At 42.5% G+C, this 72,089-nt stretch overlaps 1 protein-coding gene across 1 annotated transcript; it reads right to left on the reverse strand.

Annotated features, from left to right (window-relative positions):
* Window positions 1-21,572: 21,572 nt before the first annotated feature.
* LOC123258147 lies at window positions 21,573-43,997 on the reverse strand. The gene is made up of 2 exons (XM_044718025.1): window positions 41,268-43,997; window positions 21,573-21,734 (listed from the first exon to the last, which is right to left on the reverse strand). The coding sequence occupies exons 1-2, from the start codon at window positions 43,995-43,997 to the stop codon at window positions 21,573-21,575; spliced, it is 2,892 nt and encodes a 963-aa protein (XP_044573960.1).
* Window positions 43,998-72,089: the final 28,092 nt, after the last annotated feature.

Below are 72,089 nucleotides of genomic sequence, written 5' to 3' on the forward strand. Positions count from 1 at the left end.
GATTGTAGTGCCGAGCTTGCTCCTGCGCCGCGCGCTCCATGTTTCTCCGCACCAGCTCGAACACTTCTTTTAATTTTTCCGCATTTTCTGAGGGAGTGGCTTGGGCTTCTCCTGTCCCCACTGCCCCTTGGTCGAAAATTGCTTTCGGCATTCTTGGCTCTCTGCCTTGGGTGATGAAGCACGGAGAGTACCCCGTGGAGTCCGACACGCTCGAGTTCACCGCCAGCATCAGTTCTGGCCAGCGCTCGTCCCACGTCCTTTGGTCTTTTCCTGCAAACTGTGCGATCATCGTCTTCACCGTCCTGTTTGCCCTTTCCGTCGGGTTTTCCTGCGGAGTGTATGGTGCGGTGAACTGATGACGAACTCCGAGTTCCTCGAGGAATTTCTTGAAGCTCCTACTGGTGAATTGAACACCATTGTCCGTCACCATCACTTTCGGCACCCCGTATCTAGCGATGATCCTTTCGCGAATTGCCTTCTGCAGCGTCTCTGTGGTGGCTTTTCGCATTGGGACCATTTCTGTCCATTTTGAGAACCGGTCGATCATCACTAGTAGCATGGTGTTCCCGTGCTTGGACCTCGGCAACGGTCCCACGAAGTCTGCACACACCGTCGCCCATGGCTCCTCTGGGACCTGTGTTAACATCTTCCCCGCGGCCTGCATCTGGCTCGGTTTATAGCGCAGGCATGTCTCGCATTTCCTGACGTATTTCCTCACGTCCCTCTGCATCCCTGGCCAGAAGTACCTTGCTGCTACCTTCGCAATTGTTTTTCTTCCGCCTAAATGTCCTGCTGTTGGTGCGTCGTGGTTCTCCTTCAGCACCTGTTGCCTCATGTACATTGGCACACATAATTTCCACGATGCCACTTCCTCGCTTCCGGCTCTGTGTGGAACATGTCGGTAAATCAGGCCTGCCTCCTCGACGTATTCCGGATACTTCTGTGGGTTTTCCTTTAGTTTCTTCTTCAGCGAGCCTATCCAAACGCATTCCGCGTCTTCGGTTGCTGTGGCACTCCTCAGCTTCTCCACGATCGGCTGGCGGGAAAGTGCATCCGCGACTACGTTCAGCTTGCCTTTCCTGTAGCTGATTACGTAATCGTATTGCTGCAGCTCGAAGACCCATCTCGCGATCCTTCCAAGTGGGCTCTCTATGTTGTTTAACCACTTCAGCGCCATGTGATCCGTTATCACGTCGAACTGGTACCCCTCCAGATATGGCCTCATCTGCCGAATTGCCCATATTATCGCGAGACACTCTTTCTCTGTTGCCGAGTAATTTTTCTCCGCGCCTATTAGCGTTCGGCTGGCGTAAGCGACCACTCGCTCGCCCTCATCCGTGTCCTGCGTCAGCACTGCGCCTACGCCGTAATCGCTGGCGTCCGTTTGCAGTACAAACTTCTTCGTGAAGTCTGGGCATGCCAGCACCGGGTCCTCTGCTAAACGTGACTTTAGCTTCTCGAACGCTTCTTGTTGTTTCGAAGTCCATTCCCACTTTGTTCCCTTTCGCAGGAGATCGTTCAAAGGTTTCGCGACCCCAGCGAAATCGGGAACGAACCGTCGATACCACGACGCCATCCCTATGAACTGCCGTACTCCTTTCACGTTTGTCGGTGGTTCCAATTCCGTGATCGCTGCAACTTTCCCCGGATCCATACCAATTCCTTGACTCGTTATCCGGTGGCCCAGGTACAACAGCTCTTCCCTGAAGAAATGGCACTTATCTGTGTTTATCCTTAAGTTTGCCACCTTCAGTCTTCGGAAAACTTCCCTTAAATTTTCCATGTGCTCCTCCCTCGTGCGCCCAATCACTATTATATCGTCCTGGTACGCGAATGCGTGGGGAGCCATGTCCGGGCCTATGACCTGGTCTAAAGCCCTTTGAAAAGTTGCCGAAGCCGAGTGTAGTCCGAACGGCATCACCTTCCACTGGTACAGACCTTTCCCTGGTACAGTGAAGGCCGTGTATTTCCGGCTCTCTTCCTCAAGTGGGATTTGCCAATAGCCGTCCTTCAGGTCGAGGCTGCTGAAAAATTTTGCCTCCCTCAATTGCTCCAAAATGAAATTTATCCTTGGCATCGGGTACGCATCCTTCACTGACTTTGCGTTTATCTGCCGAAAGTCTACGCACATCCTCCACTGACCCGTCTTTTTCTTCACCATGACAATGGGTGAGCTGTAGGCGCTGTTTGAAGGTTCGATGCATCCCTTCTCCAGCAGTTCTTCCACCTTTTCATTGATTTCCCCCTGTATTTTGGGGTTCTTTGGGTAGTATCTTTGTTTAATTGGGATGTCGTCCTTCATCGTGATTTTATGCTGGGTTATGTTTGAACAACCCTTCTGATTCCTGAACGCCGCCAGCTCTTCTTCGATGAACCTTTTGTCCCGCTCGCGCTCCCATTCCTCCGAGGGTCCCGCTATGGCTATGGACAGCCTATCCTCCAGACATCCGCTCCATCTCTCTCTTTTCGGGATCGTGACTTGGTGGCCTGCGCAGTTGATTGTTGTGCCGAATTCTGCGAGGAAATCCCATCCAAGCACCGCACTGTCTCCCATGCCCGGCAACACTATCATATTCAAATCCTTTTTCTTGTTGCCAAAGCTTACAGTTGTTAGGAGTACCATTTGAGTTTCTATGTGGCTCCCGTTGGCCAACTTTACTAATCTTCTTGTCGCTTTCCGTTCTCCGGCGATTCCCGGGTCCTCTGCTAGCTTTTCTGAAATGAAACTAGCCGTTGCCCCGGTGTCCACCATGGCCCTCACTTCTGCTCCTCCGACCTTGATGACCGCCGCCAATTGCTGATCGTCTCCGGTTAATCCTCCAACTATCTCTGAGAGGCAGCACCTCGCGATCTCCGCCTTCCTCTCTATGGCTGGGATCGCTGCACGTTTCCCGCTCTTTGGCAGCATTCCGTGCTTCTTACCCCCACTGCGCCGCACATCCTGCAGAACAACATTCTGGGGTTCCTGCACCCGCTGGCCCAATGGCCCATGCCTCCGCATCTGTTGCACGCCTGTGCTGGGTTTTCTACGTGTCCAGGCGTCGCTGCCCGCTGTATGTTCGGCTGCCTTTGGATTGGGTTTGCTGCCCATTGTTGGTTCGGCGGTTGTTGCCTTGGGCCTGCCCATTGCTGGCTCGGCTGCTGTTGCTGTGGCATTTGGCGATGCTCCTCGGGCTGCCATCTCTGCCCCCATCCCTGTCCTGGATGGCTCTGTTGCTCCGGTGGTTTATGCTGCAACTCCTCCTTCGGCCATCTTCTGTCTATCGCTGGGGACTGTCTATTGAAGACCTCCTCTTCCAAAGCCAGCTCCTCGAACTCTTCGGCTAGACCCATGACCTCCTCGAGTGATGCACAAGCGTAGGGTCGCATGAACATTTTCATGCGTGGCATGCAGTTCTCCACGAGCCTGTCGATGACCTCCTTTGTCGTCTTTCCCAACGGCTTCATTAGCTCTCCTAAGGCTCCTAAAGGCTCTCCTCGCTGTTGCTTCCGCTGCTTTACCTGGTCTGCCAGTTTTTCGAAATATCCTTTTGGCAGGAAAAAGGCCTCGAAGCTCCTTCTGAACTCCTTCCATGTGAGCCACTCCTCGTCGTTCATCAGGAACCATTTTTGAGCTCTGCCCTGGAGTAGTTCGGGCATCGCTCGCGGGATAGTGTTTATATCCATCCCGTACGTTTTGGCAGACCATGCTACTCGGTCCACGAATTCGAGAGGATCCCCTGTTCCGTCAAATCGGAACGACCACTCTCGGACTTGCCTCGTTATCTTCGCATAATCCACCTGCACCGGGACTGGCTTCCGTACTTGTGGCTCCATGCTCCTCATGGTCTTCATTTCTGGCACTGCCAGACTTTGAATGAGCTTCTCCGATTCGCTCACCGCTCTCTGCCTCGGCGTGGTCCTCTGCGCGAACTTCTCCTCGAATCCCCGCGCGACCACCATTACTTCATCCTCCTTCGTTTCATCGACCCATCTTGCCACCAGTGCCCTCATGATCTCCACGGTTCCATCCGCTGCGAGACCGAGCTCTCTGCACACTTCGCACAACTCCTCTTTGCGAAGCGCGTATATCCAATTTTTCCTCCCCATCCTGAAGCTGTGTTACTCCTAGACTCTTAAGCAATCACGTAGTTTGGGCGCCAGGTGTAACGAACTGTTTTAGCTACGTTTTGCTCGCAACAAACGCCGCGGCTAGCTCACAGAGTTTGAGGGTACGTTCCACCGAATTTATAGTTCGACGTGATTGCCCGAGCCCAGAAATAACACGTTAAAGCTTCTTTATAAATAAATCCCCTTTATTGTAAATAGTTTACAAAGCAATAAAAGGAATCTCACCGGCTGTCTGGCTCAGCCGACCGACCGCTCGTCCTCCCGTCGATCCCCGATCCCCGCTCCGGGTTGGTGCCAATACGCACGCCCTCCCAAAGCTTGCGCCCGGCAGGTCGTGCGGTCTTGGTGCCTGGCGCCGAAACGGCTCTCGGTTCCCTTCGTTCGGACTCACGAACTCTGGTTGCGGGGCCTGTGTTGTTGATGTCTTCTGCTGCCGCTACCTGTCCGTCGCTGCTGCTCCCTCGTCGTCGCTGCGCTACGGTTGCCGCTGCTCCCTCGTCGTCGCTGCTATGCTGCTACCGCTGCTCCCTCGTCGCCGCTGCTATGCTGCTGCCGCTGCTCCCTCGTCGTCTCTGCGCTACTGCTGCTGTTCCTCCGTTTGGGGATGCCGTGGACCTCGGAACCCTTGGCTTGCCTGGATTCGCCCTTTCGCCGTGGCCGGCACCTAATCCGTGTTAACAGACCGAGTGGCTCACCTCCCAGGCATACGCCGGGCAGGATACGCTCCTCGCTGCTTAGCGGCCGGATCAGGGCACGAAGGGCCTTCCTACCCTACAGGACACGCCCCCGGTCGCGTTCGCCACTCGCCTCCAAACACCTGCGTGCATACGCCCCGCAGGATCTGTGGTAGGCCAGAGGTTTGGGCGTCGCGTCTCCGTTGACTCCAGGTGGTTTGCTGTGCATACGCTCCAGCGCCTGGATCAGGATTCTTTTGACTTCCCGGGGTGTCCCTGCCTGGTTTCACAAATGGGCTTGAGTTCCCGGGTTGGCTATCCCTCGCGTTACAGGATCACACCTGGATCGAACGGTCAGGAGCAGACAAGGCGTACGCCAGGCTGATCCGTTGTTGCCGCCACTACACCAGGATACCTGTCGTGTCCGGGAGTAACTCCACCCGACTCTTTTACCCTGGGCCTCAGCTTTGCCGCGGATCCTTGATCCTTTCCCCCTGACTCCTTGCTCGATTTGATGCGCGTACCGCCGCCGGACTTACCCACAGGGGGTCCTTAAGCTATTCTCGTATATCCTCGCTCACTCGCTTTAATAGCCCGCACTAAGGACTGTCGGACTTACCCACGGGGGGTCCTTCAGCCTATACTCCTAACTCTTCAAGGAAGCTTTCCAACTTGAATTCCAGACTTACCCACGGGGGGTCTTTCACTCACTCTCCCAGCTTCCCTAGAAGACTCGGCCCCGATTCGCTCCAAGGGCCCTCCTTATATAGTGCCAGAGGCGCCCGTTAATCCTTGCGAATCTACTTCCTGCCGTTAATCCTCCGCTCCTTCACTTTCTCCGTTAGCTTTCTCCAATCCCGCCGTCTTTCTATCGGCGGGCTTTCTTTGTTGACCCTCCCCCGATGGCCCCGCTCGGGCCACCGATCCGCAATATTTTTGTGCCGGTCATCGGACTTCGTCCCGATGCCCCGCGATCCCCCCCTGGACATCCCAAATGCATTTCTGTGTTTTGTGCATTTTCTAAACACAGCTGCGCAATCGCCGGCCGCTTCTTTCCCCGCCGTCCCCGCTGCTTCCTATGACCTTCGAGCGCGACCGCGGAGGCCCGGCCGGGACCGTTACTTTCCACGGTGATTCCTCCTCCTCCTACTTTCGTGCGCGACGCCGTGCGAATTCCTCTTGGCCCCGCTGCTGCCCCCCGCATGCCGTCTGTCCTTGATACCTTTCTCTTCTTCCGTATTTCTAAACACAGCAGCGCTGGCCCATCCGCCGCTGCAGGGCTGACTTTCTTGTTCCCCCCCCCGCTGCTGCCCCTCTTGCTACCTGTCCTGGCGTGTGGGAGATCTAATCTCCTCACAGAGTCCATTTTTGTTTTGAGTTGAAACCGCTCCACACGCTTGCTTACTTGCATCCGTTATTATACAAAATTCTTTGCTGAAATCGGGGTATTGTAATAAATTCGGATTTACTAGTGCCGATTTGAGATGTTCGAAGGCATTTTGGCAATCAGTTGTGCATTCGAAATTAACATCTTTTTTACATAATCTTGTTATGTAAAGAGCATATGTGAAGAGCATAATCGGCATAATTTTTGATAAAACGTCTATAGTAATTGCAAAATGCCTTTATCAGTGCATTTATGTGCCAGAAAGGTGACATTATGCATAAAAAATGAGCATTTTTCAGGATGTAACTTAAGGTTGTATTCCCTACATTCCTCAAAAACATCAGTTAAGTTTTTAAGCATATGTTTTTCGGAACGACCTATAACTATTAAGTCATCCATATAAAGGAATGCATGTCAAGGGTCTAATCCAGAGAATGCAATAGTCATAATCTTCTGAAATGAATTAGGCGCTATTTTTAAACCGAAAGCCATTGCTCGTTGAAACTTATGTTATATCCCTGGAACATTTTTCGAGTTCGATTTGATGAAAGCCAGACATTAAGTCCAGACATAAGAAATATATCGCTCTTCCTATTTGATCCAAAATATTTTATTGATTCTATAATCTCTAATGCATCGAGATAACTTGCTAAATGTTCTGCTTTACCATCAAATACAATTGATGAACTGTATCAAATGCATTTCTCGTACTGTTATTGATGCGGAAAAAAATCTATGTAGGAGCACGTGGCATATTGTGTAATTTTCCATGTAAGTCCAAAATGAAAATCTGATATCCCCAGCAGTACCAATCCCCCCGGAATCACCCTGGATTCACCTAGGATCCCCCCGGATCACCCCGGAATCCACCCGGAAATCTAGAACAAGCGGCAATTTTGTACTGAAATCTTTGAAAATGTCCTCTCGGCCCGGAATTCGATTTCAGGCATGAATCAGCCCAGAATCCGCCCGGATTTCGAATCCGGATTCCGGCGTGAAAATTGTCTCGAAATCGCCCCTGATTCAGACCTAAATTTCAGAGCGGAATCAGGCCCGAAAAGAAAGCATGATTCCGCGCTGAAAATCATGGCTAAATCAGGTCGCATTCATGACCCAAAATTAAAGAAAAAAATTTCCCCTTACAATCTTATAATTTGATAATCATTATTTTTTATGTATTCCTTAAAAATTGCTGTTAATTTATGTTGTAAACTAAATTAATATGTTAAGTAACATTACATTATTAATATTGAAAACTATATTTAATAACTACTCACTCTGGGATTCGAACCTTAGTGCTTTTGTATACTGGACCGACATGGACCCCTCTAAGCTATCAAGGAATCGCGCGTATTTTGTGACTGACTATAATATACCTCTACAAATTTGCATGTTTAAAACAATCTCACTTATTAAAAATCCCCACTTAAAAAAAATATGGAATATAACAGTTTTTTTTTAGACTGCGATATTAAAATAAAATGAAAGTAAACAAAAATCAACTCATAATAAAGACTTTTCCTCTTGGAATCGAACCCACGACCTTACGATTAACAAGCAGATACTTAATTGAACCATGGGGTGAAAGTTTTCCGCGCAAAATATTTAGAATGACAAGAAAATATTAGTGATTAATAACTAATATCGAATATGCATAATTTCGAACTCTAGCAGCAGCAGAGGGCCGGCAGAATTAGTTCGCCTACTTTGTTTTAACGTTCGAAGAGCAAACCTCATTGAATTGTTTTCGAAAAGCACTAAGTTTTTCGAACGAAATTTGACATTCGGGCCGGAAAAGTCGGGGCCAGGAATTTCAGTACTGCTGGGTCTTTACAAAAAGATGATGCCCAACAACAGATGTAATATTTTAAAATACTGTAGATTATAAAATTTTTTTAAAATGCACGATTCAAAACGTTCTTTGTTTTATAAAATTTATTTTAAATGCACGATACAAAATTTTGCTTCTGCTTCGTTTGAACTTCAGAAACGTTTTTTTTTAAATGATTAATCCCAGTTTCAAACTAACACGAATGAGACTTGAATTAGAGGCATATAATTTTACAGTAGAGTATCTAAAGGGTAAAGATAATTATGTAGCCGATGCGCTGTCTAGAATAACAATCACCGACTTGAAAAACATACATTTAAACATTTAAATTCTGAAAGGGACTACCAGAAACCAAAGTAGACAAAAATCCTGCGCAGGAAAAGAAAAAATAGAATTGCATAAGCAATCCATAGAAAAAGCTTCAAAGCCCAACGTATATGAAGTCATTAATAATGATGAAGTACGTAAAGTAGTGACCTTGCATGTAAATAACAATATGTGTTTATTTAAGCACGGAAGGAAAATTACTGCAAGATATAATGTTAGCGATTTGTATACTAATGGAACCCTTGACTTAGGTCAATTCTTTCAAAGGCTTGAAAAGCAAGCCGGTATGCACAAAATCAGCCAACTTAAAGTGGAAATCATTCAGAGTAGCGCTACCTAACACGGTAGCGTAATAAAAAATAATAAAGAAAAAGAAGCTATATTGTCTACATTTCACGATGATCCAATACAAGGTGGTCACACAGGCATTACTAAAACCTTGGCCAAGGTCCAGAGACACTATTACAGGAAAAATATGTCCAAAGACATAAAAGAGTACATAAAGAAATGTCCTAAATGCCAAAAGTCTAAAATAACTAAATACACAAAGACCCCTTAAACCATACCTGTTCCGAATAAAAATGCTAATACTGTCGCTAAAGCAATATTTGAATCTTTTATCCTGAAGTACGGTCCAATGAGACGTTCATTACGGACATGGGAACGGAATGCAAGAATTCAATTATAGACAATTGCACAGTATTTAAATATTAAAAAATATTACGTCTACAGCACACCACCACAAGACAGTTGGAACAATAGAGAGAAGTCATAGAACTTTTAATGAATACATGCGATCTTATATATCGGTTGATAAAACTGATGGTGACGTATGGATTCAATATTTTGTCTTTTGTTTCAACACGACCCCCTCTATGGCACATAATTATTGTCCATATTCGGTAAAACAAGTAATTTACCAATACAATTTAATAGCATAGATAGCATGGAAGCAATATATAATATAGATGATTATGCTAAAGAAAGTAAATGCAAATTAGAAGTAGCATATAAAAAAGCTAGGATAATGATAGAATATCATAAGAATAAAAATAAGGCACTATATGATCAGAAAGTAAACAATATAGAATATCAGTAGGAGATAAAGTTTTATTAAGAGTAACGGAATTGTAAAGTAACGGAAATAGGAGATAGAAATAATATTATAATACTTAACGACAAAAACAAAAAACAGACAGTTCATAAGGGTAGACTAAAACATTTAATTTCATAACCACATTTAGTATGGCCACACATAGACAATAACATATATATTTATATATATATATCTTTAACACATAAATATTGTTAATTAATTTCATTTTCTTTGTCGTTATTAAGTACAAATTCAAAAAAAAATAAAAAAAAATAAAAAAATAGATATGTATATATTTTAAATCATTGTCGTTACTTTATTATATTATATTTATACCCTTGCAGATGGTATTATAATTTTGGTCAAAAATGTGCAAAAAAAAAAAAAACACATTGAAGGAGACATCTCCGACCCTATAAAGTATATATATTCTCGATCAGGATCACCTCCTGAGTCGATATGAGCATGTCCGTCTGTCCGTCTGTCTGTCTGTCTGTCTGTCTGTCTGTCTGTCGGTTTCTACGCAATCTAGTCTCTCAGTTTTAAAGCTATCGAGTTGAAACTTTGCACACACCCTTCTTTCTGTTGCAGGCAGTACATAAGTCGGAACGGCCGGGATCGGTCGACTATATGCTATAGCTGCCATATAACTGATTGGTCGGAAATGCCATAACTTCGTTGTTTTTCAAGTTAGAAGGATGGGAGTTTCAATGGATTCCTCTGTGGGCAAAATAATTCGATATGCCTAATTTCATAAGGATCGACCGTCTATATACGATTCGCTATATATCTAATAATATAAGATGCGTGTGCCAGCGTGACGTATCACAGCAATCACTGTCGACACAAAATTCACCACCGTGTACAGACTGTCGTACTTTGGGGCTAACTTCAGGAAGGTTTCGCCTTCCGCCGCTTTGAACAAATGATGCTCCTTTGCCCACTGTGTCGCCGATCTTCGGGCTCCACTCCCGCCTCCTCAGGTTGTAGTGCCGAGCTTGTTCCGGCGCCGCGCGCTGTTCCTTCGCACCAGCTCGAACACTTGCTGTAACTTTGCTGCATTCTCTGAGGGAGTGGCTTGCTCCCGTCCTTAATGCCCCTTTATCATATATTGCCTTTGGCATTCTTGGCCCTCTGCCTTGGGTTACGAAGCATGGCGAGTACCCCGTGGAGTCTGATACGCTTGAGTTCACTGCCAGCATTAATTCTGGCCAGTGCTCGTCCCATGTCCTTTGATCATTGCCTGCAAAACTGAGCGATCATTGTCTTAACCGTCCTGTTTGCCCTTTCTGTAGGATTTTCCTGCGGAGTGTATGGTGCGGTAAACTGATGACGAACACCGAGCTCCTCGAGAAATATTTGAAGCTCCTACTGGTAAACTGGACACCATTGTCTGTCAACCTCACCTGGTACCCTGTATCTCAAAATAATCCTTTCGCGAATCGCCTTCAGCAGAGTCTCAGTTGTGGCCTTCCGCATTGGGACCATTTCTGTCCATTTTGAAAACAGATCGATCATCACTAAGCTACTTCTTCGCTTCCAGGCTACCAGAGTAGAAGAGGTAGGCCTGGTATACCGACATGTTCCACATAGAGCCGGAAGCGAAGAAGTAGCATCATGGAAGCTGTGTGTGCCGATGGAAATGTGGCAGCTGGTGCTATAAGAGAACCACGACGAACCAACAGCGGGTCATTTAGGCGGATGTCACATCTGTTAGAAAGTGCGTAACATGCATGCATGTGGTATAAACCAAGTCAGATGGAGGCCGCAGGAAAAATGCTGACACAGATTCCACAGGAGCCATGGGCGACGGATGTGCGGACTTCGTGTGACCTTTGCCGAGGTTCAAGCATGAAAACACCATGCTGTTGTTGATGATCGATCTGTTTTCAAAATGGACAGAAATGGTTCCAATGCGGAAGGCCACAACTGAGACTCTGCTGAAGGCGATTCGCGAAAGGATTATTTTGAGATACAGGGTACCAGGTGATGGTGACAGACAATGGTGTCCAGTTTACCAGTAGGAGCTTCAAATATTTCTCGAGGAGCTCGGTGTTCGTCATCCGTTTACCGCACCATACACGCCGCAGGAAAATCCTACAGAAAGGGCAAACAGGACGGTTAAGACAATGATCGCTCAGTTTGCAGGCAATGACCAAAGGACATGAGACGAACACTGGCCAGAATTAATGCTGGCAGTGAACTCAAGCGTGTCAGACTCCACGGGGTACTCGCCATGCTTCGTAACCCAAGGCAGAGGGCCAAGAATGCCAAAGGCAATATATGATAAAGAGGCATTAAGGACGGGAGCAAGCCACTCCCTCAGAGAATGCAGCGCGCGGCGCCGGAACAAGCTCGGCACTACAACCTGAGGAGGCGGGAGTGGAGCCCGAAGATCGGCGACACAGTGGGCAAAGGAGCATCATTTGTTCAAAGCGGCGGAAGGTTTTGCGGTGAAGTTAGCCCCAAAGTACGACAGTCCGTACACGGTGGTGAATTTTGTGTCGGCAGTGATTGCTGTGATACGTCACGCTGGCACACTCATCTTATATTATTAGATATATAGCGAATCGTATATAGTCGGTCGATCCTTATGAAATTCGGCATATCGAATTATTTTGCCCACAGAGGAATCCATTGAAACTCCCATCCTTCTAACTTGAAAACCAACGAAGTTATGGCATTTTCGATCAATTAGTTATATGGCAGCTATAGGATATAGACGGCCGATCCCGGCCGTTCCGACTTATGTACTGCCTGCAACAGAAAGAAGGGTGTGTGCAAAGTTTCAACTCGATAGCTTTAAAACTGAGAGACTAGTTTGCGTAGAAACAGACAGACGGACAGACGGACATGCTCATATCGACTCGGAGATGTCTCCTTCACTGCGTTGTACACTTTTGACCAAAATTATAATACCGTCTGCAAGGGTATAATCAAAGAAAAAATAAAACAAGAAAAGAAAGCTAACTTCGGGCGGAACCGAAGTTTATATACCCTTGCAGTTGAGTTGCAGTGCGCTAGGTGGTGCCACGCATCTTATATTATTAGATATAACGGATCGTATATAGTCGGCCGATCCTTATGAAATTTGGCATATCGAATTATTTTGCCCATCCATTGAAAATCCCATCCTTCTAACTTGAAAAACAACGAAGTTATGGCATTTCCGATTAATCAGTCATATGGCAGCTATAGGATATAGTCGGCCGATCCCGGCCGTTCCGACTTATGTACTGCCTGCAACAGAAAGAAGTGTGTGTGCAAAGTTTCAACTCGATATCTTTAAAACTGAGAGACTAGTTTGCGTAGAAACAGATAGACAGACGGACAGACGGACATGCTCATATCGACTCAGGTGATCCTGATCAACAATATATATACTTATAGGGTCGGAGATGTCTCCTTCACTGCGTTGCACACTTTTGACCAAAATTATAACACCCTCTGCAAGAGAATAAAAAATACAAAAACATAATTATAATAATACAAAAAAAAAATATAAGGAAAACAAACTTAATGTCGCCCGATATCTGGACGAAGTCCGATGACCAGCACAAAGAAAACAAGTGGGAAAACTGAACTGAAGCCCTTGGGAACTGAAGCCCAAGAGTAAAGCGAGTAGTGTTGTGTTATACCCGGACACGACAGGTATCCTGGTGTCACAGCGATAGCGACGGATCGGCCTGGGGTACGCCTTGTCGATTCCTGACCTGAAACGAAACAAGGACACCCCGGTTAAGTCAAGAGAATCCTGGTCCAGGCGCTGGGGCGTATGCACAGGGTATCACCTGGAGTTAAAGGAGACGCGACGCCAAAACCTCTGGTCTGCCATAGTGTAGTGTTAGATCAGTTGTGACATCCAGTTCTACGGCCCTTATAGTTTATGCCATAAAGAACTGGATGCCACGTAGAGTTAAAATACGACTTGTTCAGTTCTATGTCTTTATTTGAATGAATTATGGTTTTCTTACACTAAGGCTTGCTAGCTGTCGGCGCAGCGGCAGAGCAGCCGATTTATATAATTTATATATAAATCAAGTTACAGTATGTAGAAACGGGCAGAGAGTTATGCATGCACATATGTATATATGTGGTCAGCGTGGGAACCATGCTGACTCGGTTCTAAACGGTGAATGCAATTGCATATCATATTACGTATGCACTTGAAATGTGTTTGGGCATTTGGCACGCTGTTGCTGTTATGTTTTTTTTTTTTTTTTTTGGATTGCGAAATCTATCCTAAGATACTATTGGCCCGTATCAATAGTAAGCACGATTCACCGGCGTGTCTAGCCGGTGCCTACGTACTAAAACCACCCCCGCACACACCACAGACCCCGCGGAACCACTGTAAGGTATTACTTCGCGGGGAAGGGTTGCCTAACCTAGGCATTCTCCCTTAAGCGACGTTCATTTTCTAGTCTTCTTAAGTCGCCCTGTGTATAAGCTATAACCTGGCTAACCCGGTTCCACTGCTCCTCTGATTTGCACATATATTTTATTAGGTGCTGTGGAGCTGGTAGAGCTCCTACTCTTGCACGGTACCTCCTGCAGCTATAGAGGATGTGCTCTGGGTCCTCGTCTGCTCCTGAGCAGTTAGGGCATTCTGGGCTTTCCTCGTGCCCGATCCGGTGGAGGTACTTTCTATACCCCCCGTGGCCTGAAAGAAACTGGGTAAGTTGGTAACTCACCTGGCCCTTGTCTCTTCCGATCCACTCCTGTATTTTGGGGATTAGCCTATGCGTCCATCTTCCATTGGTCGCTGAATCCCACCTCTCCTGCCAACTCGATAATGACCATTGCCGGGCGGACCTCTTAATGGCCTCCCTGGGTGCCGTACTTCCCTCTTGTTGAGTTGATTTATATATCTCCTCCGCTTCGGTTGCCAGAATGTCTATGGGGATCATTCCTGCCAAGACGAGGGCTGCATCCTCAGAGATCGTCTTGAAGCCCGATATGACTCGTAGCGCTGCGAGCCGGTATGGTGCTCCTAGCTTCCTTTTAAGCCCTTGGTTTCCTTTGACTGATGCTGCCCATATCGGTGCTGCATACAGTAGGACCGACGTGACGACACTGGCCAGAAGGCGTCTCCTGCCTTCTTTTGGGCCTCCAATGTTTGGCAACATCCGAGATAGTGCTCCTTGAATTCCAGATGATTTTTTGGTCACGTAGTCCACGTGAGCTCCGAATGACAGCCTGTTGTCCAGCATGACTCCTAGATACTTTATTGCGTCCTTAGATCTTATTGGGCAGTTGCCCACTTGGATGGTGATATGTTCCACCTTCTTCCTGCTTGTGAAGAGGACCGCCTCCGTTTTGTGTGCCGCCAGGTCAAGTCCCGAGTCCGCCATCCATGCCGATATGCACTTTATCGCATTGTTCGCATTGGACTCTACTTCCTTGGTTTCCTTGGCCACCACCATCAGGGCGAGATCGTCCGCGAAACCAATGAGCTTACATCCCTCCGGAAGCTCAATCCTGAGAACTTCATCGTACATGATGTTCCATAGGAGCGGTCCGAGAACCGATCCTTGTGGAACACCCGCTGTCACCTCGTACCTTTTCGTTCCCTCCTCCGTCTGAGACGGAGTCCTGTCTGAGAGGTAGCTGGATATTATCCGCTGCGGGTATACCGGGGTTCCTGCCAAGAATATGGCTCTGTGGATGCGTGTCCAGTTTGCCGAGTTAAAGGCATTGCGGATGTCTAATGTTATCATCGCGCAGTACTCCTTATCGCCCCATCTCCACCTTGATCCTGCGATGGCAGCTTCAGCCATGTCGGTCACCGCCTTGATCGCGTCAATCGTAGAGCGTGCCTTCCGGAATCCATATTGGTTCCCAGAGAGCGCTCCTTTTTCCTCAATGATTTTCGAGATGCGAGTGGCAATGGTCATCTCGAGGACTTTCCCTACCGTGTCCAAGAGACATATGGGCCTGTATCCTGATGGGTCATCAGTCGGCTTGTTCCCTTTCGGAAGCAAAATAAGATTTTGCAACTTCCAAGTTTTAGGAAAAGTGCCGCTTTGGAGGCACTTGTTGAAGGTCTCTGCGAAGACCTCCGGTTTTTCCTCCATTGCCTGTTTTAGGGCGGCGTTTGGGATCCCGTCGGGCCCTGGGGTCTTCCTAGTGCCGATCTTCTTCGCGTAGCTTCTGACCTCCTCTTCCGAAACTGGAGTGAATGGCTCCGCGTCTCCGGCAATTAGAATTTCCCGCTTGGGCGGATGCTTTGGGAACAGCGATTCTACTATTTTCCTTAGTAGAATGGGGCATGTTGGCCTAAGGAATTCCTGCCCTTTTATTTTTTTCATGACTACTTTGTAGGCAGTCCCCCATGGGTCCACCTGTGCCTCGTCGCAGATCCTCCTAAAACATTGTCGCTTGCTGGCTTTTATTGCCAGTTTCAGGGCCTTCTTGGCTGCCTTGAATTCCTCCATTTTAATGATCCGATCCTCTACCGTCCTTGCTCTTTGGTATCGCCTCCTTGCTCGCAGGCAGACAGTCCTGAGTCGCTGGATGTCCTGATTCCACCAGTATACCGCTGCTCTTCTTCTGCACCGTATCCTCGTAGGCATGGCGCAGTCGCAGGCAGCTGCTGTAGACCTCGATAGGTCGTTTGCTGACTCCTCTGGAGATGATGGTTGGGTCCAGTCGTGCGTCTGGAGAGCTACCGAGAACGCTTCTCGATCCAGGGACTTGTCCTTCCATTTCGGTCCTGTCACCTTGGGAATCCATTTTCTACTTACCCCTCCAAGGGTAAAGTGTATTGCTTGGTGGTCGCTGAAAGTAAAAGAGTCGCTGACTTCCCAGTCGCAGTTTCTTATTAGAGCGCTGCTTATGAATGTTATGTCGATAATCGACCCACGCCCTGCTTTATTGAAGGTCCACTTTTGGCCTCGATTAGCAAGGACCACGTCCAGGGTCGCGAAGTGTTTCATGAGGCTGATGCCCCTTTCGTTGGCTACTCTGCTTCCCCACTCCGGAAACCAAGCATTGAAGTCTCCCCCAATGACCACTGGCGATCTGCCTCTTGCATCCGAAACTAGGCTCCTCAGCATCCTTTGGAAGCGCGAAATGTCCCATCTCGGCGGGGCGTAGCAGCTATAAAAGGTGACACCCTTTATGCTGGCTCGGACGAAGCCTTCGCAGGATGTCCTAATGTCCTGAGGGGCCGTCTCCGTCGACCATAGGGCCGCTCCTCTGGTCTCTGGCAGTCCTGCCGTTTCCATTAGCTTACCGATCGCTTCTGCAACCTCTTCCTTTGTGGTGATCTCGTCCAGATCTCTGAACTCTATCTCTATCTTGTGCGACAGAGAGCGCACTTCCACCTCGTCTCCGATCGATTCCGTGACCAGTGCTCTGAAACCAGCAGTGTCCTCTCCAGATTTTTTCAGTTGGAGAAGGAGTTCTCCTTTCTGGGTCCTTCTAATCCTTGAGACGGCCTCTCCCAGCTCCTGCAGCTTTTTTTCCTGCTTCACCCGTCGCAGGATGTCGGCGTAGCTGGCCTCGCCCTTGGCCGTGATGACCAGCGCGTCCGGTTTCGGCTTCTCCTTGGGCGCTGGGTTAAGTCTCCGCTGGTTCTTGCCCTTTTTTGGACCTACCAGCTTCCACATGGGGGCGTCCTTCGTCCTCTGGGTACCAGAATCCGATTCCGTAACCTGCCCTGATTGACCTGTTCCGGCCCTCGTTTGCGTAGCCGCTTGCGAAGGCCCCCTTTTGCTCCTTTTGGTGCTCGGGGGGTTGGGTCCCACCCCCTTCCTCCTGGGTTCCGCCGCCGGTCGAAATAAGGGGGACGTCTGGGACGCCTGGTGGGTTTTCGGCGCTTGTTTGCCACCATGTTCGTCCTTCTGAGAGTACGTAACATGGTGGCAGCCAATCTCTCGTAGAGAGTACGGATGCTCTCTATTACGTCCCTCATCGGCTGGTGGATGGACCTCCTTTTTCCATCCTCCAGCATCTCCACCAGCAGCGCGATCTCCTTCCCGAGGTCCTCCAACGATGCTTTACCCATCTCCTGGGTACCGCTCCTGTATTGATCCTTCCCGAGGTCTTTAGGCGTTGCTTTCCCCATCTCCTGGGTTCCGCTCCTATATTGGTCCACGCGGATCCCTGAAATGGGGGGGGCAACATCCAGCCTGTTGCTGGGTGATCTCGGGAGTTTGCAGCTTTTCGCGAAGGCTGCTTCTCCGTCTGCATTATTTTTAGTTTTATTATTATTATTATTATTTAAATTACTCATGTTGTTGGGTCCCAACTCCTGATCCGTTGTCCTTAGGTGTTGTGCAGTCGCGTGGTTGATCCCATGGTTACCTTGGCTCGCAGTGAGGTCCATGCTAGGGTTGACTCTAGCCCTTACGAGGTGAAGAGTTCAGAGCCAGATCCGCGTTGGTCAGGTATGGTCCATCTGAGCCTGCACGGCCAGCTTAGTGGCGACGCCTAAGGAGCGTTTTCGGAGACTTGCCAGATTTTAGCGGGACGGGGGCAGAAGCCGTATTAGCCCGACAGCCGTTTCAGCGGGAGTTCACGTACTAAGCGTACAGCGTACTAAGGTGCCGGAATACGGCTGTCTGTCAGCCCAGGGTTCAATATTTTCTGTCTCGTTGATCCAGTGTTCTATCCTAGGGTGTTACTGGACTCGGCCCTAGTCGCTTTCTCGCGTTTTCCCGCAGAGGGGGGGATACCTTTCCTGAAGGAGAAAGGTTGCGAGCTGCACTTTCCCTGCGTCACTTGGAAGCTTTGCCATCAGACTACCGGCCTGGATGGGAAACTTCGTCCAGCAGGGACATCCCCCTTACCTGTTAGTCGCCTCTTACGACAAGCCAGGTCATGCCCCGGTAGTACTCTAAGCCCCCGCTGCCGGGCGGGAGGGGTGGTTTTTTTTTTTTTTTTTTTTTTAATCGTTTCTTTATTTACAACTTAAACTAACAGTGGTGTCTCCTAAACCTGCTCCTGCGGAAATGCCGGTAGGCTTTGCTTCGCAGGGCTAGGGTTGGCGTAAGATTAGCGCCCCGCAATATTTGGTTGCTCGGCTTGGAGCCTAGCCTCCGCCCGGATCCTTTCCAGCCGTCTCAGCTCCTTCATGGTTGTAGCTGCAAAGCTGCTCAGACCATCCCAGAACTGGGCGTCCTCCAGCAGCCTTCTTCCGAGGAGATCCGCCGTCTGTACATCCCCAAGAAGTCTTTGCCTTGGAACTGTGAACCGTGGGCAGTCCAAGACCACGTGCTCCGCAGTTTCTTCTACGCCGCATGCCGGGCACCTTGGGTCGTCGTCATGACCAAATTTGAAAAGGTAGCTTCTGAAGCAACCGTGGCCGCTGATGAGTTGCGTGAGCCAAAAATTTACTTCTCCGTGTTTTCTATGGAGCCATCTCTCCAGATCGGGGACCAATCGGTGGGTCCAGCGTCCCTTGGTCCATTCGTCCCAGCGTCGCTGCCACTTTCTGATGCTCGTCGCTCTCGAGCTTAGTTTAAGCCGACGGCGTGTCGCCGCCGGTACTTGCCCGCTCAGCTCTGTTAGAGCCTGGAATATTTCGGACCGTTCCGCTGCGAGAAGGTCAAAAGGGACCATGCCTGCGATGACGAGAGCTGCGTCATCCGAGATGGACCGGAAGCCCGAGCAAACCCTTAGGGCGCACAGTCTGTATGTACTGTTTAAGCCCTTGGTGTACGTACTTATTTTGGCCGACTCCGCCCACACGGGGGCTGCGTAGAGCATCGTTGAGCTGCAGACGGTCTGGAGCAATAATCTGCGTCCTTGCTTTGGGCCCCTGCAGTTCATCATAATTTTTCCCAGGGCTCTGGCGACGTTTGCTGCCTTTCTGTTGGCTTCTGCGAAGTGCTCCCTGAAGCAGAGCCTCGTGTCCATCATTACACCCAGGTACCTGATGGCCCTGGTTGATGTGACCGAGTGGCCCCTGATGCTTATCGTGGCTGTCTCGACACGCTTCCTGCTTGAGACCAGGACAGCCTCTGTCTTATGATGGGCTAGACTTAGCCCCGCCCGGTCGAGCCACTCGACGACGCATGCAATGGCTGCATTGCATGAATTTTCGGCTTCCTGGATTGACTTTGCGACGACCACGACTGCTAAGTCGTCCGCAAAGCCCACAAGGTGAGTTCGTTCGGGGTGCTTAAGCCTTAGGACCCCATCGTACATGATGTTCCATAGTACTGGGCCTAAAACGGAACCTTGAGGTACCCCACAGGTGACCGTATGCTCTTGGGTGCCAGTGGTTGTCTCGTACCTGATGGAACGATCGCTAAGGTACGACCTTACGACCTTGATGATGCTAGGCGGCACTCGGAGGGTATTCAGCGCCTCCACTATGGCGTCCCACCTTGCCGTGTTGAAAACATTCCTGATGTCTAGTGTGGCGATCAGGCAGTATTCTTTGCTTCCGCCTGCCCATCTGGTCCCCTCGATTGCCTTGGCTGCTATCCTCTTAACCAGGGAGATTGCGTCGATGGTGGAGCGGTTTTCCCTGAACCCATATTGCAATGGGGAGAGATCTCCTGCGTCAATTACCGCCGCCTGGAGCCTCCGGCATATGCAGCGCTCTAGGGCTTTCCCGGCGTGGTCGATGAGGCAGATCGGCCTGAGGGACGCCGGGTCCTCCGGCGGCTTGCCTGGTTTTGGCAGCAGGACCAGGCTTTGAGTTTTCCACCTTCTTGGGAATAATCCTTCCCTCAAGCATCCATTGAAGACACTGGCGAATCGCTCCGGGAACGTAGACATGGCTAATTTAATCGCGCTGTCTGGGATCCCATCTGGACCGGGTGCTTTTCCGACCTGGATAGCCTTGGCGATTTCTACGATTTCCTGGGCGCTTATTGTCTGGGCCGGCGTTGAGCCGACCGACTCTCTTGCTCGGCTCGGTGTTGAGCAGGTCAGCGTCGGGAAGAGGTGTTCCACAATGGCTTTCATCGTGGCGGCTTCTTTTGGGGCGATCGGCTTTGCTTGCTTGACTTTCTTTACCACTGCCCGGTAGGCCGAGCCCCACGGATCCTGCTCGGCTGCGTCGCACATCTCGAGGAAGCACCTCTTCTTTGCCTCTTTGATCATCTTCATCAGGATCTTCCGCTTAGCAGCAAAGTCCTCACTCTTCTGCTCGAAGTCCGGCCGGTGGAGGTTGTGGGTTTGGTATTGGGCTCAGGTATTGCCCAGCACCGCCTGCAAGTATGCTATGTGCCCCCTGTCCAGATCCATCTGGTGGGCGCTTTTATAGGCAGCGCCCTCTAGGGGTCACGTTGTGCTCAAAGCCCGGCTTACGTGCATTACACTACACTGTTGGAGCTGCACAATCGATCAGCTGGTCTTTCGTTTTAATTTGGTGGGCGACCACGCTCGCGGCAGTTCCGATGAAATTTCCCAGGAAGAGCTGAAAAGAGAGTGACCGGAAGAGAAAGCACTCTCCCCGTCTCCTACCTTGGCGTTGGCGCCATCGATCCGGGCGCGTCGGGTGGACCCGGATTAGGGAGATTCTCCACGGACCTCGACTCAGCAGACCCAGGTAAGGCCTCTGCACACCTGATGGACACCTTTCCAAGTGTTATTTACTCGCGCAGGTACTGTGTTCGGGGTGCGCTTCGAGAAGCGCCACACGGCACGTCTGTTCACTTTCACCATCCGTTCACTTCCCTATTGTTGCTGTTATGTGTGTACATTGTTATGTACACAGTGTTGCCGCTCAATATATATGTTGTGTAATAAGAACTCATGTGTGCATACACCACAATAGATCATGCGGAGCGTAGGCACGCAGTTGTTTGGAGGCGCATGGCGAACACAACTGGGGTCGTGTCCTGTGGGGTAGGTAGGCCCTTCGTGCCATGATCCGGCCGCCAGGCACCGAGAAGCGCGCCCGGCGTATGCCTTGAAGGTGAGCCTATCTATCGGTCTGCTAACACGGATTAGGTGCCGGCCACGACGACAGGAGCAGCGGCGACGACAAGGGAGCAGCAACGACAGGATAGCAGCGACGACAACAGCGCCAGCTGTCCGCCAGCTGTGCTATCCATTCTTTTACGGTTCCGATCGTACCAATATGTTTTTACATCAGACGTAGAGAAAATTTACCGACAGATTATAATACACCCAGACGACCGCAAGTTTGAAATTATATCATGGAGACGGAATCCTATGGAACTATTAAAATATTATGTAGCTCCACAAGCTCCACACCTGGCCACCCGTTACTTGCAATATTTGGCGGTCACAGCACCTGAGCATCTGGCCCAGGGTGCTGCTGCACTTCGACAGGGTTGTTACGTAGTTGATTGTCTCACCGGAGGTCACACCATAGATGAAGCACTATGTAAAAGCGATCAACAAATAAACCTGTTGGGAGAAGCAAAATTCAAACTAAGAAAATGGTGCGCAAACCAACCAGCATTACTCGCAGAAATTCGGTAAGAAGACCAAGAAATGAATCTATTTCAGTTATTTTACTGAACAAACCGTCAAGACGCCCGGAATTATTTGGGATCCATTCGGAGATTGGCTTCACGGACGTGCGGCGACAGAAGACACAGGAGTCATCACTAAGAGGATCGTTGGTTCAGAACTTTCAAAAATCTTCGATCCTCTTGGAGACCAAACAACCCAAACAACGGCTAAATAAGAGTGCAACAATTATGGGAGCTGAAGATCCTTGGCAAGCATTCAGACATGACGTTCAGATCCTGACAACAATTAGAATTCCAAGATGTACACTCCCGGCAGATACATCCGGAGGCATTTAACTACATGTGAATGTAGATGCATCAGAAGCAGCATATGGGACAGTGGTATATTTACGAACAAGTAATAAGACAAGACAGACCTTGCCACGTTAAGAGCTCTGTGCAGCTGTATTATCAGCTAAGGTCGCAAAAAAAGTAAAATCCGATCTAATCTTAAAACTAGAAGCGATGGTGCCCAGATTCAAGAATTGATAGACACAGAGTGGTGGAGACATGTGACATCAAAGGATAATCCTGCAGACATTCTCTCTAGAGATGCACAGTAGCACAATTAGGAGATTCAAAACTTTGGTACACCGGACCGCCGTTTCTGGTACAAGTCCTGGCCAAGGTTCCAATCAGCTGGAACAAACAATGCAAACGAAGATCAAGAAAGCAAGAAGGAGACGGTGAGCAAACTAGCCATTAAGTCAGAAGAATGGATGGATAAAATCAACCACCATGGATCATTCGATACGATGTTGCAAATAATAGGAAGAATGCGGCGATTCATTTTTAATGCCGCAAGCCAGAGAAGAAAAGAATTGAATGAGGCGTTATTAATGGTATTTCGGGAAATACACTCCCAGCAATTCCTACCATCCATTTGTAGCTCAAGAAGACGAAGATTGTCGGGCCAAATGATCCATTACGAGCACTAGATCCGTTCATAGACACAGACGGAATAATTCGAGGGGGGACGTCTGCAAAATGCCGCATTATCGTATGATGCCACGCATCCAATGTTATTAGCTTTAAAATACCCATTAACAATACGCTTATTTTAATGGTAACTACAGGGGGAGGACTAAGAGGAAAGGAGCTGGCTCAGTCAGCTGTTGTATCAGATGTTGCCGAGTTCGACCAAAATTGTTGAATCAAATCCACTATTCCAGATCGAGTTCAACAACATAGACCGTTAAAAAATTGCCGAGTGAAATTGCTTGCCATTTTGGACTCACTATAAAATCCGAGGAAAACGACCACATAAGCTGTATCCAGCAGTGTTTTCACTATAAACTCACTATAAAATCCGAGGAAAACGACCACATAAGGTGTATCCAGCAGTGTTTTGTTGTTTTTCAACAAAGGCAGTACACCTTGAGGTAGTAACATATTTGACTACCCAAGCCTTCCTGGCAGCTTTTAAGAGATCTTGCGGACGACGTGGACTGCTATTTAAAATCTGTAGTGACAACGCGACCAATTTTGTTGGAGCCTACAACGAATTATCAGAAATAATGGAAGCCATATTCGCCGATGAGGGACAAGCGATGATTCACATTATAGAATTCAAATTTACACCAAATCGGGAACTCCATTTTGGAGGCCTGTGGGAAGCCGCAGTAAAATCACCAAAACTTTTACTGAAACGAACAGTATATACCGTCACACTAACCCATGAAGAACTTGAAACCATAGGGATCGACATTGAAGCCATTCTAAATTCTGCCCTCTTGACATCTCTCTCTTCCAGCCCAAGGGATCTCACGACATTAACGCCAGGGCATTTCCTGGTTGGGGAACCTCTAACTGCATCACCCGATATTCACCAATCAAGGCGGCGCACGTGGTTACTCACTCAGTGGAAGCGTCTCGAACATTTACGAAAAGAATTTTGGACACGCTGGAGCCACGAGTACCAGCATGAATTACAGAATCGGTGGAAGTGGACAAGAAGTTGTAAGACGGTTAAGACTGGTGATCTCGTCATAATCAAAGAAGACAACATCGCTCCGTTGAACTCCGTTCAACCCTCGGACGCATCATAGCAGTCCATCCTGGAAGGGACGGTGAGAAATACAAACAACATCCGGCAATATAACACGGGCCATACATCGACTGGTGGTACTATCATACCACTTAACAATAGCAAGGAGGAATCCAATCAATAATACAAAAAAAAAAAAAAAACTTTTCCTAACAATGATACTTGTCTGGGTGATACCCGGAATGTCACTGCCCACCTCTCCACTACCAGAAAGGACGGTTAAACCCGTTAACCCTGTTTTTATCTCTCCGATCAACAACGTGACCGGGACCATCATCGGATATCAATGAAATCCGCCGAGTGGGCGCTTATCACATTCTTTGACCTCAGTCAATTAGCACGAGAGATCGAGACAGTCAAGCAGGGTATACGATCTATAAAACAAAGGTTCCCAACAGCATACGAAGCCTGCCCCACGATCACCCACACGTTGCAACAGGAAGTGGCAGAAATCAAAAATGCCGATCAGTTAATGCATCAACAACATCGCTGGAAACATCGCGAATGGAGTAATCTTCAGAGTTGGGTGACACTGGCATTAACATTGGTTTTAGCAAGTCCATAACATTAAACTTCCTTAGATTTAATTATGTATAATTTAGCATCTTATGTATATAAGAATTGTTCTTCTGCAATAAAGACAGTTGCGAAATCAAAGTGAATCGTCTCGTTACTCAGTGTCTGAACTGCGGCACTTAAAATCACTTAAATCTCTTCGAGTGATCCTGTGTAAAACGATTCTCAAGTAGGACTCTCTGAAAGCTATCTACTTCGTGTGGCTCCAGTGTTAACGGACCACCAGTAGAACTTTCATGATCGAACCTACTTCGAGTGGCTCCTGTGTAAAAGGACCACAAGTAGAACTCGCGGCATACCAGTCTACTTTTTGTGTGGTTCTCCCGTGAAACTGACCAAAGGTAGACCCCGCGTTACCCAACCTACTTCGAGTGGCTCCTGTGTAAACGGACCACAAGTAGAACCCGCGGCATACCAGTCTACTTTGAGTGTTGCTCCCGTGAAACGGACCACAGGTAGACCCCGCGTTACCCAACCTACTTCGAGTGTTTTTCCCGTGAAACGGACCACAAGTAGTACCGGCCGATAAGAAATCAGCCGAACCACCATTCCATCTGAGGAAAACCAGCCCAGGACTTCAATTACCCACCATTCACGCCAGCCTGATCACAGCAAGCACCTGGTCAACCCGATCAGTCCCTTGCAGAATCCAGGTAAATTAGTCAGATTCATACATTCCTTGACTACGACTCCGGGACATACCATTATTCCCGCATGTTCAAGTTTGACGTAGTGGCCGCATAACGCTCTACGGACGAACAGGCAGTATTTAAGTCAGAACGTCTGGGAACGGTCAGGATTGCCATAAATTTTGGTGTTTTATAAGTTAAGGGGTTGGAACTTTCCACACATGTTTTATTTGGTGTGTCATTTGTGAACGTTCTGTACAGACGCGGCTTCTCATATTTGCATTGAAAAATTTAAACTCCGATTCTGGTAATTGTCATTTGTTATATCGGTGCCTACTAAAATGTGAAGGCTACCTGCCGCAGACGCAGTTTCCTGCTTATTCATGAGCTGGTTGATTCATATTTCTTAACATTATCTATCTTAGCTGTATCTAACAGGAAACTAAAAGGTCTAATTATTGAATTTATATTCTATTTAATTTTTATATATATATAAGTATTTATGTATTTGTATTTTTATATATGTAGTCCGACATAAAAAATGTCCACTCATAATTTCACCAGCTCCGTAACCTTTAGGCTCCCCTGAATTAAACTCCAGAATAAACATAAATTCCATTTGATCAAATTTCACCAAATATTGAATTATGTAAGCCAAGAGATTGCGAAGCCATTTGTAAGCCAAGTAAAAAAATAATATCGTCTTGCAGTTACCATATCTTTAGAATACTCATCCAACGTTGACTTATCCATCTATGATTTTTCCCCAAGCCATGACATTTTGAAAATATATAAGATTAAAAACTCCTATTATTTCCAATGGCGAATCCATTTGAAAGCCAAGTTAAAAAAAAAACAAACGTCTAGTAGTTACCATATCTTTGGAATACTCATCCAAAGTTTACTTATCCATCTATGACTTTTCCCCAAGCCATGACTTTTTGAAAATATTATAAGATTAAAAACTCCTATTTAAATAAAGAAAATATTGTTTAACTAACTATAATAAATTCAATAAAATTATTTCGAGTTTTCCCTTAAATATAAATTTAAAACATGGTATGATCATACCATACTAATACTGATACATACTGATTCCAATAAGAAAAAGAAATATCTTTGGAAATGGAAAATTGGAAAATGGCTTTCGTGCGGCCGGAATAGCCTCTTGATAAAAATTTTTAAATTGATATAAATAATTAATGTATACATGGTATACATAAATTATAAAAATGATATAAACTAAAAACAATGATGGTCAATGAATTACATGGGTTACATAATTGAATATATGGTAAAATTTGATCAGTCTATTTTCTTAGGTGTAACACTCAAACTGTGGGCGATTGAACCTATGTTTGTTTTGGACTTTAGTTCAGTGGACCCTAAAGGTTATGGAGCAGATAAAATTTTGCGTAGCGGGGGAAAAAAATTGGAAATTTTGAAAACTGTTATTCAAAAATTACTAATAAATAAATAAGTAACTATTTATATTTTCTTTGTTGTTTTATTCAAGGAACAATATTAATTCTCTTGAAAAGAACGTTTTAAATGCGAACGGGCGAACAGATGACATTCGCAGCGTCAAAGAGACATTGCAACGTGAAAGAGATAGCTTACGAAGTGATATTATAAAGTTGAACAATTCGATGGCGGATTTAAAACATGATATGATGTTGAAAGCAAATATGATTAGTTCCTTAAACTTGGATATGAATAAATTAAATGTTAAATTAGATGAAGCTTATATTCTGAAATCAAAAGCCGAAAAGGAAAGAGATGAAATGGCCCAAGAAATGGAAACATTGCATGAACGTATCGAAAATTACAAAGGTGAATTATTTCAGTGATTGTAAATAAAGATTATTAATTGAACATTTCAATCTAATATCAGAAAAATAAAATATAATAAATAAATAAATATAATAAATCAAATATAATAAATAAATTTAAATGTAATATACATAAATATAATAAATAAATATAAATGTAATATACATAAATATAATATAATATAATATAATATACAATAAATATAACAAATCATCATCAAATCAAAATAACAAACAATTTATATTTTTTTTAATACATAGTAGATTTTGTATTAGTGTGTAATATTCCATTCCAGTGTGTTATTCCATTTCCATGAATTTGAATGCTTGCTTATCTAGATTATCCTGCAGAAGTTGGATCCTGCCACAAAATTCAAGTGGGAAGGCAGTCTCGCCGAAAACAATGACAGCCTTCCGTCTTGGGAGTCTAAGGCACGATTTTCGGAGCTCTTAAATGCGTCGACTTTTTTTTGGCGGCGTATCCACCAGCTAACCAAGTGGGCCGAGGTAGATCTTCGAATAACCGATCTTCGTGCATGGTTATTAACGCCCTTTTATTAAATGCTCACCCAAATATGGCACTGCACAAGCGCGTAGCGATACGGGTATAACTTTAATATTAAGACACAATATTAGTAATGAAAACCAAATGTTTAAATTAAGGTTTCAAACCCGCGTTTGGCAAAAATAGAATTTATCGCAAGCGCAAAAAATAATCACGACCGTTCGCTATGAAGTGAAGGAAGAGAGTGGATTTGATTTGTTGCTCGATGCAGTATAGACGTTCGTTCGGCGCCGATTTGGCGTTAACGGTGCCTATATAATGAAAATCGCCGACTTTGATCACTTTGTCTGCCAACTTAGCTAAATCTGCTAGGCAGGCGTCCGATGCTTGCAAGATCGCTTGCAATTGTGTTGGTAGGCGCTGCAGCCACAGTGCTTTTAAGAAAGTTTCGTCAAGTTTGTTTGCGACGAGTGCGCTTAACTCGTTGAGCAGTTGTGTGGGGCGCTTCTCACCAAGGTCAGTCTCCGAAATCATCTTCTGGATTTTCTTCGGCGCGCTTTCGCAGAAGCGTTCCAAAATGCACGACTTTAAATTTTCGTACTTGCCTGTGCCAGGTTGGTTGACGATGGCGTCGGCAATTCGGGCAGTCTGCAGTTATTCCTGCCAGAACAAATTGGGCTTCGATTTGCGACAGCCATAATTCTGGGTGCATGGTCCAAAAGGGCGGAATTTTAAACGCTACGCGGTTAATACCTACGTCGGAACCGCGAGTAACGGTATCGTGAAAGACGTCACCGACGATACACACACACCGACACTATATTGTATATGGGTATTTATATATCATTATATTTTTTTTCTTTCTCTTTCTCTCTCTCAAAATGTTCCTATATATATTAAATCAATCTAACCAATCTAAATTTAAGTTCGGAAACAAAATTGTTTGCTGTTTTGCCAAATAGTTATTGATAAATACTGGCAGAATTAATAAACGCTTAAAGAAATTTCAAAATGACAGACTCAAACGGTCCATCTACTAGCGCTACTAGCGCTATGCTAATTTAAGCAGACAAACACCTGAACAACCATTAACATCAGACCTACTTGTCCGATTTATAGCTAATAACTTAACACCACTGCATGAGGAAATACAAATTGTACGTTCTCTCTTGGATTCCAAATCCAACATCCAAATTTGGCCTAAGCGGCCCAATTTCCGGAATGTTATTTTCCCTAAATCCTCCAGACTTACCAAACGCTCTATCTAGATTACAAGAAATTGAGAGCAATCATATGAGGGCACAGCTGTCTTGGATTCCAAATCCAACATCCAAATTTGGCCTAAGCGGCCCAATTTCCGGCATGTTATTTTCCCTAAATCCTCCAGACTTACCAAACGCTCTATCTAGATTACAAGAAATTGAGAGCAATCATATGAGGGCACAGTTCGCCTATCGTTTTAGCGCACCTCAAGGTCGTATTATAACCAACGAACCCAAAACGAACCATATTATAGATGAACAGAACCAACGACAATTACAAAAATTATAATGGACAAAATCGCAATTATCAGCACAATAATAGAAATTCTACTCAGAATAATAATAAATCCCAATATAAAAATAACCCCCAAAATAGTAATAGCTACCAAAACAATAATAGCTATCAACACAATAACGCTCGATATAATCCCTATCCAAGTTATAATACTTGGACTCTAAGAAATAATACATACCAAAACAGAAGCGAACCTATGGAAGTGGACACCAGCATCCAAATCCAAAATAGAAATAGTAACCAACCATTCCCAATGGTAAATAGTACCTTTGGGAATAGACCAGAGTATCGGGGTTTCGCGTTCTTTTTATTGCCTTGAATTAGCGTCTGGAGTATGTGTTGGTTATCAGCAGCACGTGGGATAAACGGCCGATAGAAGTTGATCATACCCAGAAACTTATCAACTCTTTCGGATGGCTTCCACTTTGGCTTCGGATGGTTTCAAGCCGTGCTGGCTGATGTCATGTCAAAGGAACGTGAGGGATCTGGTGATACGCTTTTTGCAGCTCGATTTTTGAAAATATCTGTTCACCGTGTAGGATGCTCGTTACATCCAGTATGTACGTAATAGGGTATCGATCCGGCACTGTTACGTTGTTTAGTGCTCGGTAGTCGCCGCATGGTCGCCACTCTCCGTTTGCTTTCTTTACTAGGGGTAATGGACTGGACCAGTTGCTTTTTGAGGGGCGACATATTCCTTTTTCGATGAGGTAGGAGAACTCAGTTTGTGCAGCTTTGAGTTGTCGGGCGCTAGTCGTCTGGCGCGAGCGTGAGTAGGTTGGTCAAGATTAAGTGCGGCTTTGCTGGCAGCCGATTTGAGTTGATCGTTGCGAGATCGCGGTATTCGTGAAGCAACCTAGCATATTGGTTGCTCGTGTCGAAAATTGCGTTGATTTTACGTTGAGACGCGTGATATGTTGATTCGTGCAGCGTAGCTCGATCGATGAGTTCGGGTCATTTCATATCGACGAGAAAGCCGAAATGTTGAAGGAAATCGGCTCCAATGATAGCGCATTTTTTGCCGAATTTGTCCGCCGAATCCGAAGACTGTTTTAGTTTTTTGGTTCGGATGAAAACGAGCACGGTTGGCGAAATTTCTTGGCGGCGTTGCCAGATTCGCTGTGGTACCAAAACAAGCCTGAAATCGGGGCGCTGTTGCGATCCGTTAATGTGGATTAACTGTTCTTGCGGAAACTGTTCTTGAACAGCGTTGATTTTTTTTTTTTTTTTCGCGCGGTTCCCACTGCATACGTACAGCCCACCTCCCACCCAACCGACCGAGGGGTGCCTGTCGCATAACGTACGGCTCGAATCGCGGGAATAAATTCGAGTTAGTATAATGAGTATAGTATATAAGTTTAAATAGAAGGATTATAAAGAAAACGAGGAAGAATTAGTATGCTCTTGTAGGTAATTTAAAATGGAGATTTTCAAATTTGACAGGGAAGAAAGAGAAATAATATGATTCAGACCATTGTAGTTCGAACATAAAATCCTAAGGGGATCATGCTGTGCATATGTCGATCTACAATGGCTTAAGAATAAAGGACTAAAGTTTCTGGTCCTTCTATTCGGAACGTTAAACTGTAAGCATGTTAGTAAGTGCTGGCTATCTACATCACCATTAATAAGGTTGTGTAGGAAAATGACACCCAGCATTGTTCTACGATTTTTTAAGGAGTTTAAGTTTATTAGTAGGAGTCTACTATTATACGAAGGTAGGTGAAGATTTGCGTCCCAGTTAAGTCCTCTAAGAGCAAATAATAAGAAGTTCTTTTGTACGGATTCTATGCGGTCTTGATGAAAACCGTATTGGGGACACCAGACATATGAACCGTACTCCAGTATCGGGCGGACCAAGGATATAAATAAGCTTTTAGTAATATAAGGGTCGTTAAATTCTTTAGCCCATCTTTTAATAAAACCGACAACATCTTTAGCCTTATTAACCATTGAAGAAATATGGTCGGAAAATTTAAGTTTTATGTCTAAAAGGACGCCAAGATCATTATCCTGAGTTAATTTTTCTAAGGCAATCCCAGAGAGATAGTACGAAGCCTGGTGAGGACTAGTACGATAAAAAGACATAAGTTTGCATTTTGATCCGTTAAGTATTAAGTCATTAGCTAAACACCATTTTTGAAAATTTTATGTCTAAAAGGACGCCAAGATCATTAACCTGAGTTAATTTTTCTAAGGCAATCCCAGAGAGATAGTACGAAGCCTGGTGAGGACTAGTACGATAAAAAGACATAAGTTTGCATTTTGATCCGTTAAGTATTAAGTCATTAGCTAAACACCATTTTTGAAAATTGTCGAGATCCGACTGGAGTCTGTTTTGGGCAGACGGGAACTTATATTGCGTACATTAGTACCAGCGCGTTCGTTATGGATGGGGGCAAGTCATTTATAAAAAGAGTGAATAGTAATGGGCCAAAATGGCTTCCTTGAGGGACACCAGATGTGGCACGAAGTAAGTGGGAGTATTGATTTTTAAATAAGACTCTCTGTGTTCTTCTATTTAAATAGCTGGAGATCCACATAATGAGGTCGGTTGAGAATCCCAAAAGATTTAGTTTACTCAACAAGAGTAAGAGATTAACTGACTCAAATGCTTCACTAAAGTCTGTCTAAATAACAACAGTTTAAAGTCCCTTATGGAAGCCATCTAAAACAAACGATGTCAACTCCAATAAATTAGTGGTGGTAGAGCGACGCCTAATGAAACCATGCTGACATGGAGAAATTATTGATGAGCATAGGTGTTGCAAATGAGGAGTTATTAATTTTTCGAATAACTTTGGAATCGCTGACAATTTTGAGATGCCTCTATAGTTGGCAGCATCGGATTTTTTCTCCTTTTTATGCAGAGGAATTATGAAGGATTCCTTCCATTTAAAGGGGAAAATCGAAGATTCCAAAGATAAGTTAAAAAGTTTTTTAAGAGGTTGATAAATTTTGATACATAAGTAGGGAAGGAAAAGATACATGTTTACGCTTCGTGTTTACAAAATTATAAAATTGCTTTGGATCCGGAGTGAACTGAATCCGACAGCGGCGAATATAATTTTTATAACATTCAGCGTTATGCACGGTGAAATTTAGCCGAGCTATTAAGTATCTTGAGAAATCTATGCTGCTACAGGTTCTTTTATATTTATTTAAAAGCCTGTCTTTATATGTTTTTAATTTTGTTAGGCACCTTGTAAACCAAGGAGGATTATTTGTAGCGGACGGATATTTCCACGGCACCCTTAAGTCAAAAAATGAATTTAATGTCAAATAAAATGTCAAATATCGGACCAGTTAAAAGTATCAATTAATAAATTAAGTTTACGAAAATCAGCCTTACGAAAACAACGAATCTTCTTTGATACGCAGGAAGGCTTCTGATTGACACTAGAATTGGTGTCAATTGAAACTTCAAGCGTAGGGTGGTATGGATCTTCAGGGGTTGAGAGGGGCAAAGCTCTGGAAAGTGTGGGACTATCTGGATCAGATACAAAACATAAGTCAAGAAGCCGACCTAACGAATTTTTAACAAGGTTGATCTGGCCTAGGGACAAGTCAAAGATGCCCGCCGTGAAATCATGATGGGTGGAAAGTGATAAGGAAGTTTAATTTTCAGTAATTGACCAATTGAGTTCTGGTAAATTAAAGTCGCCAAGAACTACCAGAAGGTCAATATCTGACATAAGATTGGTAACAGCCTGTATAGCCGACAAGTGATGCCAGTATGTAGGCGGCTCGGATGATGGTGGAATGTAAGAACATGTAATAAACAATGATTGAGCAGACAATATGACTTTAACGCAAATAAATTCGAAATCACCAAACTCTGGTAACTTTACCTCTTCAGAAACGAAATTGGAGTCAATAGAAATAAAGACTCCTCCTCCTCTTCGCAGAGGTCGGTCACGTCTAAAAGTGGTGTACCTACTTGGAAAAACTTCGGAGCAAAAGATCTCCGGCTTTAACCAAGTTTCAGTAAAGACTATAATATGGGACGCAAAGGAAAGACTATCAGAATAAAGTCTAGGGAGCTTGCTACGTAGGCCCCGACAGTTCTGATAGGTAAGATTGATAGAACATGTTAGTTTTTTGAAGAGTCGGTTTGGACAGTTGTTGGGAGGTTGACTCCATCAGGCTTCGAATTTTTTTTCTTTACCTTACTCGGCTGATGCTCTTGTACAAATATGTCCTCTGGCCAGAAGCCAGGCGAACATATCGTCACAAACATCGGCCCTGGCACCCTATCATGAAGGACATTAGAAAATTTAAATACTCCTTACTCGAGGCGCATTAACATGCGCCTCTCAACTCTAATAACGTCCTTGGTTTTGGCTTTGATATAAGCCGAGATATCAATCTCCGAGGTATCGGGAGCTATATATAAATATTTGTATAACAGGTCGGTAATACCGCGGCATCAGTCCGTTCCGGGGGTCCGGGCGGCGGGTTGCCATTTCTAGTAGAAGCTATGGGGGTTAATTCAAGGGTATTCCTGGGAATCACTTGGAGTAATGCCATGGAGGACAAAGCAAACAAGTTTTGCTCTGCCACGATAAATTCGGGTGCTGACTTTGTTTTTACCGTCCCTGCTCTTGGAGTAGCAAGGGAAATGAGCGGCTGCAGAATTGCGGGAGGGTCCAGCTGTCCCGCGATCTCTGGAGCTGCAACTTCCCTAGTAGCAGATTTTTTTCGCTTAGGAGATTCATTCAACAGCTGAAGGCTATTGAATTGAACATCCAGCGCAGTGAGTTGATCGTTGATTTTTCGGAAACCAACGATCAAATCTTTAAACCCACTCTTGGTCTATCGCATGAATGATCTCATTTCATCTTGGACAGCTCGGCACCCACTGCAGCAATAATGGATAAGGCCAGCACATTTGGCATGTGAGACACTTTCGCACAGCCAACAATAGATGCTGGCCTGGGACGAAGATATCGGCTTATTGCACGATTTTGCTGAGCAGACAACATTGTATTCCATTTTTAAAAAATTAAAAATTAGCAAAAATGAATTTATAATTTTTTAAATTTTCTATTATTATTTTTTTTTTTTTATTTTAAGCAAATTAGCCTTCAACCACTGTACCAACTAAGGTTAATAAAAGGTAGGTAGAGGAGGGAGTTAGTGAAGAGAGAGCTACGGGAATTTTAAACGCTACGCGGTTAATACCTACGTCGGAACCGCGAGTAACGGTATCGTGAAAGACGTCACCGACGATACACACACACCGACACTATATTGTATATGGGTATTTATATATCATTATATTTTTTTTCTTTCTCTTTCTCTCTCTCAAAATGTTCCTATATATATTAAATCAATCTAACCAATCTAAATTTAAGTTCGGAAACAAAATTGTTTGCTGTTTTGCCAAATAGTGATTGATAAATACTGGCAGAATTAATAAACGCTTAAAGAAATTTAAAAATGACAGACTCAAACGGTCCATCTACTAGCGCTATGCTAATTTAAGCAGACAAACACCTGAAGAACCATTAAAATCAGACCTACTTGTCCGATTTATAGCTAATAATTTAACACCACTGAATGAGGAAATACAAATTTTACGTTCACTCTTGGATTCCAAATCCAACATACAAATTTGGCCTAAGCGGCCCAAAATGGGGGTCTACACTTTTTTTCCAAAACTGTTGATTCGTCGTTGATTACGAAAATTTATAGTTATTTAGCTGCAGGGGGTCCACCGGATCCAGCAAAGTTTTGAAAGTGGTCTATGAGAGAAAAGAGTTTGGGAACCACTGATCTAGATTACAAGAAATGGAGAGCAATCATATGGCATTGCACTGTGGTTGGGCTTGTATGGAGCCGCGGCCATAAATACTTTCCGTTGAGATATCAATGTGAAATTTTTTCCAAAAATCTAAAAAAATATTTTTAATATATAGTAAAAAAATTGGATACATCGGAAGACTGTATCCCATTGCTCTCATAGCACCGTAATAAGTATGGCAGTAGTATTATATGGCAATGGTGCTCTAAGCAAATACTTGCTTACTTACCAGTAGAATTACAGTGCTAAAATTTTATTATTAGGCATCCAATTTATTTGTATTTAAATTATTTAGAGTATAAAATAGTAACTCCTCTCCTCCTTCCCACAAGCTTTTCAAAATATAATGAAATGAGGTTTTAAAGTTCCTTTTATGATATGTATATAAGAATAAATGTATTTAAAAAATTGGGAGTGAAATAAATATTAACAAATATCTTCGAATAAATCAAATGTGCTGGGAGAAAAATTATTTTTGTCTCTTTTTGGTAGTTTCCTTTGACTTGTTATGAAAGGGTCTGAACGCAAAAGAAGTGTATTAATTAAGTCTGTATTTGTCAATATGCGAGACATCTTCCGAGTATGTTGCAGCCGGCATTTCTTTATTTCTTTGTTGTTGGACTCAGCTTCTTCTGATAGCTCTCCAATTGACAGCACCGCATGCTCTATCACTTTCGCACCGTGAATTAAAATTTTATGCACTGTTGCTGGAAGATAGTACCATGGATATATTTTTATCAACTGCTTAGCAGTATCCAACGCATAGATTTCGAATTTTTTAGCATTAATGGAATATCCTGATGCTAAAGCTTGCAATATCGTTGCGCAGCGGGTTATGACTTCTTCATCAATGCCTGTAATATCAGATGCCAAGCTCGGGTTAGCAAAAAATTTCCTGGCCATATTTCCATCGTTGGAAGTTCCTCTGCCTCCGTCTCTAGGCTTATCAACAATTATTCCCATTTTATCGCGAAACTGCGCTTGTACTCGTTCTTTTCTTTGCAGTGCATTAAGAATATTCGTGATACTCCAATGAGTTCCTTTTTAAAACTGTTTTTATTTCTTACAATTCTCTTACAAGAAACATACATGAAAATCTTAAATCTATTTAAAACTACTTATCAACGGACTGCTCGCTGACATGCTATGTGACCCTTTCTTAAGTGCCTCAAGTGCACCACATAAATATTTGGTTAGACTGCAGGAGATCGTCTTTCAAACCATGCTGTTAATCACTTATTCACATGGGTCCGATCTCCTACATTCTATGTTTGGAATTCTTATCGTGTTCAATGCTTGAACATTAAGCTTTTGTTCTTAACGCGTTGCACACTTTACCATCTACCATAGTAAGTTGCAGGCTATGATTTTTAAATAATTTTTTATTGGGACTTTCAAATTCGGTTGGCTTTAGGTTATCTATTTTATTTTTGAAGTACAGTTCTTCTTTAACGGATAGTGTGGCTGTTTCCTTTTTAAATTGAAGTCTGACTGGTCTACAATAGCGTGTAGATGATGGTCTAGGATTTTTCCATATTATTTTTGAGTTACTTTCAGATATAAGCTGAAGTGGGACGTATGATGTTACAAATAGACATCTATCATCGTCATTGCAGTTTGAAAACTTTTGCCTATATTCACTGTGCCCTGTACTGCCATCAAAGCCCCATTTTCCAATTAATGTTAGTGTGTTCTCCGTGCCATCAAGACAATTTTCAGTTACAGTTTTTTTGAGCTCTAAAATGCTTGATGCTGTGTTGTCTAGTAGACTCTGCAGCTCAACTTCTGCATATGTTTCTGCTACTGTTATATTTTCTGGATATCTTAAGGTTTTAAATTTGAGAATTTTCTCATAGCTTGGCAATATATTGCATGAAGCTTCACTATTTATAAATTAACGAATAAGCAAGTATTGATGTTTCATGATTCCAGTGACCATTAAAAGCGATGAGACCTTTTCCATATTTGTTTGACTTTGGGATCGGTTGAAAATAGGATGAGCGTAAAACAGAAGCTGCAGACTCATCTTCTTTTTCTAGCAGAGCTATCCGACGACGTTTTGTCCTTTTTGAGGACTCAGCAAAATCAATTTTGGGTCGTCCACGTTCAGCACTTGCAATCCCTTATTGAGGTGGCTCAATTATAATTGTTTCAATAGTGTTCAGCCAATTAGATTGATGTTTAACAATTGAATTCTTAAAACGATTGTATTTGGCCCAAAAAGTACAATTTTTTTTTGCAAATGTAACTAATGCAATTACTAAGTGTTGTCATGTCGATTGCGTAGCCTTTGTGTTTAATGCTTTCTTCTATTGCACTAGTAACTCTCCGATTTTTTTCTGCATCAACGCCCTTTTCTTTGCACCAAATATGAAAGACGTGCAGGCGTGAAAATTCGCACTTACAAGAAGCACCTATTAAAAATGAAAACATAAAAATAATCGAAAAAATAATATGCGAAATTATCGACAAACACAAATGACGAAAACAAAAGAAACATCATAAAAGCAAAGGAAGAGCAGCAGATTGCGTCGCGAATTTGACCTTGACAGCTTGAGTTTATTAATGAGTATATACACAGGCAAAAATCGGCAGTTGAACTTATCATTTTTATTACATGAAAACATTGGCAAATGCACTGATATCACTCATAAAGGGGGAATCGGGGGGGAACATATCTAAAAGTTTACTTAAACATGAAAAAGACGTTCATATAATACACAAAAAATGTATAGTTAATTAAAAACACATAACGAATAAAATATTTATCAAATAAATTTCACAATAAGTAATTAGTAAGTAAATACCTTCAACTTTAAAATTCATTTTAAATAATAAAATTAGGACCTCTCTAACAAACGTTTGAACACTTTGAAATCTAGTAATATTTTGACGAAGTGGTAACTTAACGCCGCTGCGCTTCAAAACTAAACACTTGTTCACGCTTTGCATTCTATTTTTAGAAAGTCCCGTTAGATTTCTGAAAAATCTGGTTTGCCATTGAGGATCTTGGACATTATGTAGACTTTTTGTTTACTTTTCGCAAATTTTCCGTTCTGCGGATTTTTTGAATTATGGCCTATGGGCGCAACCACTGTGCATTGGGACTCTTTGTCCGAAAAAGCCGTCTGTACTTTGTAGCCCTAACCATTTTAGATAAAGATAGTAGGAAAAGCCAACGACGCTTAATTTTGGCCAGACTCGATTTTGTCTTTAGAGACGAGAGCCCAATCCACCGATTTTCAGTAATGGACTTTTATAATTTGGATTATAAAAAGTTAACCCTTTCATAAATAAAATCATAATAACGTACGGGAAAGAAAATCCCATAACTACAGAAGCAAACCTCAGGCATAGAGAAAACTCCTTGGGAAAACTCAATTTCCGGCATGTTATTTTCCCTAAATCCTCCAGACTTACCAAACGCTCTATCTAGATTACAAGAAATTGAGAGCAATCATATGAGGGCACAGTTCGCCTATCGTTTTAACGCACCTCAAGGTCGTATTATAACCAACGAACCCAAAACGATCCATATTATAGATGAACAGAACCAACGACAATTACAAAAATTATAATGGACAAAATCTCAATTATCAGCACAATAATAGAAATTCTACTCAGAATAATAATAAATCCCAATATAAAAATAACCCCCAAAATAGTAATAGCTACCAAAACAATAATAGCTATCAACACAATAACGCCCGGTATAATCCCTATCCAAGTTATAATACTTGGACTCAAAGGAATAATACATACCAAAACAGAAGCGAACCTAATGAAGTGGACACCAGCATCCAAATCCAAAATAGAAATAGTAACCAACCATTCCCAATAGTAAATAGTACCAAACTACAAAGGGCCTCCAATATAATTCATTTAATCAGGATATAAAGTCATTCTAACAACCAGAACAGGAAGTCAAACGCGCACAAATTTAGTCATCTGCGCAACCTAGAAACAAACAAATGCGCATAAATAATATCAAAGAGGAACATTTTTTAGGAGAAGAATAGGTCTGCCACACATATTACTATTTGACAAAAAAATTAATAAAAAACTGTTCTGATAGATACAGGAACCACAGCCTGTAAAAAAAGGTACCTACCGAAACGGTATAGTATTGCCCATTTATAAAAAAAATCCACGGTTAATGGCTACTCAATAATAAAAATATGCCACTATATAACAATTTCTCAAACAAAAAAAAAATTTTACGAAATAGAGGTCTTAAATGCAGATTTATTAATAGGATACAATTTACTAACAAAGATAAACAGACATGTAACATGTCAGGGAAAAATCGAAAAATTACACTATGATGAATAAATAAATTTTTTAGAACTAAACAAAGAAACAACCACACTTCCACTAAAAAAATATATTCTAGACAAAGCAAAAAGGGTATATAAGCCCCAAACACGCCGTCGATGTTCATTCCGACATACATATACAGTTTAGAGCACTCAGGGTCCAACAACTCTGTCAGCGATACTTCTGACAATTTTAAATGTTCATAAAACCCGAACACGCCATCGATGTTCAATCCGACATACACAATTCGAAACACTTAAGAGCACCTTCATCGATACATCTCGCAATTACAAATCTTACAGTTTGGGTTATACAAAAACCAAACACGCCGTCGATGTTCATTCCGACTCAAACAATTTAGGATACAGAAGTTCCAAATGCACTGAAAGTCAGATTTCCGACAACTATCCCTCAAGTGGTTCAGCGCACTTAGACATTGAACACGATATCGATGTCAAATCTGATTCAAACGATATAAACACTGCAACATATAAGAATATGGATAACACTGCCGAAAATATTTTCCGCATAAACAATTTAGAAAACAATACAGACGAAACCGACGCAGAAAACTACATTGAACTAATAATTAGCACAATGAAAAGAATACGTTCAGAAATAAATGCGAATTTTCCATTCCGGTCGGACGGTGCACGAAATACACCGAATGATTTTTGCAAATTTATTGCAAATATTTTTCAAACTTTTGATATGTATTTAAAATTCTAATATTTGAAAATGTAATGTCTAAATAAAAAATTTGGCATTAAATGGATAAAAAATAATCAAAAGTCCTTATAACCCACCCGTAATTGTAGTATCAAAAAAACGGTACTAACCTTCGTTAATGGCACCTTTAAACTTAGACTATGCATCGATTTCAAAAAACTAAATCTTAGCACAATTCCAGATAGATACCCCATGCAAGATAGACTTAGAATCAGGTTTCCACCAAATATGAAAGAAATGATGAAAGAATCAGACTTAGAAAAAACTTAATTTTCCATTAACAATGGAAAGTATGAATTCATTAGAATGCCATTCGGGTTAACAAACGCACCTCGAATCTTCCCGAAGGCAATGGACGAAATACTTCGAGAACATGTTTGTAAATTCTGCCTTGTCTACATGAATGACATAATTATTTTCTCTCACTCCCTCGAACAACATTTCAAAGACCTAAATTCAATCATTAATATTTTGCATAAAGCCAATATGAAAATATCATTAGAAAAATCTCAATTTCTTTAATTAGAAACTTCATTTTTAGGATACGTAGTTGCGCAAATCATTATTAAAGCCGATCCTCAAAAAATAGACACCATTCCGAATTACCCAATTCCCAAAAATATCAGAGAGCTGCGTAGCTTTCTAGGGCTCACCGGATATTATAGAAAATATGTAAAAAACTATGCAACCATTGCCAAACCCCTGACTAGACCCTAGCTGAATAGTGGACGTGAGTTGACCACAGCTTCTATTTGGGCGAGAAGTGTGTGCATTTTCTCAAAGGTGAGGACATTCTTGCCAATGACTCTATGAAGATGCAGTTTGACAGAGCGCACAGCTGATTCCCATTTGCCACCTCAGTGTGGTGCATGGGGGGGAATGAAATTCCAGTTGATTCCTTCGTCTGCTAGGGCCTTCAGTACAGTGTTGTTGTGTTCGTCTGACTTCAGAAGAGTTTGCATTTCGTTTAATACCCTTTTTGCCCCGACGAAGTTTCTCCCGTTGTCGCTATACATTTGCGAGCATTTTCCGCGGCGAGAGATGAATCGTCTGAGTGCCGCCAAGAATGTGTCGGTTGTAAGATCTGTAGCCAATTCCAAATGCAAGGCAGAAGTGGCTAGGCATACAAATAGGCAGATGTAACCCTTTTCTTGTGTGGATTTCGTCCCTTGTGGACCTTGAGGGTGATTGGCCCGGCGTAGTCGCAGCCAGTGTTTGCAAACGGAAATGCCTGCCGAACCCGGACAGACGGAAGATCTGACATGAATTGGTGAGATGTGTGTTGCCGTTGTCTAAAGCATTTTAGACAGTCATGCGCTTCGTTATGCGATGAGATTTGGGCATAATTATTGGATGCTGCACATCCGCTGGCAGTTCTGAGTTACCTAAACGGCCACCCACTCGCAGGAGTCCATGTTTGTCGATTTGCGGTGAGAGGGTGCGCAATTTTGATTTGTTTCCCAAATCTTGTTGGTTAAGGAGTCGCTTGTAGTCAGCTTGGAATTCGTCTTGGGCATGGCGCAGGTACAGGATCCGTGCGTCATGGATCTCCTCAAATGTCAGCGTAGCGGTGTTGGATTTTCTGCGATTGCGTCGGATGAACTTGAGAACATAGGCGAGAATACGAAGTAGCTTTGGCCACGAGGAGACACGGTCGATCAGTTGGCCCAATAGTGAGGTTTCAGTGTTGTATGTTCTCATTGTCGTGAAAGCGGAACCTTTTACTTCAGCCTGGACTTGTTCATCTGCTTCGGTTGAGTATAGCCAGTGTGGGCCCTTCCACCATAGGTTGTGGTTTACTAAGTCAGCAGCTAGCATGCCCCTTGAAGCGCAGTCAGCAGGGTTGTCATCTGATTTGACATGTTGCCAGTGATCTCGTGGAATGATGCTGAGGATTTCGGCAGTGCGGTTTGCGACGAAAGTCTTTAGTTTGGCAGGTATGTGCGAGAGCCAAGCCAAAACAATGGTAGAGTCGCACCAGGCGTAAACAGTGACGTTGTAGTTTTTCAGTGGAGCTTTGACTGAGTTGATGAGTCGACTTAGTAGCAGTGCGCCGCACAATTCCAGGCGTGGAAGTGATTGTGTTTTGAGCGGTGCAACACGAGTCTTTGCAGCAATAAGAGTAACCTGTATGTTACCATTAGGGAGAGTGACTCTACTGTAAACGGCAGCGGCGTAGGCTTTTATAGATGCCTCCGAGAAGGCGTGCAATTCAATTGTGTCAGTAGAGTTGCCAATGTAGCGTGGAACCTCAAGTTCATTGAGCGTGTTGATATCGTGCTTGCATTTGAGATACCAATCTTCCAGGCTGAGCGGTAGCGGGCTGTCCCAGTCTAAGTTGAGAACCCAAAGTTCTTGGAACAGGATTTTGAATTGAATAACCACTGGAGCCAGCAATCCAAGTGGGTCGAAAATGCGAGACACGTCTGATAAAACTTGCCGTTTTGTAATCTTTCCCTCGCTGGGCAAAGATACCTTGTATGCCAATGTGTCCGTGTGCGGTTGCCAATGAATTCCCAAAACCTTGTTCGTAGTTTCGAGTGGACTGTATGATGTATTGTTTGTGATTGTTGTCTCAGGGTCGACAACGCGGTTGCTGTTGGAAATCCATTTTCCAAGTTCGAGTTGAGCACATGACATTAGTTGAATTAGTTCTTGTTTGTATTGTAGAAGCTTTTCCTCGGTGTCAGCTCCTGTTAAAACGTCGTCAACGTAGAAATCTTCAAGAAGAATGCGTGCAGCAGTTGGATGCAAATGTTGGTTATCTCTGGCCAGTTGCTCGAGAACCCGTACAGCCAGAAATGGTGCACACGCAGTGCCATAGGTTACAGTGCAGAGTTGGTAATGTAGAAGTGGAGCTGAAGGATGTTCTCTCCAAACGATACGTTGATAGTTGCGGTGATGCTTGTTGATCCAAATTTGCCTGAACATCTTGATAATGTCCGCAGAAAAAACGTATTTATATAAACGAAAGCGTACGCATACATTGAAAAGGTTTCGTTGAATGCTCGGCCCAACGTTCAGGGTGTCGTTTAAAGATTGACCAGAAGAATCTTGGAATGAACCGTCAAAAACTCCTCGTAGTTTCTTTCCAAGTACAGGGTGATGTGGCATGTAGAATACCCTTCCATCATTGGTGAGAATTTCGTCAGGGTTCAATTGGCGCATGTGGCCTAGAGAAATATACTCTTGCATGAATTGTACATACCGTGAGTGCAAATCTGCGTCTCTATGTAGACGGCACTCCACAGAAGCAAAGCGTTGGGTTGCTCCCTGCAGAGTGTCAGTGAATTGTGGATCTGCCTCCTTGAATGGAAGCTCTACGGTGTATCTTCCCTTGGAGTCGCGTGAGTGCGTGGTTTTAAAATGCTCTTTAACCTTAACATTTTCAGGATCATGGTGAGCGGTGATTTGGGAGTCCTCGATTTCCCAAAACCTTTGTAGAGTAGCATGGATATCGACTGTAGACAAAAATGACGTGGTGATTGATGGATTTTGATGCGCAATCGATGTGATAACCCATCCAAAGATTGTTGAATTAGCTATTATGTTGCCTTGCACATCCAGCTTCCTGTTGCCGGTTAAAATAGCCCATACAGAATCGGTGCCTAGTAGGACGTCTATAGGCGATGCCGAGTTGAATTCAGTGTCTGCAAGCGGAATCCCATTGAAGATCTCAAGCGCAGATGCATCGATGTTTTCCCTTGCCAGCGTAGATGTGATTTTTCCTAGAATATGAGCTTTTACTTGTAGCGAGTGATCAGAAACTCGAGACTTGATCGTGAGTGTGCTGAATCCCCTCGTGGTATCGGCCTTGATTGAAGAAATGCCGGAAATGAGAATCCGGCCAGGAACCCGACTAAGACCCAGTGCCTTAATACAGCGTTCCGATACATATGATAACTCCGAGCCCGTGTTGAGTAGCACCCGGCAGTTTGTGAATGTGCCTTGAGAGTTGCGGATGTGTACCAATGCAGTTGGCAAAGTACATGTTCGTCCTACTTGCCCATGTGACAATAGGGTTGGCGTGAGTAGTGCCTGTGACATGTGACTCGCAGTCACCGATGTCGTGTCTGGATCCTTGTGATCGCTTAAAGACGTGGATGTAATTTGACCCTCGTTGGTCTGCATAGCATGCGGGTGTATGAGTGTGTGGTGTCTGCTGCCACACTGCTGACAGTTGTACTTTGAGTTACAGTTTGATGACCTGTGACCTGGTTTGAGACAGTTAAAGCAGAGAGATTTGTGCCTTACAAAAGAACGGCGTTGGTCGATAGACAAACCAATGAATTGAGGACACTTAGACAGTTGATGCCCATCCGCATTATAATTCACGCATTTTGTCAGCGCAGCAGTTACCATGGCTCTGCTGGTCTTCTTGTTGTTACCACCCTGTCTCGGTACAGGATCGCTTTGACACAGCTCAAATTCTTCACATCGTGCATCCAGGAACTTGAAGAACTCTTCGACTTTTGGTGAATTTTAAGCACGGCTTGCATCTACCCATTTGCGGCGTGACTCTGGATCGATTTTGTTCAGCAATAAATGGATAACCCAGCAGTCTCGGTCCATATGGCCAATTGAGTCCAATGCACGGATGACCTCATTTGCACCATCTGATATGCTACGCAATGTGGATACCTCTCCATTGTTAGTCGATGGTAGCTCCATAAAGGCGTCCAACAGGTTGTGAATAATTTGCCGTGGTCGATCGTATCTCTCGTTGAGGCGCTCCCAAGCGTTGTCATATGCCGTCTCAGAAATCGGCAAATGGCGTACCAAACTTGCAGCCTCGTCCACGAGGAACGATTTTAGATAGTGGTACTTTTGTATCTTACCCAGATGTTGCTTGCTATGTACAGTGCTTATGTACAGTGCTTTGAAGGCTGGCCACTCCTTGTAAATGCCACCAAACGGTTCAATAATTTTATTGAATTAAATATAGATGGTTAAACAATATTTTCTTCAATTAAATTGTAAATATTTTCAAAAAGTCGTGGCAAGTATTTGAAAAATTTTATTATGAAAAATTATAACTCACGCGTAATTGTAGTATCAAAAAAACGGTACTAACCTTCGTTAATGGCACCCCAAAAACATAGACTATGCATCGATTTCAGAAAACTAAATCTTAGCACAATTCCAGATAGATACCCCATGCAAAGGGTAGGTTTCCACCAAATTTTGATAAAAGAACCAGACTTAGAAAAAACTTAATTTTCCATTAACAATGGAAAGTATGAATTCATTAGAATGCCATTCGGGTTAACAAACGCACCTCGAATCTTCCCGAAGGCAATGGACGAAATACTTCGAGAACATGTTTGTAAATTCTGCCTTGTCTACATGAATGACATAATTATTTTCTCTCACTCCCTCGAACAACATTTCAAAGACCTAAATTCAATCATTAATATTTTGCATAAAGCCAATATGAAAATATCATTAGAAAAATCTTAATTTCTTAAATTAGAAACTTCATTTTTAGGATACGTAGTAGCGCAAAACATTATTAAAACCGATCCTCAAAAAATAGACACCATACCGAATTACCCAATTCCCAAAAATATCAGAGAGCTGCGTAGCTTTCTAGGGCTCACCGGATATTATAGAAAATATGTAAAAAACTATGCAACCATTGCCAAACCCCTGACTAGACCCTAGCTGACCCGGCCACGCGCTGCTGTGGCTAAAGTTTTTGTTAAATTACATTAGAGTAAAAAATTTAAGGGGAACAATAAGGGGAAGGAGAACATCACGCAGTCCACTATGCTTTTTTACTGTTGTTCAGGATAAATAGCTTGCAATAGATAAGCTAGGCTTAAGTTCTTTTTGCGAGTGCTTGTACTTGGAAATTGAATATCAAACAGCCACCTTTTGTTTTAAAAATCGTTGAGATAAAATAATCTCATTAAACATTTTGGTGGTAACGCTAAGTTATTTTCAATCACTGTAAATCGGTGCAGAAGTTTATGATCTTGCACAGATTTGACATCTAGTTGATTTGCACTTCGCAACGGTGTGACCTTTTCGCAGACAATTTAGACAGAGAGATGCTGACTTGACAAACTTCAAACCTTTGCATTACAGCAAGGCGAGCGAACGGACTGCCACTAAATGGGCCACAAAATGGTCTTGAGCGCTGCAATAACTGCAAGCTGGGTTGACGTTGGCAGATGAGCAAGCCAACGAACTTCTATTAAGTTGCTTGCTTAACCCAGTTTTTTCCTGTTTTGTTTTGCCAGTCTCTTCCGCGGATAGATGCTGTTACCTACGATTTAATACCTTTTCGAAATCGGACCACAGCGGCCATTCCCCATAATCCAGTAACTCTTCCCATTTTTGCCTGGTCACTGGATCTACTCTACTCAAAACTAAATATATAATCATAGAGTTTGCAATGTTAGTGTCATCTCCTATGTATAATAATGATCCATAAATCGATGACATAGTGTCGATGAGACCCCTCAACGACGACGCAGACGGCTGGGGAATTTCCGGAAGGCTGAACAATTGACTTATTTGGTTCGCAAAGGCATTCGTTATCATAGACTCTTTTTAGACTATCGATAGCTTTGGCGTAATTGCTCTCGGTGACTTGGAATGCCTTGATAGTTCCTAAGGCTTCACCAGTGAGGCAAGAAATTAAATGATTAAATTTCTCAATAACAGGAATGTTCACATCTTTGTGTACCAAGGTCCCGAAAAGACTTATAAAATTTTTGAACTCCGAATAATTTTCACTGAATTTTGGTAATGCTCAACTGGGAAGTCTAGCCCGAGTTGGGGCTGCGGAAATTGCAGTAGCTGGGCGGCAGTCCTCAGCTGTACTGAAGGCATTACATAAGGACATAATCCTTGCCTTGGTTGTAATTATTAATTCTTCCAACTCGGCTTCAAATTCTTCCATTCCGTCTATTTGTTCGATCTGGTCTTGCAACTCATTTGCTTTAGAAATTGCCATATCTAAAACATGAAGCCTGCATTCTAGCTCGGTTTTGTTCGGAGGAAGTGATCCATCTTCCAAACGTTCCTCCAACCGGCGAATGCTTTTTACTTTAACATTTAATCTTCTCTTTAAATCATGAAGGTCGTGGAATTAATTTTGGGTTTATTACTCTCCATTCTACAATTTTTTATTTTCTAAAAAGAAGCGAATTCGATGCAATTTAAATATTAAAAAATTATTTAAAATTTAAAAAAAATACAATTTTAATATGTTTATAAAATTAAAGAAATTTTAAAATTAATTTCGGTACAAACAACGAAAACAATAATAATTTATTAATTTACGAAATTACTTTTATTTAAAATGTTTATTTTAAAGTAATTCTGTGGATTGAAATTTATTATATAAATAAAATCTAATTTATCTAATTTCCAACCAACGAAAACAATAATTAATTAATTAATTGATAGTCGAATAAAATATAGTAGAGGCACTGAGTATTTAAATATTTGATCACCAGTGATACCGAACCAAATTGTAGGGTATCGCGTCACTTGGCGTTTCGTTGAACAAAAGACGCCAAAAATGCATATACTCTATATTATATACTACATATCACTGTGGACGGAAGTCCACGAGGTGACGACCTGCATGCCTAGGCGTGCGCGAGGAAACTCTATATATAGCCGAAGAATTAAAAATTTTCTGTAGGCAACTGATCTAAATGAATTATATACCAATCGAAAGGTATTGTTTCAACTCGATAATTTTTGAAACTAGGGTGAAAGTAAAAAAATTTTTTATCACTAATGTGGGGCTGGTGGACACATTTTATTCAACAGATAGAATATTTTTATATATTCGAATTCTAGAGCTAAATACGCGTCGATTGGTATCTCAATCCCGATCCGACATTTCATTCAGATGTTATTCGAAAAATTCGATTTTTTCTTCTTCTTCAAAATGAAGCCAGTTGTCGGTTTGTCTGTTTGCACTATTTTTTTCTTAAAAATCCTGAAAAAAATTGGAAAATGTTTGTTACTATCATATGAGCAACTATTGTTCTACAACTTTTTGAAATACCTTAAGCTTACGTCAAAAAATTAATAAAACGTTGTTTAATTAAATTCATAACTTTATAATTAAGAAAGATATTAAAAAGATTTATTTCACTTTCTTTGAGACCAAACGTCTATATGGTACACAAAAAAAAATACACTGAAAATAAACTTTTTTTTTAAGAAAAAAAAATTATTTTTCAAAATTTGCTCGACTGATCTTTTTTATATTGCACGTGTAGATAGCTTTTGAGATGACGCATTTTTTGATATATCGTACATATCTGGCAAAATCCGTTAACTGAAGATATAGTCCTGTAAGTGCAGCTACCCATTTTGTGCAGCCTCCTGTGAAGCTTGCATTTACTTATACATGTGTGTGTATTTGATTGGCAACTTTGCTTTTTGGAGTCTGCATATATTTGGTCAATACCCTAAATAATATGGAGTATATCTTCTCACATTTTAGTTTATTTATTTAAAAATAAAAGCCAAATAAAAAAGGGCTTAAAAAGTAAAACATAAACATTGACTCAACTAGGATTAGAACTCAGGCCCTCCCGTGTTAGAAACCACAACGCTCTCCATTCGTCTAATCTCGAACTTTGTTGATTGATGGCAAATTTTGATGTAATTCTGCTTTGTGTTTCAGTTTCTCATGTCTTAATGAGAAGAATGCAAAATGTTATGAGTAGAAAGCTTTATATGCATATGCCCCCACTGAGCATATAATGCATATAAATAAAACTCTGCTTTACTTAAATTGCAGCCACCACCGTTTTGGGCCAAATCATGGATTTGTGGCAATCCTAAGTGCTTACCATAACACAATCGAACTCGATATCTTATGAGAGTATCGATATCGCTGGAGGCCCTCTCTAGAAACACAACCTTGTCTGCGCCTCACAACATCGACAGCCTCATCCGCAGCTAGCAACGCTTTTATTATTTTTCATTAGTTTTTAAGCAAATATATAGTGAATAAACGAACATTAAATTGGTGACCCCGACGTGATCACTATATAGACGCGAGTACCGGTGCTTACAATGGCAAACAACGACACCACACAAGACGACGCCGACGTCTTTCACGATACCGTTACTCGCGGTTCCGACGTAGTTATTAACCGCGTGGCGGTTAAAATTCCGCCCTTTTGGACCGAGCACCCAGAATTATGGCTGTCGCAAATCGAAGCCCAATTCGTCTTGGCAGGAATAACTACAGACGATACGAAATTCAACACGATCCTGGCGTCAATCGAAGCACCGGTACTGGCCCGAATTGCCGACGCCATCGTCAACCAACCAGGCACAGGCAAGTACGAAAACTTAAAGTCGTGCATTTTGGAACGCTTCTGCGAAAGCGAGCAGAAGAAAATCCAGAAGTTGATTTCGGAGTCTGACCTTGGTGACAAGCGCCCCACACAACTGCTCAACGAGTTAAACGCACTCGCCACAAACAAAGTTGACGAAACTTTCTTAAAAGCACTGTGGCTGCAGCGCCTACCAACACAATTGCAAGCGATCTTGCAAGCATCGGACGCCTGCCTAGCAGATTTAGCTAAGTTGGCAGACAAAGTGATCAAAGTCGGCGATTTTCATTATATAGGCACCGTTAACGCCAAATCGGCGCCACCAAGCAGCACCGTTTTCGACGAACGTCTAGTCCGCATCGAGCAACAAATCAACGCGCTGTTCAAAAACCGTTATCGCAAGAACAGTTCATCCACATTAACGGATCGCAACAGCGTCCCGACTTCAGACTTGTGTTGGTACCACAGCAAATTTGACAACGCCGCCAAGAAATTTCGCCAACCGTGCTAGTTTTCATCCGAACCAAAAAACTAAAACAGTCTTCGGATTCGGCGGACAAATTCGGCAAAAAATGCGCTATCATTGGAGCCGATTTCCTTCAACATTTCGACTTTCTCGTCGATATGAAACGACCCAAACTCATCGATCGAGCTACGCTGCACGAATCAACATGTCACGCGTCTCAACGTAAAATCAACGCAATTTTATCCAACGACACGAGCAACTAATATGCTAGGTTGCTTCACGAATACCGCGATCTCGCAACGATCAACTCAAATCGGCTGCCAGCAAAGCCGCACTTAACCCTCTAGTGCCCAAGTCCGCCTCTAGACGGGTAATGTTAAAAATACCGTTATTTTATTGTTTTTAGTCCTTTTGACTCGGTTTTGCGTTGTTTTCAATTCGGGAAGATCCAAAAATTAAGTTGATTGCCTTTGGAATACATACGAGAGCTTGCGCAAGCTGCTGTATTCATTTGAAGCAGAAAATTTGAGCAACTCGAACGTAGTAATTATTTTGTAAAAAGTGCAAAATAATACGTGACTGATTTTTTTTTTGTTTTTCTTGCACGTGCCGAACAAGAATATTTTTTATACGTAATTTTGTACACCTATATAGCGTATTTTCGTCACTAAAATTTATATCAGATATTTTGGGTTTCGCATGCAGGTTCGTCACCGGTACTTTACCTCGTCAAGAGGTTTTTTATATGATGTATATATATAATCATAGAGTTTACAATTTTAGTGTCATCTCCTATGGATAATAATGATCCATAAATCGATGACACAGTGTCGATGAGACCCCTCAACGACGACGCAGACGGCTGTGAAATTTTCGGAAGGCTAAACAATTGACTTATTTGGTTCGCAAAGATGAGACATTCTTTCCTTTGTGTGAGACATTCTTTGCTTAGTCGTAATTGCTCTCGGTGACTTGGAATGCCTTGATAGTTCCTAAGGCTTTACCAGTGAGGCAAGAAATTAAATGATTAAATTTCTCAATAACAGGAATTTTTACATCTTTGTGTACCAAGGTCTCGAAAAGACTTATCAAATTTTTGAACTCCGAATAATTTCCACTGAATTTTGGTAATGCTCAACTGGGAAGTCTAGCCCAAGTTGGGGCTGCAGAAATTGCAGTAACTGGGGGGCAGTCCTCAGCTGTACTGAAGGCATTACATAAGAACATAATCCTTGCCTTGGTTGTGATTGTCGTAAGAGGAAGTGATCCAGCTTCCAAACTTCCTCTAACCGGCGAATGCTTTTTACTTTAACATTTTATCTTCTTTTTAAATCATGAAGGGTCGGGGAAATTATTTTGGGTTTATTACTCTCCATTCTATAAAATTATTTTTTTTCTAAAAAGAAGCGACTTTAATGCCATTTAAATATTTAAAAATTATTTAAATTTTTATAAGTAAATAAAATTATAACAAGTAAATCAAATTAAATAAATTTTAAAGATAAACCGATATACTCAAGACAGTACACATACTCACAAGCAGTAAACGAATTTGTTAATCAAGAAATACAGAAATACATGATTAATGATGAAATCATTAGACCCAGCAAAAGTCCTTATAACTCACCCGTAATTGTAGTATCAAAAAAAGGTACTAACGAAGATGGCACCCCTCAACAGACTATGCATCGATTTCAGAAAACTAAATCTTAGCACAATTCCAGATATATACCCCATGCAAGATCCGACAGTTATTTTATCAAATCTAGGAAAAGCTAAATACTTTAGTACTATAGACTTAGAATCAGGTTTCCACAAAATTTTGATGAAAGAATCAGACATAGAAAAATCTTAATTTTCGATTAACAATGGAAAGTACGAATTCATTAAAATGCCATTTGGGTTAACAAACACCTCGAATCTTCCTGAGGGCAATGGATGATATACTTCGAGAACAGTTGCGTAGCTTTCTGGGCCTTACCGGATATTATAGAAAATTTCAAAAAAACTATGCAACCATTGCCAAGCCCCTGACTAGATTGTAAGAAGGCTCCAATGGAAAAATTTCCAATAGGATGTCAAAAAATGTTTTAATTACTCTTGACGAGACTGCACTACAGGCATTTAATGAACTCAAAGAACACCTAATTTGTCAAATAGAACTAGTCCAACCGGACTATTCAAAGCAATTTACATTAACAACTGACGCATCTGACTTAGCTATATGAGCAGTACTTTCTCAAGACGGATACCCAATCACTTTTATATCAAAAACCCTTAATAAAACTGAAAGAAATTACGCGACTAACAAAAAAGAACTTATAGGCTATATAAGTTATAGCAAAAGTTTGGGCACAAACAAAAAAAAAATTAAGATAGTACGGAGTACGGAGTATGAGGAATAGAAATACATCATATGCAATTTCGGATAAAAACCCAAATGTGTAATTAAAACGATGGTTTAATTACATAGAGAGCTTCAGCCAAATTTTTTTGTATAAGCCTGGTACTACTAATGTAGTAGCAGACGCACTGTCCCGAATTGAAATAAATAATATTACAGAAGAAGAAGATGTAAAATCCAAGGATTACGGCACCCAATACTGTAACGAATAGTTGCAGTGCTGACGTGGCATCATTGGAGATATCGGATGAGAGAAAGGGTTGCACGCGGTGTACGCGATCTCGTCGCCTTCTCTCCCCTTGATGCTGCCTCGGGAATCATAAATTCGGGAAAATAAAATTTCAATATTGAAGCGTGCGCGACCTCACTCGGCAGGGCGGTGGCAATTAAACGATGCGAATTATATTTTCTCACTCCATTATAATTTCCATATTTATTCCTTAAAGAAAATCCTTGTATCTCTAAATAACATCTCTTTTCTAGCTTCCTAAATATCCTAATAATTAAATATATAATCTTTCTTACTACGGTTAACGGTAACTTATCACTAACAATTTATGACCTTAATGTATATTATATTTAATTCCACAGGGTATGTGGACGTGCGCTTAATCTCATCACACAAATTTTAACTGTTTAAAGAGCTCAACTGCAAAGTCCGCGAACTCGATTTTCATTTTCATTTCTACTCAAGGCAATTCGGTGGTTGACTATCTAACTGGTGAAGCCTCTTGGGAAAAGCATTTCCCAATTCGGAAAACGTGGAAAAGCATTGATCGGAGAATCCCATCAATTCAGCTGGCTTGGCATAGATTGAAGATTACTCACTTTTTATATCCGCGAGGAGTCGTTGAAGCGCTACTCAGGCTGGAAAAGAAAATATACATATCGGGAGGACTCTCGCCTATCTCGTTAACAAAGCCAACACAAAACACTCAGCCAGCAGCAGTGCTCCAGCCCGAAGTCTCCGGACACTACTTCCTCTTTCCCGTTTTCGGCACCGATAGGTCATCAGACGGATGAACCCCTCAGCTCCCTCGGAGCGCTTCTTGAAAGCGCCGCAGGCGCCTCGACCCTGCTTCCTGTCCTATGACTGCCGACTACTCCACGGCGCTCCTTGAAAGCGCCGCAAGCGCTCCGTTCTTGCTTCCGCTCCTGTAGGCACCTAATTCAGGATGAATCCTGAGAGTTTAGGGCCGTACCCAGTTCGAATCCACAGCGAAGCGCCCCTTAAAACGCCGCGAACGCTCCGTCTGCTTGCCACTACTCCAGCTCCAGTCGAGCTCAATCTGCTCCTAGCTCCAAACTAGTCAACGTCCCTACCCCTGCCGCTGCCCCCTCATGCCATCTACATTCCACGCATTTCTTTCTTTCAGTAACTTCTAAACACAGCCGCGCCTGATCAGAACCGTTATGTTCCGCGGTGATTCCTCTTTCTCCTTCTTCCGTGTGCCGTTGAAGGCCGCCATCCGGTTTCAACTAACAACTAACTGGTAATCCTCTGCGACCAGGATTAGCTCACCTTTCCGAATGGACAACCCCGCTTTTTCGGATTGTTTGATTTTTTGTTGTTTAATTTTTTCTTGACCCTCGGGTTCTTAAACTATCTGGAAAATTTTCTTGAAGACTTCATGAAAATTGACAGGTGATGGTACACTATCAGAATAAACTAGAATTCTTTTTTAATTCCTTATAATAAAACCGAAAACAAGCAGCAGCAGCTTCCATCTGTTAAACCTGTAGTGACAGACCAAACCGGGCTATTTATGGCCACTTATATTCCGGCTCCTTTAAAAACGATGGAATTTGATTAGCCGAAACCGTATAAGACTTGAATATACTCTTCCTGGATTGTATCAACAAATCATTTAAAAATGTATGCATTTCTGTTTAAATGTCTTAGAGGGCGCACAAGAGACTTCCTCTCTTTATCTTAAAGCGGACCGACGTGTTTTTTGTGCGCACTGCGTTTTTATAATATCTGTAATAAGTTTGCCTTAAACATCGGTGTTTATTCCTATACTCATTTTTAAAAACAAAATTTTGCATGGTTTAGATTCGTATCGCTTCGCATGTGCAGTGATATATTTGAAGGTAAAATAATAATTTGATTAATTTTCCTTCCAAACATAGCCCTGCGCTGCCTTTTCATCTTTTGTTCCTTTTGTTGTACGGTGTGTTTGTCTTTTGTTGTACGGTGTTGTTCCTATTCTCGCTCAATAGAGATTCTTATCTCTATTTCTCGCATTTTACAGTTTACCGCTCTCTTTAATCTCCCGTTTTCGTTTCCTTGGTACAGTGGTTCAAGGTTCCTTAATAATAAAAACAAATAATGTAATAAATAAATTATTTGATTTTTAATTTTTAATAATAATGGAATTTAAACTTGTCTGTGCATTGAAGTTTTGTAATAAGATAATCTCCTCTTCCCAGCCTACCATTCATTGCTGTTTTTGTGAAAACGCATTTTGGAAACGCACGCTAAGTGTACCGGGTTCACGGTATCAGGTCTGGTCTCCACTTTTGCTGTGACGGTTGTCGTGCTGTTCAGGACAAAAAAAGATCGTTCATGAGGCAGACTTAAAGTGGATTCAAGGAGTTGTTTAGCGGTTTTCGTAAAATCAATGACCAACTCTGTGCGCTCGTCACACAGTTTAGTAGTCTTCAACTAATAAATGAGTGTCAAAAGCTTAAGAAATCCTCTGTTCGGCTTCCGAATATCTGTAGCGGAGCGTAGAACTACAGGATCAACTGGTACTAGCCCCACCTATCGGGCGGTAGCCGTTGCAAGTGGCAACATTATACTCTATAGTTTATCGGCAATCTGCAAGACTGCATTTGCGTTAACGTTAAGTCTCCCACTAATCCCAGCTCTAGCGCCGGCAGGAAGCTACTGCTATCATAAATGCATTACGCGTAAAAATATAATATACAGAGAAAAAACCCGTCGTAGTTAATACTAAATAATATCGTAGGTTAAAATTTCTAAAGTTTAAAAATGTAAGTTAAAGTCAAATATAATGAATAACAAGATTGGTAAGGATTTGTGAAATTTAAATATGTAAAAGTTAAAAGAAAAAAAAGATGTGAATATAAAAATGTGATTTATGAGGCTACAGAAAGAAAAAAAAATATGCAAAAGAAGTTATAAAATCACTTATCAGTAGGAAGATCTTAGGATAAAAATATGTGAGGAGGAATTGAAAAAAAAGTTAAAGTTTGCGTGCATGCAAATTTCGGTCGCTTAAAGACATGCGCTAAATATTGTGCATTTACCGAAACTTTTTTTGTTGTTAGTTTTTTTTATTGTGTTTGCCTACCAGAATTTCACAGCACCACCGCCAACGAATGGAAGCGCTTTCGTCATTGGAGGAATTTAAGGTGAACTTTATATATTATTAGGCAATAAACCAAGTTTGATTCTTTTTCTACCGAAATTTTATTACACGATCACACGAATATAAATGAGTATAAAGAAATAATTTTCCTTAAAAATTTAAAAATATTTTTGAAAAACATTGAATTGAATTGCGTTGGAATGAAAACAATAACGAAGTTACTTTTTAAATAATTATATCACATTTTTTTTGCATACTTTAACCCACAAATTTTTAGAAAGATTTACTGTTATTTTTTTTTTTATTAGAATATTTTATGAGCATTAAGAATGAATATCCTATCTCTCCCTGTATTATATGAAACAAATATTATAATGTCTGAGTAAATACCCAGTTTTAACTCCATGCTGACCCAAGAGCCGTCGTAAGTTCAAGATTCTAAAAGGGGCCTAATGCATAGCTTTGTCGGAAGAGCATTGGCCATGGTAGGGAGGGCTGATAACACCCCGTTCACATCTAGGGGCGTAGCATGTCTAGTGAGAAGTACTGTTTCATTTTCTAAACCGCCTGTCAGATTTTTATGCTATTTCTTTTCCGGCCGACGCGTGCGGGATTAACAGGTTGCAAGACCACCAGCTCATACGTTGTTCGTTACAGGAATAATAAGAAACAATATCTAAAATAATTATGGCGCCCAACTAAGGGGCCTTACTGTACAGTGAAGCCCACTCAATAGCATGAAAATACTAAATCTGTCCTTTCTGTCTATTTCTGTCAATTTTCCCAGTCAGATGGGTCAACTTTCATTCGCTAGGAATGCAGTTATACTTTTATAAATAGTAAAATCTGACCACGAAGAAAGTCTGGCACACCTGTCTGGCATATTACAGAAGAAGAAGATGTAGAATCCAAGGATTACGGCACCCAATACTGTAACGAATAGTTGCAGTGCTGACGTGGCATCATTGGAGATATCGGATGAGAGAAAGGGTTGCACGCGGTGTGCGCGATCTCGTCGCCTTCTCTCCCCTTGATGCTGCCTCGGGGATCATAAATTCGGGAAAATAAAATTTCAATATTGAAGCGTGCGCGACCTCACTCGGCAGGGCGGTGGCAATTAAACGAGGCGAATTATATTTTCTCACTCCATTATAATTTCCATATTTATTCCTTAAAGAAAATCCTTGTATGTCTAAATAACATCTCTTTTCTAGCTTCCTAAATATCCTAATAATTAAATATATAATCTTTCTTACTACGGTTAACGGTAACGTATCATTAACAATTTATGACCTTAATGTATATTATATTTAATTCCACAGGGTATGTGGACGTGCGCTTAATCTCATCACACAAATTTTAACTGTTTAAAGAGCTCAACTGCAAAGTCCGCGTACTCGATTTTCATTTTCATTTCTACTCAAGGCAATTCGGTGGTTGACTATCTAACTGGTGAAGCCTCTTGGGAAAAGCATTTCCCAATTCGGAAAACGTGGAAAAGCATTGATCGGAGAATCCCGCATCACTTCAGCTGGCTTGGCATAGATTGAAGATTACTCACTTTTTATATCCGCGAGGAGTCGTTGAAGCGCTTCCACTACTCAGGCTGGAAAAGAAAATATACATATCGGGAGGACTCTCGCCTATCTCGTCAACAAAGCCAACACAAAACACTCAGCCAGCAGCAGTGCTCCAGCCCGAAGTCTCCGGACACTACTTCCTCTTTCCCGTTTTCGGCACCGATAGGTCATCAGACGGATGAACCCCTCAGCTCCCTCGGAGCGCTTCTTGAAAGCGCCGCAGGCGCCTCGACCCTGCTTCCTGTCCTATGACTGCCGACTACTCCACGGCGCTCCTTGAAAGCGCCGCAAGCGCTCTGTTCTTGCTTCCGCTCCTGTAGGCACCTAATTCAGGATGAATCCTGAGAGTTTAGGGCCGTACCCAGTTCGAATCCACAGCGAAGCGCCCCTTAAAACGCCGCGAACGCTCCGTCTGCTTGCCACTACTCCAGCTCCAGTCGAGCTCAATCTGCTCCTAGCTCCGAACTAGTCAACGTCCCTACCCCTGCCGCTGCCCCCTCATGCCATCTACATTCCACGCATTTCTTTCTTTCAGTAACTTCTAAACACAGCCGCGCCTGATCAGAACCGTTATGTTCCGCGGTGATTCCTCTTTCTCCTTCTTCCGTGTGCCGTTGAAGGCCGCCATCCGGTTTCAACTAACAACTAACTGGTAATCCTCTGCGACCAGGATTAGATCACCTTTCCGAATGGACTACCCCGCTTTTTCGGATTGTTTGATTTTTTGTTGTTTAATTTTTTCTTGACCCTCGGGTTCTTAAACTATCTGGAAAATTTTCTTGAAGACTTCATGAAAATTGACAGGTTATGGTACACTATCAGAATAAACTAGAAATCTTTTTTAATTCCTTATAATAAAACCGAAAACAAGCAGCAGCAGCTTCCATCTGTTAAACCTGTAGTGACAGACCAAACCGGGCTATTTATGGCCACTTATATTCCGGCTCCTTTAAAAACGATGGAATTTGTTTAGCCGAAACCGTATAAGACTTGAATATACTCTTCCTGGATTGTATGACCAACTATCAACAAATCATTTAAAAATTTATGCATTTCTGTTTAAATGTCTTAGAGGGCGCACAAGAGACTTCCTCTCTTTATCTTAAAGCGGACCGACGTGTTTTTTGTGCGCACTGCGTTTTTATAATATCTGTAATAAGTTTGCCTTAAACATCGGTGTTTATTCCTATACTCATTTTTAAAAACAAAATTTTGCATGGTTTAGATTCGTATCGCTTCGCGTGTGCAGTGATATATTTGAAGGTAAAATAATAATTTGATTAATTTTCCTTCCAAACAAAGCCCTGCGATGCCTTTTCATCTTTTGTTCCTTTTGTTGTACGGTGTGTTTGTCTTTTGTTGTACGGTGTTGTTCCTATTCTCGCTCAATAGAGATTCTTATCTCTTGTTTATCGAGATTATTTTATCTCGTCGCGAAAAACGAAAGGAAAAAATTGGTGGCTGTAGAAATAATTATATTGCGAAAAAAACGAACAAAACGAAAATTCGTGCACTCTTCGACGTTATAAATTCGGTTATATTCATATTAACAAAACCTTAAGCCTAGCTTATCTAGTGCGGCGAAGCGGGGCGAATTCATGGGAGAGCGCAAGTGAGAGCTTCACTTGCGCTCCCGCTCCGCCCTAAACTAACTTATACTAGACTTCACACAATTCCACTTATTATCTACATCTAATTATACACCGGCCCCGTTGAAGGCCTTCCTTAGGCTTCAACTATTGGCAGCCTTGCCAGCTTATGGACTGCTCTCCGAAACAATGCTCCTCTACTCGTCCTGACGTCGGCGACCCTGACCCTTCCGTCCGCGCCGGCGTGAGTCTCGACGACCCTGGCGGTGATCCACTGCTGGGGCGGCTGGTCGTCCTCGGCGACCAGGACCAGATCGCCCTTCCTGGCGTCCTCCTGCTCCCGCTGTCACTGCGACCGCGCCTGTAGGCCCAAGACGTACTCCCGGGACCAACGCTGCCAAAACATTTGCTTGATTGACGAGACAAGCCGCCATCGCCGCAAGCACGTTAGACCCTGCTGGTCCGGGGTCCGCGGTGCTGGTGGGGCGATGAGCGGCCCGCCTGTCAACAGGTGCCCGGGAGTCAGCGCCTCGCCGTCGCTTGGGTCCTGACTGAGGGCGCCCAGGGGCCTCGAGTTCAGGACGGCCTCGACTCCAACGAGGACGGTCTGCAGCTCCTCTGCGGTCAACTTCGCGCTGCCCACCGCTCGTAGGAGTAGGTTCTTTGCAGACTTCACACCTGCCTCCCATAGTCCGCCCATGTGCGGAGCCCGCGGCGGTATGAACGCAAATACGCATCCTTTTTTTGATGCGTATTGCCGCAGCTCGTCCGCTTCGCTCTCGATCTGGTGCCGCAGTGCCGCGAAGTGGCGACTCGCTCCGACGAAGTTCGTCGCGTTGTCGCAGTACACGGTCTGCGGACATCCTCGGCGCCCAACGAACCTTTGAAAAGCCAATAGAAAGGAATCAGTTGACAGATCGGAAACTACTTCTAAATGTACTGCTTTAGACGAAAAACAAACAAACAGGGCAATGTAGGACTTGTATGGTGGCCTACCACGAATTTTCAAGGTCGTCTCAATAGGGCCACAGAAATCCACGCCACATATGGAAAATGGGCGGAGAGCACGAACTCGATCTAGGGGTAAATCTCCCATGATTTGAGTCATCAGATGAGGCTTGCATTTAAAACATCGTATGCATGACCGCACTATCTGACTGCAGACTTCCTGCGCGTTTACTATCCAAACGCGCTGTCGCAAGAGACTCACTAGTGCTCGTGGACCCACATGAAAATTCGACTCGTGCAAGTATCGGACGTAGCTCTGAACAAATTGAGAGCGCTTCGTCAACAATACTGGAAACTTGGCATCGTACGAAATAGGAGCATTAGCTAGTCGCCCCCCGACCCGCAACAACGAAAAGGTAAGCCCAGCCTGAGAGGTTTCATGAACAAACGGACTTAGCTTCTGTAGGCTTGGGCTAACAACAAGATTTTTTCTAACATTTTTAATTTCCTCTTGATACTCGTGCTCTTGGACTATCTGGACAATTCTACTAAACGCGGAACTACTAATTTTTTACATTTCTTTATAAAGCGGACCATGTAAACGAACACTCGCAGCAGTTTTAAGTGAGAGGAAAATCCTTCTATCACTTCCAACAAATATGAGGTAGAGACCATTGCAGTCAGTCCGACCGCACTCTTCTTTGCTTCCATCTGCAAAATCTCTGGTGACGGATCAAACCGAGGGCTCGTTGGCCACTTATCTTCCGGCTCCGTTAAAACCGATGGACCTGTGAACCAAATTGATTCTATCGTTTCCTTTACGTCTCCACCTCTTGACACAATATCTGCCGGGTTCTGTTTAGTTGGTACATGCCGCCACGTGCTATCCTCTGACCACTCTTGAATCTCAGCAACTCTATTTGATACGAACGTTGACAACGACGATGGATGGGAACGAATCCAATGAAGACAAACTTCCGAATCTGACCAATATACACTTCGTTCGATCGGTGCTTTGATAAGAGGTTTTATTTTGCGACAGAGGTCCGCGAGAAGGTGAGCGGCACATAACTCAAGACGGGGGAGCGTCTTTGTCTTGAGCGGCGCTACTTTCGACTTTGCTGTCAACAATGAGACTTTACTACCTTCTGCAGATTTGCAACGGATATAGACGCAGGCTCCATAGGCTCTCATCGATGCGTCAGAAAAGGCATGAATTTCAATTGGTGACATTGGCTGTTGTTCCATGCGGTTTCCAAGTGCAGTGGAATGGACTCATCCCAATCTAGCTTATTGAGCCAAAGTTCCTGTAACAGGATCTTTCCTTTAATAAGGATCGGGCTTAATAAGCCAAGAGGGTCGAAAAGCTTTGACGTCACCGAAAGAATATTCCGCTTAGTCGCCCTTTGACCCATGACTGACATATCAATTTCGAATTTAAATACATCATCTTTAGGAACCCAAACGATTCCTAATGTTTTTGTCAGCTCTGAGTCCGAAAGTGTTATTGGCTTAACCGTGCTCTCGGATGCAGTAACTTCAGGCGAGTTTGAAAACCACTTGCTCAATTCAAACCCAGCGTTTTGAAGAACCTGAGTTACTTAATTGTCTTTAGCTCCTCCACGCAACCAGCACCCGTTAACATGTCGTCGACGTAAAAGTCAGACCCAATAACTTTAGCAGCTCGAGGGAATGTATTTTTCGCGGATTCACTCAACCTCTTCAAACACCTTATGGCCAGGAATGGGGCTGGTGCAGTGCCATACGTAACGGTGTTGAGCTTGCACAATTTCAAGGACTCAGACGGGTCTTTTCTCCACACTATCAACTGGTATCGTCGATCTGCTTCATTTACCATCACTTGACGATACATCTTTTTTATGTCGGCTACCAGAGCGAATTTGTTTAGCCGAAATCTAAGAAGAGTTAAGTAAAGTTCTTCCTGAATTGTTGGACCCACCATCAACAACTCATTTAAACACTTTTGTGTGGATGTCTTGCAGGACGCATCGAAAACGACTCTAAGTTTGGTCGTTGTACTTTGCGGCCGCAAGACACACTGGTGGGGTATGACGTAGTGTGGAGAAGCAAGAACGTCATTGCTTGCAGGGGACATATGGCCTAGGGATTCGTATTCTTCCATAAATTCCAAATACATTTTCTTTAAGTTCGGATCTCGAGATAATCTTCTCTCGAGCGACAGGAATCGGCGTTTGGCTATCTCGAATGAATTGCCCAAAACGCTTGGATCCGACTTAAATGGAAGTTTAACTTCAAATCGACCTGAAGGCAGTATTCTTGTAGTCTTCCGATAATGTTCCTCACATAGCTCTTGTTCTGGCGACAACATCTTTTTAGAAGAAGGAACTTCTTCCAACGACCAGAATTTTTTCAAGTTTTTGTCTATTGACTCTAATACTTCCTCTTGGCAATTCAGACTAGAGACTGGCTGTGGAGGAGTTGAGGAATTTGCCAGATATTTTCCCGACACTATCCACCCAAGGAGAGTTTTTTGAAGGATGGGATGGTTCGGACCTTGTTTTATTTGGCCAACGGACAACAATTCGAAAAATGACTCAGCTCCAATTAGCATATCTATCCGCTGAGGTTTGTAGAAATATGGGTCTGCTAACGGCAAGTTCTTTGGTAGGGTCCAATCTTTTACGTTCACTGACTGATCAGGGTGATAGACTGAAATGGTTTTCAAAACCCAAAAGTCGAACGGAAACTCGCTACCATTGACTCTCGACTTCACCACGGTGTGTATCTTTTTCTTAACTTGTGAATTAGTTTGACCAATTCCAAGCAAGTTGATGCACGATTCCTCCCTACGGATCTGTAAGCGTTGAGCAAGATCTTCTGTAATAAAATTCATTTGTGACCCTGAGTCAAGTAATGCTCGGGCCAAGATGTGCTCACCATTTTTTGTGCGAACGCTTACGATCGACGTTGCTAACAAAACCGTTTCTACAGACGACGCATGCAAAGCATGTGAAGTAGAAGGGCCATCATTCGTTAACTCTGGAGGAGGATTTTGTGTGGGTGGTGGTAATGCTAAGCTATTTTCGGTCACTGTAAATCGGTGCAGAAGTTTATGGTGCGATCTTGAACAAATTTGGCACCTGGTCGCTTTACAATTCGCTACCGTGTGACCTTTTCGCAGACAATTCAAACATAGGGAGGCTGACTTAACAAACTCAAACCTTTGCATTACAGCAAGGCGAGCGAACGGACTACACTGGGCCAAAAAATGGTTGTTCGCGTTACAATAACTGCAAGCTGGTTTGGCGTTGGTAGAAGAACAAGCCAACGAAGTTCTATTTAGTTGCTTGCCGAACCCAGTTCTTTCTTGTTTTGGTTTGCCAGTCTCTTCAGCGGCCAGATGCTGGTATCTACGATTTAGTATTTTTTTGAAATCGGACCACAGCGGCAATTCCTCATTCCCAGTGACTCTTCCCATTTTTGCTTGGTCACTGGATCCACTCTACTCAAAACTAAATGAATAATCATTGAGTTTGCAATTTTAGTATCATCTCCTATGGATAATAGTGATCCATAAATTGATGATACAATGTCGATGAGACCCCTCAACGACGACGCAGACGGCTGGGAAATTTTCGGAAGGCTGAACAGTTGACGTATTTGGTTCGCAAAGATGAGACATTCGTTATCATAAACTCTTTTTAGACTAGCGATAGCTTTGTCGTAATTACTCTCGGTGACCTGGAATGCCTTGACAGTTCCTAAGGCTTCACCAGAGAGGCAAGAAATTAAATGATTAAATTTCTCGATAACTGGAATGTTCACATCTTTGTCAACTAATGTCTCGAAAAGACTTATGAAATCCGAATAATTTCCACTGAATTTTGGCAATGCCAAACTAGGAAGTCGAGCTCGAGTTGGGGCTGCAGAAATTGCAGTAGCTGAACGGGAGTCTTCAGCTGAATGCAAGGCATTACATAAGGACATAATCCTTGCCTTCGTAGTTATTCCTAATTCTTCCAACTCGGCTCCGAAATCATCAATTTCATCTATTTGCTCGATCTGGTCTTGCAACTCATTTGCTTTAGAAATTGCCTCATCTAAAACCTGAAGCCTGCATTCTAGCTCGGTTTTGTTTAGAGGAAGTGATCCATCTTCCAAACGTTCTTCCAACCGGCGAATGCTTTTAACTTTGACATTTAATCTTTTTTTTAAGTCAATAAGAGTCGTGGAATTAAGTTTTTGTTTAGTACTTTCCATTTTAAAAAAATCAATACAATACGAATTTCAATACAAAAACGAAAACGATGCAAATTTAAGATGTAATAATTTATTTAAAATTGTTTATTAATTTTAAAATATTAATATTAAAAATTTATTAAATTTTTTATTTATTAAATTTTTCTAAAATTTATTTAAAAATTTATTGAATTTAATTCAACAACAAGAAAATGCGAAAACGAAAATAATTAATTAATCTTATTTAAATATAATAAATAATTTATTAAATTTAACCAAATCTAAATTGATTAATTAATTGATAACGAATTATTGATAGTCGAGGCACAGAGTATCCAAAAAAATAGTTGGTCGCCAATGACACCGAAACCAATATGCTTGACCAAATTGTAGGGGAGCGCGTCACTTGGCAGACCGGTAAACTATACGCGCCAAAAAGTGCATATACATACATACATACAGCAGCGGATAACGGTGGGAAACGAAAACGAGAATATTATCGCTGCATCTATTTGTATGTATGTAAACCAAATATATATGCACCTTTATTTTATCTGAAATAATTAAAATAATTTTTGGCTGCACTTTAGTATTTATTTGGAAGATTTGTAAATTCGAGAACGAGGGGTAGGGGGCGACAGTGATTGCAAATAATATAAATATTCTCTTTTTTATTTTATCCACAGGCAGTACATTTAGGTTAGCACATATATTTATAATTAAAATTTTAGAATTTTTATATAAGTTGTTATTTATTTTTGCTCTACTATTTTTTCTACGTACGTATGCGCCAAGAATTGAAAGGAGGGTGCAATATTCCAGCAGCAGGATTTTAATTTGTCTTATCTCAACTTTCAATTTTTTGCACAAATACCTGGGTTTCTGCTTTCGGATCCTTTAATCCTGCGGCCACTTTCCTTTTACAATTGATGCAGGTGCAGTGCATGGGGACGACGAATCCTTCCAGTAGCAGCTATGTAGAAGTTTGTTTCGCGACGCGGAGAATTCTTTAATTTGTATTTTGAATTCACTGGCACAACCGTCGCGAGCAACTCTTATTTTTTTTTTTTGAATATATGTATATATGTTATATATTATATTGAATATATATGTATGTGTCACTGTCACTATTTTTTGTTGCTTTTTTATTTAATTAATTATACTACAGTCCACCCGGGGGCGCCAAAATGTTTATCGAGATTATTTTATCTCGTCGCGAAAAACGAAAGGAAAAAATTGGTGGCTGTAGAAATAATTATATTGCGAAAAAAACGAACAAAACGAAAATGCGTGCACTCTTCGACGTTATAAATTCGGTTATATTCATATTAACAAAACCTTAAGCCTAGCTTATCTAGTGCGGCGAAGCGGGGCGAATTCATGGGAGAGCGCAAGTGAGAGCTTCACTTGCGCTCCCGCTCCGCCCTAAACTAACTTATACTAGACTTCATACAATTCCACTTATTATCTACATCTAATTATACATCTCTATTTCTCGCATTTTACAGTTTACCGCTCTCTTTAATCTCCCGTTTTCGTTTCCTTGGTACAGTGGTTCAAGGTTCCTCAATAATAAAAACAAATAATGTAATAAATAAATTATTTGATTTTTAATTTTTAATAATTATGGAATTTAAACTTGTCTGTGCATTGAAGTTTTGTAATAAGATAATCTCCTCTTCCCAGCCTACCATTCATTGCTGTTTTTGTGAAAACGCATTTTGGAAACGCACGCTAAGTGTACCGGGTTCACGGTATCAGGTCTGGTCTCCACTTTTGCTGTGACGGTTGTCGTGCTGTTCAGGACAAAAAAAGATCGTTCATGAGGCAGACTTAAAGTGGATTCAAGGAGTTGTTTAGCGGTTTTCGTAAAATCAATGACCAACTCTGTGCGCTCGTCACACAGTTTAGTAGTCTTCAACTACTAAATGAGTGTCAAAAGCGTAAGAAATCCTCTGTTAAAAATGTCAGCCTGCTCAGGCGACTACTATGCAGCCGCTTATATCTCTGTCTACCCCAAGGGCTAGACCTGAGAAAAATTCGGCTTCCGAATATCTGTAGCGGAGCGTAGAACTACAGGATCAACTGGTACTAGCCCCACCTATCGGGCGGTAGCCGTTGCAAGTGGCAACATTATACTCTATAGTTTATCGGCAATCTGCAAGACTGCATTTGCGTTAACGTTAAGTCTCCCACTAATCCCAGCTCTAGCGCCGGCAGGAAGCTACTGCTATCATAAATGCATTACGCGTAAAAATATAATATACAGAGAAAAAAACCCGTCGTAGTTAATACTAAATAATATCGTAGGTTAAAATTTCTAAAGTTTAAAACTGTAAGTTAAAGTCAAATATAATGAATAACAAGATTGGTAAGGATTTGTGAAATTTAAATATGTAAAAGTTAAAAGAAAAAAAAAGATGTGAATATAAAAATGTGAATTATGAGGCTACAGAAAGAAAAAAAAATATGCAAAAGAAGTTATAAAATCACTTATCAGTAGGAAGATCTTAGGATAAAAATATGTGAGGAGGAATTGAAAAAAAAGTTAAAGTTTGCGTGGATGCAAATTTCGGTCGCTTAAAGACATGCGCTAAATATTGTGCATTTACCGAATCTTTTTTTGTTGTTGTTAGTTTTTTTTTATTGTGTTTGCCTACCAGAATTTCACAGCACCACCGCCAGCGAATGGAAGCGCTTTCGTCATTGGAGGAATTTAAGGTGAACTTTATATATTATTAGGCAATAAACCAAGTTTGATTCTTTTTCTACCGATATTTTATTACACGATTACACAATTTTTAAGACAACCCCGATAAGAAACTCTTCAGGATGCTGGGCTCACAGCGACGAAGACCGAGCTGAAACATTCGCAACACATCTCCAAAGTGTCTTCCTGCCAAACCCTGCCTCAAATTCATTTCACCTGCCACTCATTCAGCCAGACGCTTACCCTTAGCGAACTGCACATCCATTCCGCCAGATCGAAATCGAAAAAGTCATAAGAGAGCTAAAACTAAAAAAGACTCCCAGAGGTGACCTACAGACGCTAAAGATGCTGATCGAACTTCCAAAATGCGCTATAGAAGTCGTCTGCAAACTATTTGATGGGATCATTAATCTTGGCTGTTTCCAAATAAAGTGGAAGAAATCCATCATTATAATGATTCCGAAGCCTGGAAAAGACCACACAATTCCGTCATCGTACAGACCAATAATACGGAGCAGTCCTTCTATCTTGTTCATCTAAATTGTTTGAAAATTGCATGTAAACTCGCATAATACTACATCTGGTAACTTGCAACATTATCCCGCCACACCAATTGGGCTTCCGAAGAAACCACGGAACCATCAGAGCAAGTTAACAGATTCCAAACCAGCAATCGATTTTTTGGGCCGTCTAACTCTGTATCAGTCAATATGACTGTTAGTTAAGTTAAAAATATAAGATTTGATACACCTCTTGTTAGTCTCGCGAAAAGAAGATTCAAGAAATAAAAGCAACGTTTAAAAAAAAAACAATGAAAATCTCATTTGATTTCCAGAAAAATTTGTTTTACCACGAAGAAGCTGATATTGGCCAATGGGCGCAACTACTATACACCCGCCTCTCCGCAAGGCCCACCACAAGATATGTAACGTCGGCGATAGGTCGGCAGAGGGTGCAACTCGGGGGCCGGAGTGAAGTGCCTACGTGGAATCCCTGTTTCGTAGTAGGACCCTATTTAGAAAGTTAGAAAGTTGAGGTTTTAGCTGTTTTATGGGTTTGTCTGGAGCCGTCCCAATATATATTTTTTTCTTGCAGCTTCGAGCATTTGGAAGCGCTTCGACATCTCGTCGCGGATGTAAGGGGTGAGTAAACCTTAATCGATACCGGAGTGATACGGTATTCTCAAATCGTGATCGTACCACGTCCTCCGAATATCGGCCCAAGGGGCTGTGCCAATCTGCCTTTGAAATCAGAAAAGTGTCGCTCTAATTATGCGATTGAACTGAACTTCTGTATCCAATCCTAGAGATCACCGAATGTAAAATTATTCCGCCACAATTAAGTCATTCGCACAGGCGCACACATTTGGGGCATTCGAATTCCTCTCTTTATCTCAAAGCGGACGGACGTGTTTTGTTTGTGCGCACTGCATTTTCATAAAACTTGCTTATTAACTTTCCATAAACAATCGGTGTTTATTTCTATTCACATACAAAAAAAAAAAATCAAATTGCAATTTATAGCTCCGTATCGCTTCGCGTGTGCAGTGATATATTTGAAGGTAAAATAATAATTTGATTATTTTCCTTCCATTAGCCCTGCTCTGCTTCTTCATCTCTTACGGTGTTGCTTATATTCTATTGCTCCTATTCTCGCTCACTAGAGATTCTTATCTCTATTCTTTGCATTTTACTAACTCGCACTAACTGCTCTCTTCAATCTCCCCCTTCGTTTCCCTGGTACAGTGGTTCAAGGTTCATCAATATAATTAATAAATAAAATTATTGAATTTTTAATAAAATAATACTTTTAAATTTTTAATAATTATGGAATTTAAATTGGTCTGTGCGTTAAAGTCTAGTAATAAGACAATCTCGTCTTCCCAGCCTACCATACACTGCTGGCTTTGTGAAAACGTTTTACACGCTAAGTGTGCCGTGTTCACGGCCTCAGTTTCGGATGCAATCTTTCGGATGTTCAGGACGAAATGAGATCGTTCATGAGGCAGACTGAAAGCGGATTCAAGGAGTTGATTAGTGGTTTTCGTAAAATCAATGATCAACTCTGTGCGCTCCAAAGCGTAAGAAATCCTCTTTTAGTGATGTGCTTGTGGTTAATAATCTTCATCCTTCTCAGCCGACAACTATGCAGCCGCATATATCTCTGGCCACCCCAAGGGCCGGATCTGAGAAAAATTCTGCTTCCAAATATCTCACAATTAATGAGCAATTGTCCTCTGTGGCATCGCTTCAAGAGATCCCAGACCCAATAATTCAAACCCCTGTAACAATCACCAAACAGGGTAATAAACCGTCCGGACCCCCGGTACGCACTGATGCCGCAGTATTAGTTACGGCGGCACCAAAATCCTTGCAGGTGATCCCACCATCGAAACACATTTTTGTTTCCCTGCTTGCCCCTGATACTTCTGAGATTGATATCTCGGCTTACATCAAAGCTAAAACAATAGTCGACATAATTGTGGTGGTGCATATTACAAAAGTTAAATATTCATACACCAGGCACACGTCATCTTTCCAAATACGTGTGCCCTTGCAAATGTTTAAGACGATTTGTTCGGCCAGCTTTTGGCCAGAGAACATTTCCATCGAAGAACATCAGCCAACTACGGTCAAAAAAAAATAACCAAAAACTCCCACATGATCCGACCACTGACCACCCTTCCACCTCATCTTCCTCAGTTTTAAAAAACTCACACTTACCTATCAGAATACTAGAGGGTTACATAGTAAATTTCCAAACTGTATTCTGATAATTCTTTCTTTGCATCTCACATTATTGTATTTACATAAACTTGGTTAAAGCCGGAGATCTTAAGCTCCGAAGTTTTTCCTAGTAGGTACACCACCTTTAGATGTGATAGAACTCTGCGAAGGGGAGGAGGAGTGTTAATCTCTGTAGACTCCAAACTCGCTTCTGAAGAGGTAAAATCACAAGAGTTTGGTGACATTGAATTCCTTTGCATTAAAATCACTTTGTCCGATCCGATTGTTCTGATTTACTGGCATGCGAGGATATAAACATCGCATTACAAAAATTTTATTACACTTGCGTGCCGTGGAAATATCCGTCCGCTTCAACGAATCCGCCGTGGTATACAAGGCACCTTATAAAATTAAAGAATAGTATGAGTAGACTTTTAAACAAACATAGATTATCTGGCTGTACAGTTAGTTATTCAAGATACTTAGTAGCTCGGTCCAATTTCACCGTGCATAACGCAGAATGTTATAGGAGTTATATTCGCCGCTGCAGGATTCAGTTTACTCAGGATCCGAAGCAGTTTTATAACTTTGTAAACACTAAGCGTAAACATGTATCTTTTCCCCCACTGCTTACGATTGAGAACTCTTATGCGAACACCGATCAGGCAATGGCCGATCTCTTTGCACAGTTTTTTCAAACTACCTATTCACCTAGCAGCAGTTTAGCTCAGCCTTACACTTATAATATCCAATCAGCCAACCTTATATTTTGCCCATCTTTCGATCTTCTTAAGGTTAAGCCAGTGTATTCGCCAGGCCCTGATGCAGTACCAGGCTGTTAAACTCTTTAATCTATCGCTGGAAACTTCGATCTTTCCCCTTGTGGAAGGAATCCTTCATTATTCCGCTGCATAAAAAAGGAAAAAATCCGACGTTGCTAATTATAGAGGCATCTCTAAATTGTCAGCAATTCCAAAGCTTTTTGAAAAACTTATCACTCCACATTAGCGACACCTATGTAGTTCAATAATAACTCCGTGCCAGCATGGCTTCATGAAGCGCCGCTCCACCACTACTAACTTATTGGAGCTAACATATTTTATCACGGATGGCTTCCGGAATGGCTTACAAACCGACGTCATTTACACTGACTTCAGTAAAGCATTTGACTTTGTTAACCATTCGCTTCTTATAAGTAAACTCAGTCTTTTGGGATTCCCAACTGATCTTCTTATGTGGATTTCGAGCTACTTATCTGGGAGAACCCAACGTGTTTTCTTTAAAGATGATACCTCGCGTTTAGTCCGCGCCACATCGGGGGTGCCCCAAGGAAGCCATCTTGGACCCCTACCTTTTAAACTGTTTTTTAACGACTTGACCCTTGCCTTAAATAATTCACTTGTACTTATGTACGCTGATTATGTTAAGCTATGCCTTCAGTATAAATTCACTAGCGCCAAGTCTAGACTTCAATCCGATCTGGATAATCTTCAAAATTGGTGTTTAGCAAATAATCTAAAGCTTAATGGATCGAAATGTTAGGCTATGTACTTTCTCTATGGGAACGCCTTAGAACGATTAACCCAGGTTAACGATCTAGGTGTCCTAATAGATTTGAGACTTAAATTTACGGACCATATATGTACCATGGTTAATAAAGCTATGGGTGTGCTTGGTTTTATTAAAAGATGGTCAAAAGAATTTAATGACCCGTACATAACTAAAACGTTATATACATCACTGGTCCGTCCGATTCTTGAGTATGGATCGTGCGTCTGGAGTCCTCAATATGGAGTACACCAAGATCACATTGAATCTGTACAAAAAAAATTCCTTACTTTTGCTCTTAGGGGACTTAATTGGGATGCAAATCTTTACCTTCCCTCTTATCATAGTAGACTTTTAGTAATCAACTTACCATCATTAACAAACCGTAGAACGATGCTGGGTGTCATGTTTCTATATAATCTTATTTATGGAAATATAGACAGCCAGCATTTACTAACACGCTTAAATTTTAACACTCCTAGTAGAAGGACCAGAAAATTTCGTCCTCTACTCCTCAGCCATTGTAGTTCGACATATGCCCATCACGATCCATTCAGGGTATTATGTTCGGACTACAATGGTCTCTACCACATCTTGTCACTTTGCTCTACTAACAATCATAAGCTTATATTAACCGCCTTATCTGTGCAACACTCTTCCTCGTGATATCTTTCTCCTAATCCTCGCTTATCTATCTCGGATCTATTCTCGCGATTTAATCCTTACGTTACGCGGCAGCGTCCCTCGGTCGGTTGGACGGGAGGTGGGCTGCACGTATGCAGTGGGAACCGTTCAAAAAAAATATATAACAGGAAAAAAAAAGTAAAACAAAAAAAAATAAATAAAAATAAGAAAAAAACATATACACAAAAAAAAAATAATATATATACAACAGCATAGAGAAATAGAACGACCCTGACGTCATCCGAATAAGGGAGGAGGTGGATATGGGTATCCACACACAGAAAAAAAAAAGTACAAAAACAAAAAAAAAACTAATTATTCACACAAAATAATGCGTCTCTTCCTGTCCCTGAACTTGGTGAGGCAAGGAATACCTTTCTCTGCCTTTTATTTGTCTCCCTGTTGCTTTCCCGAATTAGGAGAACCGCCAGCTGAACCATTAGTCTGTGGATTCTCCACCTGGGTGGCCATGGAGGATTCTGATGACCTCGAGGAAGGAACTTTTCCGGTGTCCCGTTCCAGCTTCCGGAGTATTTGTTCAAATCCCGTCCTCATGCACATGTCGATCCTTTGATGCACCCGTTGGCTGAGATCTACCCTTAGCTGCTCTTGGGAGGTGTGAATGAGGCCTGTATCTCTCGTCGATTAAAGGATGCATAGGCATCTGCGTTCTACAGGCTATACTGCTC

This window comes from Drosophila ananassae, assembly GCF_017639315.1.
Source record: "Drosophila ananassae strain 14024-0371.13 chromosome Y unlocalized genomic scaffold, ASM1763931v2 tig00000087, whole genome shotgun sequence".
Taxonomy (NCBI): Eukaryota; Metazoa; Arthropoda; class Insecta; order Diptera; family Drosophilidae; genus Drosophila; species Drosophila ananassae.

Excerpts from the sequence above, each read along its gene's own strand:
- LOC123258147 (XM_044718025.1), bottom strand. The coding sequence starts at position 43,997 with ATGCAGACCAACGAGGGTCAAATTACATCCACGTCTTTAAGCGATCAC. Across the intron at positions 21,735-41,267 it reads ACAAACATGGACTCCTGCGA|TGCTTCATCTATGGTGTGAC; the intron begins GTGGGTGGCCGT and ends GCTTTTACATAG.